At 42.3% G+C, this 72,089-nt stretch overlaps 1 protein-coding gene across 1 annotated transcript; it reads right to left on the bottom strand.

Annotated features, from left to right (window-relative positions):
* Positions 1–32,586: 32,586 nt before the first annotated feature.
* HS3ST1 (heparan sulfate-glucosamine 3-sulfotransferase 1) lies at positions 32,587–52,569 on the bottom strand. The gene is made up of 2 exons (XM_072126075.1): positions 52,254–52,569; positions 32,587–33,732 (listed from the first exon to the last, which is right to left on the bottom strand). The coding sequence occupies exon 2, from the start codon at positions 33,619–33,621 to the stop codon at positions 32,704–32,706; it is 918 nt and encodes a 305-aa protein (XP_071982176.1). The 5' UTR covers positions 33,622–33,732; positions 52,254–52,569; the 3' UTR covers positions 32,587–32,703.
* Positions 52,570–72,089: the final 19,520 nt, after the last annotated feature.

Below are 72,089 nucleotides of genomic sequence, written 5' to 3'. Positions count from 1 at the left end.
GGAAGCTCACGGTCCTCTATACTAGGAAGCTCACTGTCCCTTACACTAGGAAGCTCACTGTCTCTATACTAGGAAGCTCACTGTCTCTATACATGGAAGCTCACTGTCTCTATTCTAGGAAGCTCACTGTCTCTATACTAGGAAGCTCACTGTCCCTTATACAAGGAAGCTCACTGTCTCTATACTAGGAAGCTCACTTACTCTTATGCTAGGAAGCTCACTGTCTCTATACTAGGAAGCTCACTGTCTCTATACTAGGAAGCTCAGTCTCCTATATACTAGGAAGCTCACTGTCTGTATACTAGGAAGCTCAGTGTCTCTATACTAGGAAGCTCACTGTCCTCTATACTTGGAAGCTCACTGTCCTCTATTCTTGGAAGCTCACTGTCTCTATACTAGGAAGCTCACTGTCTCTGTACTAGGAAGCTCACTGTCCTCTATACTTGGAAGCTCACTGTCCTCTATTCTTGGGAGCTCACTGTCCCCTATACTAGGAAGCTCACTGTCCTCTATACGTGGAAGCTCACTGTCCTCTATACTAGGAAGCTCACTGTCCTCTATACTAGGAAGCTCACTGTCTCTATACTCAGAAACTCGATGTCACTACATGTTTAAAGAAGTGTAATGTCCTACCAATCACAGCAATGAAGGGAAAAACTTCTCTATAGTGTCCTTTATGTTCTTTTTGCTACTTCTGAGTGTGTGAGAGATTGAGTCTCCACTCTTTTGTCTGCTGTGAGACTCTATCCTGTCACGGGTGCTTCTGCGACCTCTCTACCGGGTCGCAGGTGCACCCGTGCCCCTCTTCTCTGCTACCCGGTCCCCCAGATTCTAACTCACCTCGTCCCGTTCCCACACTGACTCCGGCAGCACGACACGCGCATCCCGGCCTCCTAGGGCGCGAGCGTGCGCCACCATCAGTAAATTTAAAGGGCCAGTGCACAATTAATTGGCGCTGGCCATTTTCAGCTATATTACTTAAACCTGCCTCTTCCTGTGTCCCTTGCCGGATCTTTGTGCCTCACAGCCTGAGAGAAAGCTCTACTGCGATTTACCTACGTTCCTGTGTCTCCTGCATTCCTGTGTCTCCTGCGTTCCTGAGTCCCTCCGTATACCTGTGTTACCTGTGCCCCTCCGTGCTGCTGTCCTGTGTGCCGTGTTCCAATACCCATTTATTTGGACCTCCCTGTTGCCGACCCCGGATTTGGACTCTGACGTTGTATCTCAGCTGCCTGCCCTGACCCTGTGCTTGGACTTTGACTACGAGATTGTCTACCGCCTCTGTACCTCAACCTTGGCTGCCCCTGCAGACAAGTAACGCCTGAGGAACGACCTGGTGGTACCACGCCGCAGCTTGTCTAACCCGCCTTGCAGAGGATCCACACCCGCAAGCCGGACAGTAACATATCCCTTTAATGCATATAAACCATTACATACCCGAATCTATATAAAAGCCAGGTGACTGTATAGCTTTGTACTCCTTTGCATTACATAATTATGATAATGGAAGAAGGGCTCTATGAAGTACTTGGCAGACTAGTGCCCTTTGGTCAAAGTACTGAAAAAAACCCAATTACCATTTTTTGGACAATTTCTTTACTATTTTAATACAGACTTTAGGACGTTTGCAAAATTTAACAACATGCTGACAGGGCTTCTAGAATTGAATGTGCTGTACCAAAAAGTGAAAGTGCTGACCAGTGGAGCAGCAAACAATGCGAACACGAAGCCGAATGTTGTTCTGAGAAACATATTCATCATAGATCTACATCACGAGCTACACACATAACAAGCCGAGATGGAGCATCCAATTTAATGAACAATGCTGCTACACACAGATATGATTTCAGGACTCCATTATGCCACGTTCTCTCAGAGCCGGAACAGCTTAAATCACTGCAGCATCAGGGTATGTCACAACCACAATAAAAACAGAAGCCGCGCTTTAACGGTGAGAAAATTGAAGGGAATTGCATATTATATGCAGTTGTAATTTTTTTTTTCAGAAATGAAAATTTTGTTATTAGATGAAAGACAATAAAAAAGGAAAAAAGCTTAAGTTTTAATTGACATTAAGATGATGCTGTGGCTTATTGTTATAGCACAATTGTACCAGAAAGCTCCTACAAAATGTTTAAGGCTCACGTAGGATTGGAGAGGACCAGGATGTAAATTGAGTGAATGAAGGTAATTCTCTCGCCAGTGACTGTACTTGTGAGTCATCTGCTTCCTTCTGGTTCTCAGTTGTGTCATATTGCATCAGGTGAATTTGGCATTTGTGGGTCCTCACTCCAAGTAAAATTTTAGGCAATACTGGATTATAAAAGAGATGACATGTGTGATTGCCCAGGGCACAAGCCTTCTAAGGGGCCCTTGGCCACCCAAACCACACACCAAATAAATTTGGGCTGAATGGAATTCACTGATCTGAAGTATGCCTTTGGTAATTTGATAGTGACTGTCTGAAAAAGATATAAGAGATTCGGTAAAATATTCATTTTGCCGTTTCATATGTCATAGCTGTTAGATAGGGCGCAATTCACTTGCACCAATGCCAAGGGGTGAGAGTACAGAGACACGATCCAACGAAACATTCTATTGCAAATGACAAATTTGAGAAGGACTTACTCTGCCAAATGCCCTCTCAGCGTTAGTTGTCAGTAACATGAGTGGAAACGTTCCATTTGAGTTTTATATATTAAGTTTATTGCTTTTGTAATGTTGTCACTGGCCTTTCTACCCAGTAGAAAACCAGCCTGGTCCTAGTGGATAGCACTAAAGAGACCGGTTTTAGATAAAGTGGGGCCTTCGGCAAAACTAAAAATGGAGCCACAAAATAAAACTATTTATGAACAGTCACAGTCAGTAAGAGGCACTGCACAATAGCACTTTGTAGTTACACACAGTAATAGGTAAGCATCTGTAATAAGGGACTGTAGGAGAATGTTATAGGAGAGACAGATGATAGGTAGATTGATGATGAAGATAAATACAAAGATGATATATTTATAGCTAGATAGATAAGGTTAGATAGGTATACAGATTAGAAGTAGCCAAATATAGGAGATAGATAACGAGTAGAGATGAGCGAACATGCTCGTCCGAGCTTGATGCTCGGTCGAGCATTAGGGTACTCGAAACTGCTCGTTGCTCGGACGAATACTTCGCCCGCTCGAGAAAATGGCAGCTCCCGCCGTTTTGCTTTTTGGCGGCCAGAAACAGAGCCAATCACAAGCCAGGAGACTCTGCACTCCACCCAGCATGACGTGGTACCCTTACACGTCGATAGCAGTGGTTGGCTGGCCAGATCAGGTGACCCTGGGATAGACTAGCCGCTGCCCGCGCTGCTCGGATCATTCTGTGTCTGGATGCCGCTAGGGAGAGAGCTGCTGCTGCTCAGGGAAAGCGTTAGGGTGTTCTATTAGCTTACTGTTAGGCAGGAGTGATTCTACAACAACCCAACAGCCCTTCTTAGGGCTACAATAACGTTATAATTTTTTTATTTTAATTTGCATCTAGTACCATTTTGTGAGGAATTAGCAGGGGGACTTGCTACCGTTGTGTTTAGCTCTTAGTGGCACACATATCCATAGCAAAGACCGAAGTGGGAAAATTTAGTAGGGGTTGGATTTCAATTAGGCACTAACTCAGTGTCATCTCATCTGACAGTAGTGTGCTTTGATACTTGGCTAGAAAATAGCCATAGGAGAATACAAAGAGCTTACTTACGCATACAGTAGCGTTCTATATATTTGATTTCTGGTTGATCTGCTGGTGGCTGTACTTTCTGCAGTGCATGTACTAGCCAATTCTGAGCAATTTGTAGTGAGACTTGCGACCGCTGTGTTCTGCGCTTAGTGACGCACATATCCATAGCAAAGACCGAAGTGGGAAAATTTAGTAGGGGTTGGATTTCAATTAGGCACTAACTCAGTGTCATCTCATCTGACAGTAGTGTGCTTTGATACTTGGCTAGAAAATAGCCATAGGAGAATACAAAGAGCTTACTTACGCATACAGTAGCGTTCTATATATTTGATTTCTGGTTGATCTGCTGGTGGCTGTACTTTCTGCAGTGCATGTACTAGCCAATTCTGAGCAATTTGTAGTGAGACTTGCGACCGCTGTGTTCTGCGCTTAGTGACGCACATATCCATAGCAAAGACCGAAGTGGGAAAATTTAGTAGGGGTTGGATTTCAATTAGGCACTAACTCAGTGTCATCTCATCTGACAGTAGTGTGCTTTGATACTTGGCTAGAAAATAGCCATAGGAGAATACAAAGAGCTTACTTACGCATACAGTAGCGTTCTATATATTTGATTTCTGGTTGATCTGCTGGTGGCTGTACTTTCTGCAGTGCATGTACTAGCCAATTCTGAGCAATTTGTAGTGAGACTTGCGACCGCTGTGTTCTGCGCTTAGTGACGCACATATCCATAGCAAAGACCGAAGTGGGAAAATTTAGTAGGGGTTGGATTTCAATTAGGCACTAACTCAGTGTCATCTCATCTGACAGTAGTGTGCTTTGATACTTGGCTAGAAAATAGCCATAGGAGAATACAAAGAGCTTACTTACGCATACAGTAGCGTTCTATATATTTGATTTCTGGTTGATCTGCTGGTGGCTGTACTTTCTGCAGTGCATGTACTAGCCAATTCTGAGCAATTTGTAGTGAGACTTGCGACCGCTGTGTTCTGCGCTTAGTGACGCACATATCCATAGCAAAGACCGAAGTGGGAAAATTTAGTAGGGGTTGGATTTCAATTAGGCACTAACTCAGTGTCATCTCATCTGACAGTAGTGTGCTTTGATACTTGGCTAGAAAATAGCCATAGGAGAATACAAAGAGCTTACTTACGCATACAGTAGCGTTCTATATATTTGATTTCTGGTTGATCTGCTGGTGGCTGTACTTTCTGCAGTGCATGTACTAGCCAATTCTGAGCAATTTGTAGTGAGACTTGCGACCGCTGTGTTCTGCGCTTAGTGACACACATATCCATAGCAAAGACCGAAGTGGGAAAATTTAGTAGGGGTTGGATTTCAATTAGGCACTAACTCAGTGTCATCTCATCTGGCATAGTAGTGTGCTTTGATACTTGGCTAGAAAATAGCCATAGCAATAGGATAGCATTGTTTGGTTTTAAAAACTCAAAAAAAACCAAAAAACACAAAAAAAAAAAAAAAAACACAAAAAAAAACAAAAAAAAGTAAAAAAAAAAATAAAGTTATAACTCTCATTTTAAAAATGTTTAACCCGAGGGCTAGGGGTAGAGGACGAGGGCGGGGACGTGGGCGTCCAACTACTGCAGGGGTCAGAGGCCGTGGTCCTGGGCGGGGTGAGACACCACCTGCTGATGAGGGAGCAGGGGAACGCCGCAGAGCTACACTCCCTAGGTTCATGTCTGAAGTTACTGGGACTCGTGGTAGAGCACTGTTGAGGCCAGAACAGTGCGAACAGGTGATGTCGTGGATTGCTGACAATGCTTCGAGCAATTTGTCCACCACCAGTCAGTCTTCCACGCAGTCCACCCATGTCACCGAAATCGCCACTCCTCCAGCTCCTGCACCTCAGCCTCCTCCCCCCCAGTCTGCCCCCTCCCAGGAAAATTTGGCATTTGAACCGGCATACTCTGAGGAACTGTTTTCTGGACCCTTCCCACAGTCACAAACCACTTGTCCGGTTGCTGCTGAGCAATTTTCCGATGCCCAGGTTTTCCAACAGTCACAGTCTGTGGGTGATGATGACCTTCTTGACGTAGTGGAAGTGTGTAAAGAGGTGTCCGACGATGAGGAGACACGGTTGTCAGACAGTGGGGAAGTTGTTGTCAGGGCAGGAAGTCCGAGGGGGGAGCAGACTGAGGGATCGGAGGATGATGAGGTGACAGACCCAAGCTGGGTTGAGAGGCCGGGTGAACACAGTGCTTCTGAGACGGAGGAGAGTCCTCGACCAGAACAGGTTGGAAGAGGCAGTGGTGGGGCCAGACGGAGAGGCAGGGCCAGAGCTGGTGCATCAGCGCCAAATGTGTCAACTAGTGAAGCTCCCGTGGCGAGGGCTCCTGCGGCAAGGGCTAGATCTTCAGAAGTCTGGAGGTTCTTTAAGGAAACACCGGATGACCGACGGACTGTGGTGTGCAACATTTGCCAAACCAGGCTCAGCAGGGGTTCCACCACTACTAGCTTAACTACCACCAGTATGCGCAGGCATATGAATGCTAAACACCCCACTCAGTGGCAACAAGCCCGTTCACCTCCGGCCGTGCACACCACTGCTCCTTCCCCTGTGTCAGCTGCTAGTCAGCCCCCTGCCCAGGACCCTGCCACAAAAACCCCATCGTCGCCTCCACGATCCTCCACAGCATCCACCAGCGTTCAGCTCTCCATACCCCAGACGCTGGAGCGGAAACGCAAATATAGTGCAACCCACCCGCACGCCCAAGCCCTTAATGTGCACATCTCCAGATTGCTTAGCCTGGAGATGCTGCCCTATAGGCTAGTAGAGACCGAGGCCTTTCGCAACCTCATGGCGGCGGCCGCCCCTCGGTATTCGGTCCCCAGCCGCCACTACTTTTCCCGATGTGCCGTCCCAGCCCTGCACCAGCACGTGTCAGACAACATCATCCGTGCCCTGACCAACGCCGTTTCTGACAAGGTCCACCTGACCACGGACACGTGGACGAGTGCTGCCGGGCAGGGCCACTATATATCGCTGACGGCACATTGGGTTAACTTGGTGGAGGCTGGGACCGAGCCTGACACTGGGGCTGCTCATATACTGCCGACGCCGAGGATTGCGGGGCCTACCTCGGTCCAGGTGTTTCAGGCCTACTATGCCTCCTCCTCCTCCCACCCCTCCTCCACCTCCTCCTCCGAACTACCATCCGTGGGCACGGCGCCATCAGTCGGTAGCTCTAGGCACAGCAGCAGTGCCGTCGCTAAGCGACAGCAGGCGGTGCTCAAACTGTTGAGCCTAGGCGACAAAAGGCACACCGCCCAAGAGCTATTACAGGGCATCACGGCGCAGACTGATCTGTGGCTGGCACCGCTGAACCTCAAGCCGGGAATGGTTGTGTGTGACAACGGCCGTAACCTGGTGGCGGCTCTGCAACTCGGCAGACTGACACATGTGCCATGCCTGGCCCATGTGTTAAATCTGATAGTTCAGCGTTTCCTCAAGACATACCCCAATCTGTCTGATTTGCTCACGAAGGTGCGCCGCATCTGTGCGCATTTCAGGAAGTCCAGCCCAGATGCTGCCACTCTCAGGGCAGCGCAGCGCCGCCTCCAACTGCCCGCTCACCGACTGTTGTGCGACGTGCCCACGAGGTGGAATTCAACACTGACCATGTTATCCAGAGTTTACCAGCAGCGCAGAGCGATTGTAGACTGCCAGATGTCAACTTCCACCAGAACTGGTAGTCAGGTCAGTCAGCTTCCTCAAGTCTACAATGAGGAGTGGACGTGGATGTCTGATATCTGTCAGGTGCTGAGTAACTTTGAGGAGTCAACACAGATGGTCAGTGGCGATGCCGCCATCATCAGCCTCACCATCCCGCTGCTTGGCCTGTTGAAAAACTCTCTGGTCAGCATGAAGTCGGAAGCTTTGCGCTCGTCACAAGAGACAGGGGAAGAATATTCCCTTGTTGATAGCCAAAGCACCCTCAGGTCTGTTTCTCAGCGCATATCGGAGGAGGTGGAGGTGGAGGAGGATGAGGAGGAAGAGGAGGAGAATGTTGGTGAGACACAAGAGGGGACCATTGTTGAGTCCTTTACTGTTCAGCGTGTATGGGCAGAAGAAGAGGAGTTTGAGGAGTTGGAGGAGGAGGAAATGGACAGTCAGGCCAGTGAGGGGAGTGAATTCTTACGCGTTGGTACTCTGGCGCATATGGCAGATTTCATGCTAGGCTGCCTATCCCGTGACCCTCGCGTTCAAAGAATTTATTCCAGCACCGATTACTGGGTGTTCACTCTCCTGGACCCACGGTACAAGCAAAATCTTTCCACTCTCATCCCTGCAGAGGAAAGGAGTGTGAGAATGCATGAATACCAGCAGGCCCTGGTGCACAAGCTGAAACAGTATTTCCCTTCTGACAGCGCTAGCGGCAGAGTGCGTAGTTCTGCGGGACAAGTAGCGAGGGAGAGTAGGCGAGCAGGCAGCTTGTCCAGCACTGGCAAGGGTACGCTTTACAAGGCTTTTGCCAGCTTTATGTCACCCCAGCAAGACACTGTCACCTGTCCCCAGTCTCGGCAGAGTAGGGCTGATCTTTACAGAAAGATGGTGAGGGAGTACGTAGCTGACCATACCATCGTCCTAAATGATCACACAGCTCCCTACAACTACTGGGTTTCAAAGCTGGACATGTGGCACGAACTGGCGCTGTACGCCTTGGAGGTTCTTGCCTGCCCTGCCGCTAGCGTCTTGTCCGAGCGGGTTTTCAGTGCAGCTGGTGGCATCATCACCGATAAGCGTACACGCCTGTCGACTGACAGCGCTGACAGGCTGACGCTTATTAAAATGAATAAAGGCTGGATTTCTCAGAATTTCCAATCTCCACCAGGTGAAGGAAGCTCAACCTGAATAATTGATCCACTCCTCCTCCTCCTCATTTTCCTCCTTCTCCTCCTCTTTGTACAGTAAAGCAGAGGAAAATGGCTATTTTTTGACAGGGCCCACTGGCTCTTGCTATAGTACTTCATGCATTTAATTTTTCTGGAGGGCCACCTACCCGGTCCTCTGTTTGAAACAATTTTTGTGAGTGCCACATACAGGCACTCAATCTATTCCATTTTACTGCAGGGCCACCTACCTGCTCCTCTGGTTTGAAACATTTTTGGGACTGCCACATACAGGCACTCAATCTATTCCATTTTACTGGAGGGCCACCTACCTGCTCCTCTGGTTTGAAAAATTTTTGGGACTGCCACATACAGGCACTCAATCTATTCCATTTTACTGCAGGGCCACCTACCTGCTCCTCTGGTTTGAAACATTTTTGGGACTGCCACATACAGGCACTCAATCTATTCCATTTTACTGCAGGGCCACCTACCTGCTCCTCTGGTTTGAAACATTTTTGGGACTGCCACATACAGGCACTCAATCTATTCCATTTTACTGCAGGGCCACCTACCTGCTCCTCTGGTTTGAAACATTTTTGGGACTGCCACATACAGGCACTCAATCTATTCCATTTTACTGGAGGGCCACCTACCTGCTCCTCTGGTTTGAAAAATTTTTGGGACTGCCACATACAGGCACTCAATCTATTCCATTTTACTGCAGGGCCACCTACCTGCTCCTCTGGTTTGAAACATTTTTGGGACTGCCACATACAGGCACTCAATCTATTCCATTTTACTGGAGGGCCACCTACCTGCTCCTCTGGTTTGAAAAATTTTTGGGACTGCCACATACAGGCACTCAATCTATTCCATTTTACTGCAGGGCCACCTACCTGCTCCTCTGGTTTGAAACATTTTTGGGACTGCCACATACAGGCACTCAATCTATTCCATTTTACTGCAGGGCCACCTACCTGCTCCTCTGGTTTGAAACATTTTTGGGACTGCCACATACAGGCACTCAATCTATTCCATTTTACTGCAGGGCCACCTACCTGCTCCTCTGGTTTGAAACATTTTTGGGACTGCCACATACAGGCACTCAATCTATTCCATTTTACTGGAGGGCCACCTACCTGCTCCTCTGGTTTGAAAAATTTTTGGGACTGCCACATACAGGCACTCAATCTATTCCATTTTACTGCAGGGCCACCTACCTGCTCCTCTGGTTTGAAACATTTTTGGGACTGCCACATACAGGCACTCAATCTATTCCATTTTACTGGAGGGCCACCTACCTGCTCCTCTGGTTTGAAAAATTTTTGGGACTGCCACATACAGGCACTATCCAAATTAAATTGTCTCCATAGCAGCCTCCACACGTTGTCTCCATTGCTACCTCCAAAAGTCGTCCATATAGCTGCCTCCATACATCGTCCCTTTATCAAACGAGGTGTGTCAGGCAGAAATTTGGGTTGTTTTCATGGATTACACATCAAAGTTGTTAACTTTGTCGCCACCCTGCTGTGTTATCCACAAAATATACTGGCAAACTTTTACCATTTAGGGATATTATTTCAGCGCTTCTTGCGCATCTGTTTACATTCCCCTCACCCGCCATATCCTAAACTTATAAGAACGCTACTACACTTGATCTTATACAAAAGGTTCTTAGAAGTGCTGTTTGGGGAGTAGCCTAGAGACAGGGGCTTGAATTGGCGAAAGCTCGCCTGGCAGCGGAGCGCCAGCTCCATGCGCATCATGCGCTTCTTGCGCATCTGTTTACATTCCCCTCACCCGCCATATCCCAAACTTATAAGAACGCTACTACACTTAACTTGGTGCAGGCTGGGACCGAGTCTGACCCTGGGGCTGGTCATATACTGCCGACGCAGAGAATTGCGGGGCCTACCTCGGTCCAGGTCTCAAAGGCCTACTATACCTCCTCCCACCCCTCCTCCACCTCCTCCTCCTCCGAATTACCATCCGTGGGCATGGCGCCATCAGTCGGTAGCTCTAGGCACAGCAGCAGTGCCGTCGCTAAGCGACAGCAGGCGGTGCTGAAACTGCTGAGCCTAGGCGATAAAAGGCACACCGCCCAAGAGCTATTACAGGGCATTCCACATCAAAGTTGTTAACTTTGTCGCCACCCTGCTGTGTAATCCACAAAATATACTGGCAAACTTTTATCATGTACCGATATTATTTGAGCGCTTCTTGCTCACCTCCTTTGGTTCCTCTCTGACACCCATTGGTTTGAAGCCTGAGTCCAATTAGGGTATGTCGCCATGCCACTCTCTAGCCTGCTGCCGCTGCCTCTGCCTCTGCATGCCGTCCCCTATAGTGTCAGGGTCAATTATTGGATGTTTTACATGCTATCTAGCTTCATTCTGTCACTCTGTCATGGCCATGCTGTTGCCCATAATTTCGGCATAATGGTGCGATTAAGCAGCCTCAGAGGCATCCATGCATGCTGCCCCTGCTGTTTCCTGTCCATTTCCGTGGTGTTTCCATTCTTTTCTGAGGTTCCCAGGTGTTTGGCCAAGCTTCCCTGTGCAGAGCCTTGGTCCCCTTGAAAAATGCTCGAGTCTCCCATTGACTTCAATGGGGTTCGTTATTCGAGACGAGCACTCGAGCATCGGGAAAAGTTCGTCTCGAATAACGAGTACCCGAGCATTTTAGTGTTCGCTCATCTCTAATAACGAGACATTCAGCCAAGGAGTATTAAAAGAGCAATACATCCTCCCTCCATAAAAGTCTACATGCAGGGGGCCCCTTTAGGACAGGGGGCCCTGGGCAAATGCTCAGTTTTCCACCCCTAACGTCGGCCCCGTAAGGAGTAGAGGAGTAGCCGTCTTTTTTCTAAACCGAATACAGGCAGTCCCCGGGTTACATACAAGATAGGGTCCGTAGGTTTGTTCTTAAGTTGAATTTGTATGTAAGTCGAAACTCTATATTTTATAATGGTAGATCCAGACAAAAAATTTTTTTGCCCTAGTGACAATTGGAGATTCAAATTTTTTTGTTGTAATTGGACCAAGGATTATCCATAAAGCTTCATTACAGACTCTTTACAGCTGATTATTATAGTCTGGGACTATACTAAAGCATTCAGAGAGCTTCACCAGAGGTCACAATGTGCAGAGGTGTCCGTCTTTAACTATGGGTTATCTGTAAGTCGGGTGTCCTTAAGTAGGGGACCGCCTGTAACCCCAAATTTTGTATTCTAGTCCCCCTATTCCCCTAATAATCTTGGCTGCTCTCTTCTGCACCCATTCCTTTTTATACACTGGTGCCCAAAATTGTGCATAACTCTGGCATCTGTTGTTCCTGCTCAGCTCCTAAGCAGGCACCATCTTTAAAGAGGATGTCACCAATGTGTTAACAACCAGTAAATCAGTGAGTCAGCTCCAGTCTCCTACATACATTGCCTCAGTATTTGATTTGTATAACTCTCTTATTCCCATAGAAAGATGCAACAACAATTATCAAAACCTACTTCTGCAAACGCTTTTTTTTTCGTCTTTGATAGCGGCTCCACATGTCTCCATTCATTTTCCCATGCAGCACCGAGGGAACATTATGTGCTCGATACAATGCTCTATTCACTTTGTATGTAATACATTTTCCTTTACAAATAATAAAAAATAAAACAGCCCTGAAGTTCATTTTGGGATTCTCATAATAAAGACGTGGAAACAATACCTCCACGGCAACCTCAGCAATCCCGCCACCCAGGATAAAAGTCCAACAAAACTTCTGCTTATAAAAATAGCCTTCAATAATTGTTTTCATAAAGAAGCCTATTATGAGGAATGTTCCAAATTAACTGTTCCCCTGATTTTAATATCAGAACACGGCTCACAAAAAAGCGTGAGGATCCTGCTGATACAGCTGTGCTTATTACTACCGGCGTGCAGCATCCTCTATAAAACACGCACCACAGCAGAAATATAGAGCAATTTTATAGACAGAGATTAGAGTCTATAATATTAGGAGCATATAACACGCTCCCCCTTACTTGGCAAAAAGGGGTTCTGCAGCAGCTATAGTGTGGTTTTATGTCAGGGCTCGGGGTCAGTGAACCCCCTGGACCACCGTGGACGATGGCACAAGCTGACATCAGGGACCGGAATCTAAGTGGCACCCGGTCTTCACCAGAGCCCGCTACAAAGCAGGTTGGTCTTGTCGCTGCAAATGAGGATGAGGGGCTCTGGGCACAATTAACAGCTATGGAGCCTGCTGCCCCTGAGGCTCATTTGCATATTTATTAAATAATTTTGTTGTAAAAACAAGGGCATAAGAAGCTAAAAAAATAGTTGATGCTATCAGACGGGGCATATAACAATATGTTAGTGTGCTGGCTTTACAATCCTTCATCCTGGTTTACAATCCTTCCTATAAAAATCACGATAATCACGGTGGCTTTGTGGTTAGCACTACAGCCTTGAAGCACTGGGGACCTGGGTTCAAGTCCCAGGGTCAACATCTGCAAAGTGTTTGTATGTTTTCTCTGTGTTTCCGTACGGTTTCCTCCAACACTCCAAAACATACTGGTAGGTTGATTAGATTGTGAGCCCCATTGGGGACAGGGACTGATGTGACAAGTTCTGTGTGCGCTATATAAATAAAGGCCTTAAAATTTAGAGCAGGGACATTTTTATAAATAATTTTTAATCTATAATGTTTTAGGGTGGGTGTTTGTTGCATACTGTTAACTGTTTAAAGGAAACCTACCATCAGGAATCTACCTACTAAGGTAGATCTGATGGTAGTTTTCTACTAACATCCTAAGCCCTAAACTATTTTTTGCTAAATCTACTTCCTAACCTGCACTACACTTTATCTAACTAATATGCTAATTTTTTGGCAGAGGCTACTGGAGTGTGGAGTAGCCTCTCTGAGCAAAATCTACACCCCGCCTCAGTATCCTCTGGCTTCCCACCTACCTGCACTTCCTCGGTGTGCTCCTTCCCACCACCTTCTTCAACCTATGCATATTCATAGTAGCTCCTTGCTCAGTGCCGGTGGCAGAGCGCACAAGCATATCGTGGCTGTTGCTGGCACTGGAGGGGTTACTGTGCACGCGCAGAACATGTTGAAGTCGGTGATGCCAGAGATGTGCAGGTAGAAGGGATGGCAGAGGCTACTGGGGCGTGGAGTAGCCTTTGCGTGGAAAGGCTACTTTTATGCTCCAGTACCCTCTGCAAAAATTAGCATATTAGTTATAGAAAGTGTAGTTCAAGATAGAGAGTGTTATAGAATTAGCAAAAGATAGTGTAGGGATTAGCAGGTTAGTAGAAGGTTAGTGCAGCAGGCAAAGCGGACTTCCCATTGGCTTTGATTGTCACCCCCTTCCTGTGAGGTCATCACATCATGGCTGCTATGACAGCAAGGTGTCTCTCTGAGTTTTCCCAGCCTGCCATACATGCATCTATAACTTTCGGCCGCATGCTAAACTTGGGTATTCCCGAGATAAGATTATTAAATATAATACAAAATAACACATTCTATAATTCAATTTTAAGAAAATACAAAATTTCACAGATTTAATTCTATCCTGTTTTTATCAGTCCTGTTGTTTACAATTTTGGTTGCCCTGGGATCTGACCGTAATTCTACTGACTATGGTCAGACACGGCATATTCTCTTATCTGCACACTGCAGTGTTCTCTGCCTCCAGCCCCTTCCCCCTGCATTACAAGACCAGCTCAGACAAAGGCACTTCCTGCCAGCAAGCAGCGTGCTAAGTTTGCTCTACAAGCTACAGATAAGCTAAGTAAGTCTTTCTTCAGAGGAGGGAGACGTAGCAGTGCTGACTGTGTGTGTTATAGCTGATATGTAGCAGAGCCGGACTGTGTCATTGTGTGTTATATACTTCTCATGTATCTCTCATCTCTGATCTGTCTCATCTCTCTTTTTCTATGTGTCAGCTACTGGTATAATGTTCAGTAGCTAAATAAGTGTAAGTGTAATAAGTGTAGATAAACCTAGACCTTGATAATCTAAGCACATTTTCAGCACACAGCTTCTCACAGCACATGTGGATCATGAAGTGTCTGCTTAGAGAGTCCCCGTTCACACCCTCAAATTTTAAACTGACCATCACCGAGTGATAGGAGCTAAAACAGCAATAAAACTGAGTAAAATTGTAAAGTAAGGGGTTAAAAATTATCTTTATTCTGTAAGCTTCTCTGGGCAATGAAACTTTAAAAAATTTCTTTCATGGGTAAACCCATCGTCCGTCGGCACGCCCCCCGATTTGTGTCGCGTGAAAGCAGGTGCAATTGCGACACAATCCCCGACACGATCTACGAACAGTCGGGAAACCCGACAAAAATACGGCCGTGGGACCCCTAGTAAATATTGTTTTAGGTGCCACGGTTCCGAAAATAAAGGTGAAGTGTGCCCTGCTCCCTGTGTTATGAACTTTTTCCGCTTCCAATGCCCTCTAGATGTAGGTGAAGTATGGCCAGCTAATCCTACATTCTGTGTAGTTCCATGGGAAGTTGACTTTAAGAACATGCCATTTGCCCTTTACATGATATATCTTCTTTTGCTTTTGTATGAAACTTCCCTACTATCATCTGATGCTAGAAATGGAAGAAGATAAGGGTCAGGATAAGGAACATTGGAACTCAACCGGTTCGGTTTGGATTCTTTTGGTTTGGTCTGGAAATGTCTTACAGAACAGCCCAACCTGTTGATTCTGTGAAATCAGAAAGAATACTCTTACCTCCATTATGTAATTATCTCGGTTCCTACCCAGCTAATGTCCTTAGCAGATGCCACAGCCACCGAGGACCTTCTGAGGACGATCACACCACTAATTACTGTACTTTTCATGACACCATCTGATGCTATAAATAAGTTCACTTATTCAGATGCCTTCATTTTGTGCTGAACCTTAGGTTTGTACTTGACTAACTCTGCGATGTGTGTGAAAGTGTGAATTGCTTTGTGCCATAAGCCGCAGATGGAGCAGATGCTATTAGACCAATTAATGGCATGTGTTGATTATCAGCGATGTGACATGTAATGCAAGGCATGCACTTAATGGTTGGAATAACTCCTACTGTCTAGATTCTCCTCAACACCTGCAAGAAATTCCCTGTAGCTGAGGTGTCAATTTATATATCCCAGCGTGAAGCGTCTACTGCACCTGCCGAATATCATTAGCCCCCTGCTGGTGGAGAGGAGCAACGAGAAAGTGACTGAGTTCTTAAAAGCAGAAATGTCAGTACATCTCACACAATGTAACCAGCGTGCAGGAACTCAGACTAACTTCTGGAGTCTTTACTACATTATTGATGAAGTGATTTGCAGGTATATAATTCTGTGCAAAAGTTTAAGGCAGGTGCGGAAGAAAAGCCTTAAAAGTTTATTTTTATCAATTGACATCTATATGTAATGGATTATAAAACTTTAAAGCTGTGATCTGCTGATGTGTATAAATTCTTAGCCAAATTCCAATCATGTGATCACGAGGCGGTAAGGTTGCCACCTTTGCCGCTAAAAAATACCAGCTACAAAAGGGGATGGGAGTAAAAAATACTACTGGTATCCATGACTGCTGTTATGGGGAAACATACGAACAATAAAATGACATACAAGTGTATGGAGAGGAGACTTGGATCAGTGAGTGACCGCAGCTAGATCTCCTCCCTTCCTGCTCCTTCACAGAGGTCACAGCCTGGTGAAGTGGGGGTGGGAGGAGCTGTACAAGAGCACAAATGTGGGGGCTAAGAGCTGAGGAGTCTGCAGCTCAGACAAGTCACATGTTGTTTTGTGAAATGCATCCAAACCAAAGCCCAACCCCTGTGACTACCCCAGGATTTTGTCAGGGTGCAAGGTAAGTTATAACACACAATTATATTGTAATGCAAATACTTATAAAAGGCAGAAAGGCAGATGTGCAATGCATGTGTGAATGGCTTCTGCAACTTGTCTTTAGTGAAAATGAGGTCCCTGGTGACAGGTTCCCTTTAAAGTCTAAAATAGCATGGGGATTAAATGGATAAAGGAAATCTACTATCAAAATCCACTTACTCATAGATCCAGGTACTGTGACTGTGATAATCTTCTTATATTTGTTATCCATGGCTTCCTTCCTTCTAAAATGAACTATTATAATTATCCAAATGAGCCTGGGAGAATACTGGGGCTGTTCTCAGAGGACCTCTAGATTCTCTAGATTCCCAGCCAGTTACACTGTCTCTACCTTTGCTTCCTCAGCACTTCCCCCCTTCCTCTGCCTGATGCAATCTCACTGCCGCAGAGGAAGTTTCAGCACATAGTGGGAGGGGGGAAGTGCTCTTGTACACTGTAACAGCCTATGAATCTGCAGCATTGAGGGGCTCTGGGAACCACCCAGAAACCTTGGAGACTCACTAGCATAATGATTTTAGAAGGTAGGAAGACATGGATAACAATATAAGTGCCTAGATCTATGAGTAAGTGCCCCTGGTTTATCATGATGGATTTTGATGGTAGATTTCCTCTGAATCAATCACTGGGATTGCTGGGGTCCTCAACAATCACAAGAATGGGGATTTTTTTTTCCATTTGCATAAAGTGGCGGTCATACAACTGCACTGACGCTCCAGCTCAAAGTCGGTGAGATAGGTGAAGATAGAGTTCTGGGTGCTCTACCTCACTCATGTTACCAACTTGTATTTGTAGAATCAATCAGATGTATGTAACAATCAAGATTAGAGGAAGTGTGTTTTTTTCTGCTGAGACCCCCACCGATCATGAGAATGGGGTACCATTCTCTCTAAATTATGGATTTTCACTGGAAAATCTCCTTTGAGTTCCTACGAGAAAAATAAAGGTAGCACTCCGATGGTTTATGGAGAAATTCCTCCGTAATGTCTAGCAGCCCAGTTCACGGACAATAATAATATAAAATGTGATGATTCCAGAGGCTCCAGGTTAAGAGACTCTCTGTCTGCATGAATCATGAGACAAGGCCGGGGAATCTCACCAGGAAGTAGTAGGATGAATGAGATTTCTGTAGGCTTAAAAAAGCCAATGAATATTTATGTGTCCTTCATGTGACTTACACAAAATAAGATCCAACCAATATCCAGAGTCGGCCATTGAGGTGCTAATACACAGAGCTGATGAGGCTGGTTCTTTGTGCTCCATTATCACACTATTATAGTGAAGTGGATGAGTTGATGAGTCGTCACAGAACTTTAGAAGGTCAATCCATCAAAGATACGACTTCTCTCTAATTTCTCCACAAAGGCGATGGTATTATATTATGTTCGGCTCCATCTCTTGTACAGGATGTCCTTTTGGTGGCACTAGAGATTTTCTTATCTTCTCTGGAGAACTAGTTTGCATATTTTTTCCCATGGATCATTGCTTGCATGACTTCCTACCAACCGGGGCAATGTTTAAGTGAGTTATAGAGTTTAATATATATTTTTTTATTAAACTCTGATTATTAAAGTTCAACAAAACATCCATCCAACATAATTCTATAAATGTAGACGAACATCAGAGGAAAATGTCTATCCCTAGATACAGCCAAAGCCTTCAACTCTCTAAAATGGCCCTTTCTGATGGAATACGTGGGCAGGTTTGGTTTGGACCATCACTTCTGTACTTTAGCCCTAATAGCAGATTTCTGACTATAGCAATTGCACTTATCACTGAATTTGGAACATTTTTCTGCTTAATGGTCAACTGGGTTGACTCGGTATAGTTGCCCCAGGGAGCCTGCCCCTAGTCCGGAGCAGGTCTCGGGTCTACAAATAGTAACAGAGTTTCAATATCCTTTTATCACTAAACTATATTAATCCTGCTTATCACATATGCAACATCCCCCAGCGGGGCCTAGCCTTTTCTCGGGGCCTGGAGTCAGCCGGGGCCCGCAGTACCTGAGTGGCTGGCGGTTGCGGCCTAGGCACGCTAGTGTCACGGTGCTTGGTATGGGGAACCGGAGGGCTGTCCTACAGCCTGGCAGGTCTCCAGCAGGGTGGTGTTGGCAAGAAATGATGAGGGAGAGGCTGCTATAGCGGATCTCCCTGGGGCAACCCTTTGGTGTCTAGAGTATGAGTCTCTGTGTAGTGGACAGGGTGCCTGTGATGATGGCAGCTGTAGTAGCAGGGACCAGACGGAGGCAGAGGTTGAACAAAAACAACTTACAGTTCTTTATTGGAACCGACAGGAACCGCAGCAACGTGCCTTTAACAGAGTAGTGGAGTGCTGAGATGTACTTGGAGGGAGCCACAGGAGGTAGATCGCCAGTCTGGATGCAGAGGGCAGGCTGGGAGGTAGCTGTGTCCTAATAGGAAGCTTCAGCTTGTCCTGGAGTGCTTCAGATATCACCCTTGAAGGTAGGATGATACCCCTTTCCTCTCTAACTAACTCTTAGCTATTAGCTCCACTCTTCAGGCAGGGGCTAGGCTCTTCCTGCTCTGGTCTGGTATGCTAGCTGTATAGAGTTTAGACTGGAGTTACTCCAGCTTGCTTCTGCAGACTCCTAGGTCTGACTAGAACTGGTCTCTTCTCCCTCCAGGGAGAGACTGCCCTCTTCTGGAAGTTTCCTGACAGGGTCTTGTCACTCCCCTGGTCAGGTGGTGGCTACTCCTCCAATTACATCTCAGCTCACATCTCAGCTCACAGAGACAAAGTATAACACCTGTGATTGGCTGACACATATGACATCACATAAAACAGTTAACTCCTGCCTTGCCAGGCAGGATCTACTACTGCAGTGTTCCCCTGTGCCCTATAAGGACTATGTAGTGTGATGTAGTGACATGCTGTGGGGCTGACTAGACCCTACACAGGCTGCAAACTACATGGTAGGACGTATTCGCAACCACTTCTCTGCCTTGCATCGGCGAGGGTGTTGCACAAGAACCCGAAAGTGGAGGCTGGTATAGCGACTCCTGACTTTTTGCTTTATTATCTTTTAGGCACATAGAGTGGTTTATATTTAAAGGACATCTACCATCAGAATTTCTGACTCTCCAAACTTACTTGGCCGTTGAGTTCTCTTCCATGAGTAAGACCTGTGTCACCATAGTGCCTCTTGGCTCCGAAGACTAATTATATATAGTCTTATACATACTCGAGTATAAGCCTATACTCGAAAACCCAAACTCAGCTTATACTCGAGTAAAAAAATATAGGTTTTACCGGGTTTTTGTGGTAAAATTAGGTCCCTCGGCTTATACTTGGGTTGGCTTATACTCGAGTATATACGGTATATATGCACGCTTCCTCTCTCTGAAATTTAACCTGGTCCCAACCTCTGAATCGGTGACATCAAGGGCTGGTTTGGCCAGACGTCACTGGATGTGTCCAGGTCAGATGGCAGGACCAGTGAGTGGAGGTTTTCATGGATCCAAGAGGAGCTTCGGTGACATAGGCACCGACGTGACGTAGTATATTTTTATAAGTTCTTTTTTACACAGCTTCTGAAGTTAATTCTGAAGTTAGTTATTTGTAGGAGAGAACACAATGGCCAAGTAAGTTTGGGCAGTCTACCATCGGAAAATCTCTTTTAACCCCTTATTGCATTTTGATGTTCTTGAGTGTCCTGATGTGGTAGGGGTAGAATAAAGAGGGCTTACGGGCGCTGACTGCAAAGGTGCTGGGGGCATTTAAATGTCAGCTGTGCATGGGTGCTACCATCTTTGTTCCGATCGGGGCGCTCCATGATGTCATCGGAGCACAACGTCCAGTAGCCAAGCTCCCAGGCCTACCTTTAGGCAGCATCTGTAACGGTCTGTGAGTAACAGACCAATACAGATATACTTCAAAATCCCCAAAATCTCCTTTTAAAGCTAAGGAGTCTTATCACTCCCATCATATACTGTATTGCAGTATATGATGGGAGTGATAAGACTCCTTAGCTTTAAAATACCCTAGGAGATCTAAAAATACAGTAGAATTTTTTTTTAATTTAAAGTATAAAAAAAAATTACAAAAAAAAACCAAAGTTCAAATCTCCCCCCTTTCCCTAGAACTGATATAAAACTTAACCAAAAGAGCAAAAACATTAACACATTAGGAATCACCGCATCCCAAAATACCCACTCTATCAGAATATAAAAACCAGTTAATACTGGTGGTGAACCCCATAACGGAAAATGTCAGAATCGCTACTTTTTCAACATTTTGGTTCATATAATTTTTTTTTATACAAAGTGATCAAAGACCTGTGCACAGTTCAAGGCAGCTGTTGTCTGTAAGTACGGTTCATATATAAGGCGCACTGGACTATAAGGCGCACCTTTGATTTCTGAGAAAATCAAAGGATTTTTTGTGCGCCTTTTAGTCTGAAAAATACGGTAAAAGGTTTTAATTCTGTAAAATCTATTGAAACAGAATAAAACCTATATAAATTTGATGTGATAGTACCGAACCAAAGAATAAATTAGAGGTGACATTTGGAACGCACAATTAATGTTGTAAAAACAGAGCCCACAAGAATATTTGTTGAGTAGAAAACAAGCTCTTACACGGAAAAATAAAAAAAGTTATGTATTTTTGAGGGGAGCAAAAAAAATGGAAAAAAGGAGTTGAGAGCTGGATATTATGTAATTCCACATTATACAATATTATTACAGTGTATGTTATAAAGATTACACCTTCCAGAACTAACATGCAAAGATTGATGGGGAATTTGAGTTTCGAGACTTGATGGCCAATCTCGGAATAGATGATCAATACCAGGGGAAGAAACAAGTGAGAATTCCATCACCCGTGCCCGTGAGTGGTGGTATGGGCCTCTTCTTTTTACATTAGACGTGGCAGTAGCATAATCTACATATAAAGTGGACTATTTTACGTGGGCTGGGCCAAACTATGGCTACGCTGGCATCATCACCTACTCGTGCTAGTTAGCAAATTGAAGATAAATTGAATTGCCATGAAGTCAACTGTCCTGAGTAAATACAGCAGAGAGCATCATGTGTATGGTTGCTCCTTTGCCCAGAGCCGGGTTGGTCTAAAAAGGTGGCAACAGTGATAACAGTTGTACTAAAACCAAGTTGTAAGGGCAAATGTTGGGAATTAGGAAAGCAAGGACACTGTTCTTACTTGGCCATGCCTACCAAGTACTTGGAAGTACCCCACTAGATCTTTTTAGGTATGATAAAAAAATTCCACCAAATCTATGTTTAGACCTGTTTTTTGTGACCTATCAAGTAAAGGCGGTCCCTTACTTAAAGACACTCAACTTACAGACGGACCCCTCTGCCCCCTGTGACCTCTGGTGAAGCTCTCTGGATGTTACTTTAGTCCCAGGCTGCAATAATCAGCTGTAAGGTGTCTTTAGTGAAATTTTATTGATAATCCTTGGTCCCATTACGGCAAAAAATGTTAAAAATCCAATTGTTACTGGTCGAAAAAAATAAATAAATTGCCTGGAGCTACAATTATAAAATATACAGTTCCAACTTACATAAAATTCTACTTAAGTACAAAACCAAGGAACCTATCCTGTACATAAACCGGGGACTGCCTGTATTCACATCCCTACGAGCTGAGGAGGAGGTGTCATTTTACTTTTATGCCATTATAGGATTCTGTGAAATGGGTCACAGCAAGTAGAGGTGAGTGAATCTATGGGGCACATTTACCTACCCGTCCGGAGAAGTTCCCGAAATACGGAGTGTCCGACGATCAGGTACTCCGGCGCCCGATTTCAAGCAAGTGTCGCTTCCCCGCTCAGGTCCGCCGGAGTTCATCTTCTTCTTCCTGGTGCATGTAAGTTCTTTGGTTACAACACAATTTGAATATTAAATCCGGCGCTCAGTCCCAATCAGTCGGATCAACCGATGGTCCACCCTCCGATTTTTGTTGCATGAATGCCGGCGCCTCTGCACCAAAATCCGCTTTCGTGCGACACAATCCCCTTCTAAATAGCTGTCACAGTGGCACAAATCCCAAAAATTTCTAAAATTCGACTAAACTATGATCCGCATGACCCTTAGTAAATAAGCCCCAAAGTGTTGCCATTTCTCAGGGACGGAATCAAATCCAAATCTGTACTGCTTCACTTCAGACAAATCTTCTAAAATACTGCTGTTATTCATCCCTGAGCTTAACGTGTGGGGAAAAAGTTTTTAAAAATGTACAAAACAAGGAGTTTTTTAATATAAAAAAGTTGTTATTGGAACAACATCGCTTTGACAGAATTGATTAAGACCCAATTTGAAGCTTCTAAAATTTTGTCGAACCATGACGATTTGTTTATTTCTAGCAGTAATAAAAATTTTTAAAAAATGCAATGCAATCATTTCCCTAATGTATACTGTAGCATTCCTTCCTTCCCGATCATTACCAGTATCAGATATTGCCTGTTTTACTACCTGAGAACTACTTTTATGTTTTTTTCCTTTAATTTTTTTGGTTTTTTTACGCTTTTTTTCTAAGGAAGTGACTCACAGACCCCATCGTCGTGGTATAATACAGGCTCCAGGGCGCGTCATGCTTAAAGGGACATTCTTTTAATTATTATCCTATGACATTTAAAGATTTTGTAAGGATTTAGCCAACAGCTTTTTTGTACCGTATTATTCATAGTCAAGTGAAAGGCGAAAAAAATTTCTCAAGGTCCAAATAAATGGAACGAATCATGTTCTGAATAATTGTCTAAAATTCACATTTTGAACAAAACTTTTACTGTGGTTATTACACCGTGTACCGTATTGGTTATTAGATTATCATTTCCCTTCATGTAATTTTAAGGAGCTCGGCCCCTTCTACGGGATCAGATTTGTCGTTAACGAAACATCTGATTAATTACCCGTCCCCTGACTCAGTGGAGCAGACGACGGTCATAAATTAGATGTAACCTTTGTTCTCAACAATAAAACAAAAAAACATAGAGGAGTTAACTAAATATCACAGCAGTAAAAGTGAAGCGTTCTGAGACATGAGAGATATATCAACTCAACGTGGGAAGTCAAAATTAAAATGTCAGTGAAGTTACATGTAATATAGTTGTATGTGACTGAATTATAAAGGAAAACTACCATCAAAATCCATCATGATAAACCAGGGACATTACTCATAGATCCAGGCACCGAGACTATGCTAATCTTCTTATATTTGTTATCCTTAGGCTCCATCCTTCTAAAATCAATTTTGAAAATTATGCTAATGAGCCAGACATGCTCTGGGTTGTGTTACTAGAATCCCTCCGTGCTGTAGCTTCACATGTTGTTGCGCTCCTTCATGTCCTACCCTCCCCCCTGTTCCCTCAGCAGTAATCTCACCACAGAAGGGAGTTTTAGAACACAGCGGCATGGGAGGTTGTGCAGAGATATCAGGGATTGCACAGTATAACAGCTAATGAAGCTACAGCACAGAAGAATACCATAATAGTTTACTAATAAAAATGAACCCAGTGGGGCTTTTTACTAAGGCTACATTCACACGACCGTATGATTTCTCCAGTCCCGTATTTACGGGCCGTATGAGCCCGTATATACGGACCGTTTTTCATCCGTATGTGCACGTATGTCACCCGTATCCGTACCGTGTCCGTATAAAATACAGTGGGCTGGCAAATTATGAAAAATGATGACAAAATGATGACAAAGGCTTGTCCAACCACAAATTTGATCACCTGACCGGCCCAGACTCCATTTTGCCATTTCTGAGAGCGAGGTTAGACTCCATTGCTTCTTTTGGCTGTGGTTTCTGGCGTTTTTAGCTCCAGCGATGTCATACAATCCCACTGATGATCTGCTCCTGGACTGGGCCCTTGTGACGATTCTCCGAAGGCGTTTGGCAATGCAGGCGGAGAAGCGGAAGAGGACCCGGCGGTTTTGGGTTCATCCCATTGTTGCTGAGCGGCCTAGGAGGGGACACTTCAGCAACTTGTACACTGACCTGCGGCAGCATCCGGACAAGTTTTTCAGCTACGTTCGGATGACTGTCACCTCGTTTGACCGTCTTTTGGAGGACCTGCGATCGGGGCTTCGGTTACAGGATACCAACATGAGGCGGTCCGTCACACCAGAGGAACGGCTCATCGTGACACTGCGGTAAGTTTTTCATATGTACATACGTTTCATTATTTCAAGATGGACTGTGTGTTTAAATATTAAATGTATTTTTTTTTTTTTTTTAAGGTTTCTTGCCACTGGGAACTCGTTTGCTTCACTGCATTATGAGTTTCTGCTGGGTGTTTCCACCATTTCAATGATCGTGCGAGCGACCTGCGAAGTGATATGAGAGCGATTGAAAGCTGCGGTGATGCCTGAGCCTACTGCTGAAGACTGGATCCGGATTTCGGGTGGTTTCCAGGAATCTGCACAGTTTCCAAATTGCATTGGGGCGCTGGATGGGAAACACATCCGTGTAAAGAAGCCGGCTCACTCAGGGTCCCAATTCTTCAATTATAAACAATATTTTCTGTGGTCTTGTTGGCTTTGGCTGACAGTGACTACAAGTTTATAATTGTGGACATTGGGGCCTATGGAAGTTCTGCGGATGCAGCGGTCTTCAGGGCTTCCAGAATGGGTGAACGGCTTCGCTCCAACCAGCTCGCCCTTCCAGAGCCAAGATGTCTACCTGGATCAACTGGACCTCCTGCACCATTTGTGATCGTCGCTGATGAAGGCTTTGGACTTTCCCGTCATGTGTTGCGACCATTCCCTCGGCGTGGTTTGGATGAACGAAGGCGCATTTTCAATTACCGGCTCACTCGTGCGAGACGGTACGTGGAGTGTGCTTTTGGGATTCTAAGCAACAAGTGGCGGGTTCTACATAGCTCAATTCAGATGGACCCGGACAATATTAAGAAGGTAGTGCAAGCCTGCGTTATTCTTCACAATTTCGTTCGGATCCACGATGGTGCTTCAGATGGTGAATTGGAGGGACAACATCCAACAGCGTCTATCCCCCTGGACAACACTCTCCAAGGACGACCCGGAGCGGCAGGACTGTTCGTTCGTGAGCAGTTTGCCTCTTACTTTGTTTCTTCAGAGGGTGCAGTTCCCTGGCAGTTGGATGCTATTAGTGGACGTTGAGGCTCTGGACTATTTTAGATCAGTTTTTTATTATTTTTCCTCTTTTTTGTTTTGGTAGTTAGTGTAGGGACTCACAAGAGATGGGGCCCCTTGACGTGGGTTGTGAGCTTAAAACTTCATTGACCCATTTTTGATTTGTGCATTTTGTGCCACAAGTTAAAAATAAGTCAAAGGCGTTAACAAAGACCTCATCATTAATTGATCATGTTTAAATAAATATATTTTTTTTAAATTGTGTATCGTGTTTTGTTGGATGTGGGGATGGGGAGTGAGGGATTATTTCACTGTACACATGAGTGTATGCAGGCCATGTATCCTTGTAGCTTGATTGCTCAATGACACGGTCTGCACAGACCTTTGTGGGTGTGGCACAGTGCATTATATAAAAACTATTTCCCAAATAAACACAGTAGACTTTACTTTTTTTCATAACTTTTATGAAAATAAATTTCAAAACTATATACATAAAATAAACAAAAAAAATTATAAGTCAAAGAATTCCCTTGACATTCCCCCCATTGAGGCCTGGCTATGTGATGGCACTTCATACGATGTGGGGTACATCCGAGTGGGGCGTGGAGGGCTGGGTGGGATTAGGCCTCCTACACGTTCCCGGTGCCGGTCCAGGTAAAGGGCAACCTCATTTTTATGAGGGTAGTCAGTTTTTTGGAATATTTGGACAACTGCAAACAGTGCGGCTTTGCAGTTGGCCATGTCATGTGGTAGAACTTTTTTTAATTCAGGCGACAGTCCCCTCAGGTATACGTCCTCTGAGGAGTCATCCCTTCGGGTTCGTAGCTGGCTTAAAATTTCGCATATAGCAACATTTTCCACACTTGCCCTCTCCTGTGTATGCGGTGGCCTGCGACGACGACTACGTGTAGGTGTGGAAGATGGCCGTGCTGGTGGTGGTGTGGAAGGAGCAGGGACTTCAGGAGGCTCCTGAGTAGAAGGACCAGCCTCTCCACCCGCGTCCTCCACATCAGTGGGCGGTTCATCCTGAGAGGGTGGAATTTCTGTGGCCGGAGACTCCTCCAGGTTATCAGCCGTACTGTGGAATAAAAAAATTATATTAATAAAAATGTATATGCAAGGGATTTTTTTGTCAATCATGCATAATGATTCTTTTCAGTTGAGGGACATAATTCTGCAAGAAGGAAAGAACACCTTATATACTTACTCTCCCACATCCATTATTGCGTCCAAGAACCTCATGTACTTTGTATAGAGGTATGGTTTTTTTTTTTAATGACCCACTTCCACTTTTGGCCAGCTGACTTTTTTCCCGCTTATACTGGTCGCGGGCTGATGTCCAGCGCTTGGTGATTATTCCCACTGTTGAAACAAAAAAAAAAAAAAGGAAGGTCACATCTGTCACACACAATGCTGCAGCGTTGACATCTATCATGCACAATGCTGCAGGGGTGACATCTATCATGCACAATGCTGCAGCGGTGACATCTATCATGCACAATGCTGCAGCGGTGACATCTATCATGCACAATGCTGCAGGGGTGACATCTATCATGCACAATGCTGCAGCGGTGACATCTATCATGCACAATGCTGCAGCGGTGACATCTATCATGCACAATGCTGCAGGGGTGACATCTATCATGCACAAAGCTGCAGCGGTGACATCTATCATGCACAATGCTGCAGGGGTGACATCTATCATGCACAAAGCTGCAGGGGTGACATCTATCATGCACAATGCTGCAGGGGTGACATCTATCATGCACAAAGCTGCAGCGGTGACATCTATCATGCATAAAGCTATAGAGGTCACTGACAAGTTGGTGACAGGGGATTGAATCTCACTCACCAAGTTCTCTGCGCTGCTTTGCTGTCTTCGCCTCACTCCAATCTTCGGGAAGTAAAAGAGCCGTCACCTCCTCCCACTTTTTGGCCTTTCTTGCGCGGTCGCAAAATGATTCGTCTCTTTTGTCCCATAAAATGGAATTCTCCTGAACTAGTGCAATAAGTCGCTCCATGGAGAGAAAAGCCATGTTCACCAGACACTGCAGCCACTACTACACAGAACAAATGCTGACAGGAAGGTCAACCCCCTTGATCCTGGTCACCCTGGAAACGGCCCGTATATACGGCAGCATACGGTGCACAACCGTATGCAACCCGTATTTAGCCCGTATTTTTACGCTCCCATTGACTTCTATGGAGCATACGGGCCAGATATACGGGTTAAAATAGGACATGCTCTATATTTTTTTACGGCCAAAATACGGTACGGTACGGTACGGGCTGAAAAACGGCAATATAAATGATTGGCCGTATTTATCATAGAAAACAATGTGGCCGTATGTAATCCGTAAAAAAACGGTACGGATACGGACAATTTCATACGGTCGTGTGAATGTAGCCTTAGGGTTGCGCTGCTCACTTTCGTTGGACTTTGTGCGGTTTTCGGGGATTGCATGGCTGTGATGGGTATTTATCAGGGGTTTGCGCTGGGATTGTGTTGCATGCAATCGGATTTTGGCACAGCTGCGCTGGCTTTCATGCAACATAAATCAGGGGGCGGCCCGTCAGACGATCCGAATGATTCGGACTGAGCGCAGGATTTAACTTTCAAATTGTGTTGCAAAACAATGCACTTAACATACACCGGGAAGAAGAAGGGGAACTCCTGCGGACCTGAGCGGGGAAGCGACACATGCAGGATATCGGGTGCATCTGGATACCAGAGTGCATTATCGTCGGATAATGCACATTCGGTGAACTCTGGGGCACATTAACAATCTGTGGATTTGATGCACAAATAAATCTCCCATGATGTAGGTTTCAAGGTAAAAAATTAAAAATCCCATAGACACACTGGAGAGAATTATAATACGCTGGGAGGAGAAGGGCATAAAAGGGGAAATAGGAAGTTCTCAGATTACATAAAAGCTCTACTCAGAGGGAAGGAGAGAGACACAGCAGCTAGATCTCCATCCACCAGCACATAGAGGACTGCAAATTATAGGTACAGGCTGCAAAGAGGAAAACAGTGTTATTCCACATCTACAAATTTATACCCCCCCAAAGTTCTTTAGAATAAGGTGCACCTTATCTAAATAAGGCTGATCAATAAAAGTTATAACCTGTGGACAATGGCAACACTGCTTCTAGGGGAAAAAGAGTGATATTAGGTCATGATAATAATCCCTTTATTTATATAGTGCACACAGATTGCACTCCACAGAGCTCGCCACATCAGTCCCGTCTCCAATGGGGCTCACAATCTAATCAACCTACCAGTGTGTTTTGGAGTGTTGGAGGAAACTGGAGGACCCGGAGGAAACCCACGCAAACACGGAGAGAACATACAAACTCTTTGCAGTTATTGACTTGGATTGGACCCCAGCTCTGCAAGGCTATAGTGCTAACCACTGAAAAGCTAAATTCACATAGAAAAATGTAGTATTAAAGGACATCTACCATTAAGGATTTGTAAACCAAGAACACTTACATGCTGGTGTGTGTCCCCTGTGGCAGGACCTGCTTTTCTTTAAGCTTATGGGGCTATTCCCACAAAGACAAAATTCTTATATGTACTCAGCAAAACAAAATTACCCATTCTCTAATTCAATGTTATTAACAAAAATACAGTATTTCACAGCCATTACACAACCTGTCTAAGTCCTGGTGTACATAATTTTGGCTGCCCAGAGATCCGAACGTTAATCTTCTGATTTTATGGTCGGGCAGGACAGGATCTTCTCAAGAATAGATGAGGGGCTCCAGACTCCAATAACACTTCTCAGGCTCAGTTACATAATTTTTAAAGACTTTTTTTGTGTAAAATCCACGGCATAAGAAGCTAAGAGAAGAGCAGATCCCACCAGAGGGGGCGCACACCAGTATGTCCGTGTTCTTGGTTTACAGTCCTTCATCCTGGTGGTAGATGCCCTTTAGTACAATTCAGAAAAACTCTAATATCAAGTAGTTATTCCAACTTTCTGTTACATTTCTGTGTAAATTTTAGAAGAATTTCTTTCCTCAATAGTTTTGCTCACTTTTTCTTTTCTTAGCCATAACCCAAAATTTTTCAAACTTGAACTCACATGACTTAATCTGAGGAAACCTACATGTCTGTCATTAAATAAACTCACTGGAATGTGGTTTTATCTTTTGTGCTTGTGAAGGTGCAGCATGAACACCACATTTGTATAGAAGTGCTGACACATAGAAATGCATAGAATTATGACGCCAATTTCACTGGCTTGTCTGAGACTCTGACAAATCCGGCAGATATGCTTAAAAATACATTTTTTTCTTCTAGTTTTTTCTACTAGGGGAAATGAAAATGCTTAAGTTTGTTCTGTAGTTTTTGTATGATTAACAGTACAATATGATGGATGCCACTGGTGCCTAATGGAGCGTACTGGCTTATTATAGGGGCTGCCAAGATGAAGGGGAAAAGTAGTGTTTTGGGGAATTCTAATCTTCCCATCAAACTGAATGAAGCCTCTGACAGTTTACTCTTTTCACAAAAAAAACTCCTAAAATATGACCAAAAAGAGGCTACCAAAGGGTTAGTTCAGCAAATAAATTTTATGGAATGGACAAGAATTGCGAAATTTTTTTAGGAACTTTTTAATCCCAAACCTGAAGAAATAGAAATATTAAAGACAGGGGCGTATAGGGCCCCAAAGCAGACTTCTGAATGGGGCCCACCTTAAAAAATATGCATATTTGTATCCCATATGCAAGTTATAATCTCATGCACACACAAATAGAAGATATTCACACACATACAGGGTCATTTACAAACATACAGCATATTATATATACACACAGTATATACACACCATACACAGTATACACATACAGCATATACACATCACAGATACAACATATATACATCACATATGTTATATACACATTATACTGTACAATGTGCAGCATAATATGTATATAATAATGCACATCCTCCATTCGTTAGTGTGTCAGCTCAGATGACAGGGCCCCCTGACACTGCAGGCCCCATAGCAGCTGCTGTGTCTGCTACCACTGATAAAAGACTAATATTTATTTTGGAGCCATTATTATCTTTGGCTAAAATTGTTGACTTTTTCCAAAAAGGTCTGCATGTGAAACCACCCTAAGAAAAAAAAAAACGTTTGCAGTCAAGTAATAGAAAGTGATTTAACAATGGAAGAATTGTTTCGATATATAATATTTACCCAGTACATACAGGATGATTTTATAAAACCCATACAGGGCAATGGAGGACTTCAGATTCTGAGCTCTCCCCACTGGTGCTGCCAGCGTAATATTAACTGGATGCAATGCAGACACAGACTCTGGTGATGTGTTGACAGAGATCATGACAGCTCATGTCTGTAGAGGGATGGAGAATACACAGGATACATAGCAATGGTGTCTGCCAATGGCTTACACAAGGTATCCCCCTGGTAATCTGAAATTCCCAAAAGATTTGCATGTCTTGGCCATCAAAGTGTTTCGTACAATTAGATACAAATAAATCGCTCATCTTTAGGACAAAGGGGTTGACCTGGGAATATAAAATCTCATCAGTGCTTTATGATGATGTGAACTAACATCTCTCTTCCTGGTTTCTCTACTTTTAATATAATTCCCCTGGTTGGACGGACAGGGAAGCAGCGCCTTTACACTGCCATACATGCGGATAGAGACGCACATGCTCTGTTTGGCAACTCAGTATACCCTGATGTGACTGGGGGGTGAATGTCTTCAGTACAGCCAGGCCGCAGGAGACATTGTGGGAAAGCAGGCAGGTTACGTGGCTGGGGGAGAGAGGGGTGCACGGATGACCACTCATGACAGGTGTTCTGTGTCCTATGCCACTTTGGTGGGTCAGGGGGCATGCACTGATCACTGAATGCAGGCCTTCTCCCTCAACATTACTTGTTGTGTCACTGGTTGGAGGGGCATGCGGATGTTTTTGGCCCGTCCCTGCATATATAATATTGCTTGACCCCATTAAGGACTATAATTACTATGGAAAACTTTATTAATTCACGGAAACACACCATTGAGGTTAAAGATCCAGTACAATGAAAAAATGGTTTTGTATTGTTAAACTAATTGCCTATTACAGTATATACTAGTATAAGCCGAGGCAGCTAATCCCCCCCCCCCCCCCCCAAAAAAAAAATGTAATGACTTGAGTAAAAGTCTAGGGTGGGAAATGCATTTGTCACAGTCTCCCCTCACTAAGGGAATGCCAAACAGCCTCCCCCAGAAATAAAATGCCCAGCAGGCAGCCTCCCCCAGTAATCTTATGCCCAGCAGGCAGCCTCCCCCAGTAATCTTATGCCCAGCAGGCAGCCTCCTCCAGAAATGTAATGCCCAGCAGGCAGCCTCCTCCAGAAATGTAATGCCCAGCAGGCAGCCTCCTCCAGAAATGTAATGCCCAGCAGGCAGCCTCCTCCAGAAATGTAATGCCCAGCAGGCAGCCTCCTCCAGAAATGTAATGCCCAGCAGGCAGCCTCCCCCAGTAATGTAATGCCCAGCAGTCAGCCTCCCCCAGTAATGTAATGCCCAGCAGCTTCCCCCAGTAATGAGATTCCCAGCAGCCTCCCCCAGTAATGAGGTGCCCAGCAGCCTCCCCCAGCAATGTAATTCCCAGCAACAGACCCTTGTCATAATATAAAAAAAAAAATGTAGTACTTACCTCCAGAGCTCCCCGCAGCTCCTCTTCTCTCTTGGGGTTCCTTTCTAACAGAGCAGGTAGAGACGTGTCCACACACAGCTGGCAGCGATACCACCGTGTCATTGTGTGTTTGTGACCAGAATGCATGGACCGGTTTCTATTTGCGGTGCTACAGAGGATAAGAGGAGCTGGGGAGAACGCTGGAGGCGTAGAATTTTCAAATCTTAGGAGAAAAATAAAATTGAGGTAGCATCTGTTACACTACAAGCTTTCTGTAAATAATGAGTATTCTATAATCCAAAATTATTGTTTATTGTCTTTGAAAATCTATACAAAGCGTATTCACAGTTACATAATATAAAAATAAAACTAGCTTATTTTGCATATCCTAGTCCTTTAGAGAAAATTCCTTTAATAAATAACATATCGCATAAATATCCTTAAATACAATATAAACAATAATTACAACCTAACTTTTTTTAAAATTTACAGCCAATTGAATGTCCTCCCAACAAGCTCAAAGAATTTCCTATTGGGCTCAAAGAAGTAGTCCCGTAGTTTCCCTAAGAGAAAGGAGCTTATGTGTGGGTGGGCCCGTCCTTTGGACTCATGTAGACATCTCTCTCGGCCACCATCCCTTAGGCAGTAAAACCCTTTGGTCTTGTTGAAATAAAAATTTGATGCGTTGATCTGAGGAGAAAGGTTCAGAAACCTCTCAACCTTCTGCATTTCAGGGAACGGATCCTTAATTAAATAGTCACCATCCACAATGTGAATGTTTCCAAGTGGGAAGTATTTAAGCCAGTTTTCCATATAACTGTAGTATAAACTCCTGTTTATGGCTTTGTAGTCAGTATTGAGTTCACCATTTCTTAAAAGTAGACTCTCCACCGGAGGATAGGTCTTATTCTTCTGTAAATGGTTATAATACACTTGGGTGTAGTCTGATAAGACCCGTTCAATAGGGTCCCTTAAGATAAGTAGGATCTTGATGGTGCTGTTCATATTATAGATGCGTTCAGGGACTTGGGTTGAGGTGAAGTAGGCTGGAGTTTTCTCCACCGTAAGTTGTTGGGAGTAGGAGAAAGGCATTTGGCTCAGATACCATTGTAGACCCTTTCCATACTGGTTCTCCCAGTCAAAGAAATGTATCTCACTCTCAGCCACAGCGATATTGGAATGAAGACTAAGCATTTCTAGCAGAGCCCGAGTCCCACCTTTACGCACTCCAATAATAATGGCATGTGGCAGATGCTGGTAGGTTCCATCCGGATGAGGGATGTTCTTCAGTTTATAAACCGGAGAGGGAGATGTGAAGATCCTTGTTTTATCTGAGGTTGGCCGGGAAGGAACCCCTTGAGGCTGAATAAAGAAAAAACACACTCCAAACAGAAGCAAGGCCATGACTAATTTTAAAAGCTTGGCTTCAGCTGGAAAGAGGGTGCTCCATAGGACTCGAAAGGTAGAATGAGTAATGTCTTCCTGTTTCGTTGAGCCCAAAACCTTTGTAATAATCTATGAAAAATTAGAAAACACAATATTAGAGAAGAAGGAATTTTAAGGAACTATTTTGACAAAACTTATGATAATAAAGTCTTTCTTCAAGACTATGTGAATTGTTATGAAGTCAAACATGTGGATACCAACCACTGTTCTCTTCCCTGAAATAAGATTATTCTAAGTCTTAACCTCCCTGAAAAGAAAAATAGCCTTACACTTATAAAATCTATGCCTCCTGAACCCAATTTGCACATTTAGATGCTTGATCCAGCCTGTTACGCATGTGTTCTCCAAAGAGAAAAGTGAAACAACTCATACTCAAATCTCCCCTATATGACAATTGATCAAATACACTGATTTCAGCAGTATCGACCAACTATCTAATGGAAGGATTCTCATTCTGCCCTAACAGTGACAATGGAGGGGAGGGGGGGGCAGGTCCAAATACTACTTGTTCTGGCATAGACTCCATTCACTATTCAGAGCTGGTCAAGTGTGTGTAGGATGAAGTCTGGAGGAGTAGATTGGAAGGACAAATACTTGGTCGACAGCCATTTCAAGTGCCTGGAAATCTCAAGATGCCCCTGGATAACACTGGTAAGAGATTATCTCCATTCTGAACAAACGAAAGGTATTCTGTCAGGAGAGGGTGAGGACAACACAATATGGATTACATTGTGGCTGGTCCTAACAATATCAGAGGGTTTGGTTGACATTTATGTAACAAAGAATACATAAGAATACACAGCCACTTTTTACATTCTGTTGCGTCCATTGTTCTCCCATGTAATTGTGTTTCTCTTTGTTGACCTGTTTCTCTGTGTAGACCTTGTTTTCTTTGGCATGTGCGATGGCCAAAAGCTTAACACACCAGAGATCAACAGCAACAGAGTCAATAAGGTGAACGCCCAGCAAGATTTGGTCTAAACAATCTCTTAACACCAAGCAAATGGAGATCCGGGCAGTGCTCCAGGTGGATGGTCTGGAACTGAAGATATGGTATGATTGAGAAAGGTCCTTTAGAGTTTGAAAAAGGTTACATGGGTAAATAAAACAGATGACTTAATGTACCTGGAGCCCACGCCTCCATTTGTTGACCTATGACTACATTTTACCACATACACTGCCCATATTTGGTAGTCTGTTGTTTGGGAATGAAGCATTGACAAGTTGAAGAGCTTTTTAAAGTCTCCTCAATGACTATCCACCTTTGGGACCTGCACCTATATAAAAAAATTAGAGCTCTCTTTTGTGAGTTGGCAGAATGGGAATAGTCCCTTTAATGGGACACTTGATCAGGTTCCTCTGCTCTATACAAATGGCACAAATTCAATTTTTATAACATGGTGTAATACTTTGTTTCCCCTGTGGTGGTGCTGCAGGGAAAGTGAACTCTTGCTGGTTGGTTCCTCTGTAGATTACTACTGATTGATGGGATTCCAGTGATTCGCTTATTTTGTGGGGAAACCTTTCAACAAAAAATTGATTGTCTGATTCAAACGAAAAACTTAAAGAACACCTATCACCACCTCCAACAAATCCAGCTTGTTACATCGTTTAATAGACCTTGCTCTATTTTTTTTGGCACAGCCCTTGAAGGTGTTAGACCAAGTATTGTTGATATCCCCTATCCACAAGTCCATCTGCTGCTTTATTCATTTATTGAGAATGGGACCCTGGTTCTCGTGAATGTTAAGGGGTCCGTAGTCTTGGGGGTCCAAATGTTTAGATTGTTAACTTATATCCTGGGGATAGGTGATAAGAGTAATACTTGGTACAACCCCTTTAATGTTAGTCATTTGTAATGATTTTAGAAATCTTGGAAGAGAAAATATGTGAAATCCCATAAAGGGATTGTATTTCCCCGAACCCTCCAGTACATAAACTTCTGGTTTTCGAATAATTTGCCTTTTGCAAGATATTTGGAATTCTTTTCAGGCCTCTGATCTCTACGTGAACATGAATCACTGTATACAGAGCTTGGCCTGAAGCACCACAGATTTATGGTTTTCATTAGAAAAGTTATTAGTATTAAATAAGTTTGCGTCTCAAAGAAACAAAATAAAGTCCTGCAAGAAAATATGTAATTGCTAAGTTTACTTAGTATGACCTAACTTTAAAGCAAGGCCTGTGATTAAATACCAGATTTTAATAACTTTTAAACCATCTAAATGCTTCAGCCTTCAGAGCTGAACTTCGGCATTTACTGTAGAAGTTTTGATCCGAGAACTGATATCTGTTTTTGCATTTTAATGACTATGACGTTAGATTTTGCAGAGCAATATATTTGGGAAAAACCAACACAGCAATGCTTTTTTTCCCTAATGATTACTTTTGTTTGATGTTCCTAATTACATTACTACTGCATCAGGTATACGTGTCTGTATACCATAGACAGCTGTGTGATAAAATCAGTACTGTCTAGCACTGTCTGTTTTGAGTAACGTTAGGGGTTGCAAGTTGATGGACTTCCCCCCATGTCTATTTTTTTTAATCTTTCAAAACATACAAACAAAATACAAACAGATAAACACAAAGTAAGGCTACATTCCCACTGCCATGAGCCAGCCGCACCCTCGCCCTTCTCCATAGGAACATATGGGCTACGGCGCCGTAATAGGGGAAAAGATAGGACATGTCCTATCTTTTCCCGGGCTACGGAGCGGTACGGTGCCGCACATGTGCTGCACCGTACCGCTCCCGTAGGGCGCCGTGAGCCCATAGAAGTGTATGGGGGACGTATATCGGCTGCATATACGTCGGCCGCATATACGTCCCCCATACTGTAGTGTGAATGTAGCCTTATAAGGCTTAGCACACACAGTGCAAACTGCTTGCGCAGGTATGTAAGAAGTGCCTGCGCGGCTGCGCTGTCCTTCACGCGACACAATTTCCTGCACTGAAGGGGGCGCTCCGGTGCTCAGTCGGACCATGCACCAGATTTATCATGCAATATCTGACAGAATTGTGTTGCATGCTCTATGTTAAAGGTGCTCCAAAAAAAGTGGTGCACTCTGTCAGGGCAGTGCAGGGGGTGGCAGATTCACGAAGAATGGCCAAATAAAGATGGCAAATTAAAAGATCCTTCATAGACATCAAGGGAATATCAGATATTATAGACACATTGGTGAACATGTTTAAACACTATATAAAAATCTGCTTAGGGAAGGGTTTTATATAAAACATGGGGGGGGGTTCCATCTATTTGCAACCCCTACTACAACCAAAAGTAGATAGTTGTAAATAGTTTCTTTGCATATGGATGTGTACTACTGCATTTGGTGACCAGAATGGGGACGAGCTGGATGCCGTAGGAAAGTGAGAAGAGGACTACACCTTACGTCTATCCCGTAACTACATCCGGTGAGAGCATCACCTTTTTTCCTTTCTGAAACCACTCTTGACCAATTTATAAGTCCCTAACATGGACAAAACCAATTCACATAGTGTAATACTCCATAGTAATCCACGCTCAAACGCACTCTGGTCACTAAACAGATAAACCACGTTTCCAAACTCTTTTACCATGGAAGTCAAGTACCCGATAACGTCCCGTAACACTCTGCATGGAGGTCTTCATAACAAGTTTTTATGTCAAGTTCATTTTAATAAACATGATAAATTATCATGAACCAATTAAAAAAAAAAAAAATAACTGTCTAGTTTCAAGCCTCAAACTGATACTTGAAGGTCCTGAATTTGGTGGATTCTGCTTTCCATGAAATCTTTTTTGGGCCCTCAGACCCCCATCTAACATCAGGAGGAGATAAGGATCAAGCAAGATGGAATAAAACTGGATGATTATTTTCTACTTCGGAGATAAGCAATGGTCGTAGGTGTTTGGCCGCGGCCTTCTTCATTTCTTACAAATGCAAATGTTGCAGAGACGCCATCGATTTGTAAAAGGGAGTCAGCAAACACAGGAATAGCGAGGGTTGGGGATGATTACTTTCTTAAAGAGAACCTACCTCTACTAAGGTAGATCCGGCTGTAGGTGCATCTAACGAATGTAAGTATAGACCTTTTTAGGGCTAATCCTTTACTCCCCTCTATCTTTTCTAATCTTTAATCAGGGTATTATGCAAATTTTCTTAAGAGGCTACTGGGGTGTGGAGTAGCCGGAGCTGAGGCTACACGGTGAGGCAACTCCATGCCCCAGTAGCCTCTTTACTCCTCCTACCCAGACATCTTCAGCGCGCAGCTATGAGGAGCTCCGCACACTGGACCGTGAAGCCGGAGTTCTGCACATGTGCAGTAATTCTGGCTTTTGGAGCCAAGATCGCGCAGCCGCTGGCCTGTGTTCAGGTAAGTCATAATCAACATCTGTAGGGGGTATTCCTAATGAGCTCATGCTGTTATCCTAATAGATTACACAGTGCTAGGTCCTTGGGGGTACTTGGAAGTAATTTGTTCCTGCAGGGGGTACTTAGGCCTGGTAATGGTAAAGACCTCTGTTCTATCAGCAGGCATTATATCTTCCAGCCCTGTAATGATTACATTGTCTGAATTATTGAAGTCTTCCATAGATTCTAATAGTTGTAAATTCAACTACGCAGACAAAAGTATAAGGAGTTACCGTAAATCATAGATGTCTACAGATTCTCATTCTACAAAACCAGGAAATACTTGAATGAATTTGAACCATTCGGATGTACGACCTATTCCTAATACTGCACATCCTCCCATAGTCTTACATTTCCTTTAACATGTAGACAATCAATACTGAAGAAATGTTGCCAGGATTTTACTGGATTGAATCTCCCAATTGACTGACAAATGACTCCATTGTACAAGGAGGTACTGCTAATCCAAATATATTCTAATCCTTTATTAGCTGTTCAAGAGGGTTTCTAACTTTACAAAACCCAGTTAATGTTTGTTGTATTTATGGGGCCATAAAAAATAAAAATTCTGGCAGTCACATTTTAATTATTAATTATATTATAATTAATATTATTCTTTTCTTAAACACAGCTTTATGGGGCTTTATTTTTGGCAGAAAGGGTTATACTTTATGTTGGTGCAGAAGTTTCGTTCTATATACATTGCAAATGATGCTAAAGTTTTTATTATTTTAAAAATTTTTGAATAAAAGTATAAAATTTAATACAAAAAAAAAATCTAATTGTCTAAGATGACCATAAAGAATGCTAGTAATTTATTTGTATAAGTTGTCATTGTAACAATACAGACAGTTCCCGGGTTACATACAAGATAGGGTCCGGAGGTTTGTTTCTTAAGTTGAATTTGTATTCAAGTCGAAACTGTATATTTTATAATTGTAGTTCCAGGCAAAAAAATTTTTTGCCCCAGAGACAATTGGAGTTTCAAATTGGACCAAGGATTATCAATAAAGCTTCATTACAGACACCTTACAGCTGATCATTGCAGTCTGGGACTAAAGTAACATTCAGAGAGCTTCACCAGAGGTCACAGTGGGCAGAGGCGTCCGTCTGTAACTATGGGTTGTCTGTAAGTCGGGTGACCTTAAGTAGGGGACCGCCTGTATGTGTAAAGGTTATACAGGTCTGTGTGGTTACTATTATTATTATTATAACTGTTGTTGTTATAAATAATACATTTATAAAATTATATAATTTTTTTTATACAATATATATATATATATATATATACACAGAACTCCACTGAGATGAATTTCTTCACAGATACTTTTTCTCAGGCTCCTGTAATAGTCGCCTGTTATCTCGTCTCCCTCACTTTGTAGTGGACGCGGCTATAATTGCCTGTTCCCCGGACGATAGTTGATAGTCTCACAGTTACAGATTACACAGCTCATGCACATTAGTAAAATGTTGGTAAGTAGTCTCTATCAGTGGGGTTATTGATAGAAAGTCTCTGCCATTGGGCTCAGATTTCTCCAGTTCTATGAACCTCCAGAAATCTCAATACACATGACAATTATGTTGAACAAAACCCTTCAGTCAACCCAGCACCGAAAATCTGTCACCAGCTCTTACACCACTCAATTACTACATGTAGGGTATGAAATGTACTTTCTAGAATTCACACTTATGTAAAATATGTTTTCCTATAAAAAGATATCTACATGCATATGAGCTGAGAAAAGTCACTTTTTGTCATAAATGAGTAACACTGAAAGGTTGGAGGGGGGCATCACTGCAGATGCATTTATCTAGCAGCTATTGAAGGTAAGAAACTCATCTTTCAGATAACATCAGACTTGTGGTTCTGAGAGCTACAGAATCAGAGATGCAGATGGTTATGGTGTCATATTAAAGGTAAGAATCTCATCTTTCAGATCACACCAGACTTGTGGTTCTGAGAGCTACAGAACCAGAGATACAAATGGTTATGGTGTCATATTAAATGTATCTCTGGTTCTGTAGCTCTCAGAACCACAAGTCTGGTGTGATCTGAAAGATGAGATTCTTACCTTTAATATGACACCATAACCATTTGTAAGAATCTCATCTTTCAGATCACACCAGACTTGTGGTTCTGAGAGCTACAGAACCAGAGATACATTTAATATGACACCATAACCATTTGTAAGAATCTCATCTTTCAGATCACACCAGGCTTGTGGTTCTGAGAGCTACAGAACCAGATATACAGATGGTTATGGTGTCATATTAAAGGTAAGAATCTCATCTTTCATATCACATCAAGCTTCTGGTTCTGAGAGCAACAGAACCAAAGATACAGATGGCTAACTAAGGAATTCACAGATATCATTGCTTTATTTAGGCTCTTTATCTGCAGCGCCCAACTATGTCTTTCCCCGTCTACATTTCTAGTTCTTTAGCACACAGAACCACAAGCCTGCTATGATTTTAAATATGAGATTCTGCCATTTGATATGACACAAGAACCATGATTTTAGCTACTATAAAGCCCAAGATAGGGTCACCTGAAGTGAAGCTGCCTCCCCAAGCCTCTCAGCATGACTCATCTTAGGAATAAATACTCATTATTGCATGTGATTTTGGAGAATTTTTTTTCTAGGTTAATAGACAAGTAAAAGAGGGGAAAGGAAAAAGGACAGTTCATACCCTACCTGAGGCGGTTGGTAGTTTACTGGGGTAAAACCTGGTTAAAGTATCCCTTAGGCTACATTCACATTAACGTGTGCCCGCTGTACCATAGCATGGCGGGCACACGTCAGCGGTGGGGAGATGAGGACTCACCCCTGCACTCACCCCTCCCATCTCCACTCCCCTGTTTTTGGCCCATTTCTGCAAACGGTCGTGGGCATGTGACCCAAATCTGTCTAGTCTAAAAAATTTGGGCACATTAGCATTAGTTTTGGTGCAACTCAGACCAGCCACATTCTTATAGAGCTGAGCTCTAAAAAAAACTTTTAAAAGTAAATTTAAATGGAAAAAAATCCAGTTCTATGAATTTACAGTAAAATGTATAACACGATACAATAGGAGGAAGAGTATCTGATTTGAAAACCAAGGTCATAAATTCTACCGAACTCACGTGCATTTTCTTAACCGTATAATTCATAGACTCTCGAAATTGTTACTGACAAGAGAAAAAAATCAATACTTCCCACATCTTCCAGTTTACACCCCAGTACAATGATGAAGTGCACACTGCTGACTTACAGAAAAATCACACCTATACCCCCTGAAGCATTGTGTACAGGAATGTATAACCTTGGCCACTCGTCTCAGCACCGGCCTTATTCATTGTTATAACCTGAATACAGAAAATGTTGGCCATACATCTCGGGTTAGAATACTGTGTATTCTACTGTCATCAAAAGTGAAGGCAGCACAGAGTATTTAAGCACCACTTGCCATTGTGAATTCACAATAATGTGATTAAATGTCAAGGCTGGGTAAGCAAATTTAGATAAACTATAATAATATAAAAATAGAATCTAGAAACCTTACATTATATTCTCAGGTATCTTTATGTGTTCCACATAAAATAATAATGTTGGATTGTGAAGTTTTTCTGTTACTGTTTTTAGACAGGAATTGACAATGGGGTGTTACCAGTTTATCCCTGCTTAGCCCTAATCGGACAAGGGCCAACTGTGAAAGGACACACCCACAGCTGGTAACACCCAGATGTCAGTTTATTACATTTCTAACAAAAGTTGAGTTTTCAGAAAAAAATTCACAGAATTGTTATTTGATGGGAAACACAAATATATGTCAGGAAAGCCGGTCAATTTTAAAGGGATTTTCCAACCCCCAAATATTAATAGCCTATCCATAGAATAGGTTAGTATCATGATATTGGGAGGCCTGGTGCCATGGCTTCTATACACTCAACTAAGCCAGGAATGGTGCCATCTGATGTGCAGTGGCCATTCAGGCTTATTACAGTTCCATAATCACTAGCAGGTCTCATATAAAAAGCCATTATGATGTTGGGGTTGAAAATCTCTTTAAAGAAGACCTGTCACCAGATTTTAACCCTTCATACCAATGTACCTGCTAGTAAATGGTTAAAAGTCTTCTCCATATCACCTAAAATTATTATTATCTGCCACTGAGGCACTGTACCTTAGTTACACCCATTTTCTGATATGCAATTGAGTAGAGAATAGTCAACTTCTGAATAGAAGAGTCAAATTTTCTCCAGGCTGCCAATGAACCACGCCTCCTTCTTTTGATTGACAGCTCAATGTCTCTTCAAATTTTGGTCTGTGCAAACAGGAAGTCCTCTCCCTGTCCTTACCAGAATGCTGTTCCTCTCACTGTATGCTGAATTTACAAATGAGCACTGTGAGGCAAACTGCAAATCTTGTCCCTATTTCATGCACCCTGCGATGGGTGGGGCCAAATGCAAGTGGGTGTAGCCATAAGTCAGCAGGCGGAGCCAACATAGAATAAGGCAGAAAAAGTTTTGGGAATTATTTTAAGAGTGGGAGGAGCTAGATTTAAGCTGGGATGCCTACACTACACTTTTCAACAAAGGCACAGTGGGGGTTAAGTAAGCGTTACTGTGCCTGTTCCCTTTAAGCATCAGCTGTGCCCAAAGAATAATAAATAACCCAACAGAGACCCTATTTTTGATGTATACAAGTATTTAGTTCAGGGTGTTGGTAAATGTTACTTTACAACTAAACTTTTTCTGCAATCAACCGACTTCTCAGAAATACCTTTAGCTCACAACACTTGCCATAAAAACCTCTCACCGCGACGAAGCGTCTGCCGGTGCGCAGTCACCATACCAGAAAGAATTAGAGAGAACAGGCTGATTTATGGGAGCCTAGATGTAAGAGACTTGTGTGTACATGGGTTATCATGTGAAAGGACAAGGTAACATTGCTACTGAATAAAGATTAGGGAAGTGAAGGGAAAAGCAATCATAAAAAAAAAATTTCCTAAAAATTTTTCCTAGAAAGATTTCTAAGTTGACAATCCAATAACTCCTGGCTGGACTCCTAGGAAACAGTGAAAGTCCTGTTACCCCGCCCACACAGAGTGATTGACAGCCTTCTGTTACAATCACTGTGTGTGGTAGTAGAAAATGTAGTGCCCTATAACAGAGGAGCATTGAATTTTGGACATTTGTGAATATTTGAATATTTCCCCTATTTAAACTCAGCACTTCTTACTTTATTTTGCATCAAGGGTTAAATTGCATTAATCTAAAGTGTTTTGTTATAGACATTCTTTTTATTATTACTGTATCTGTATAGAGTAGTAGAAAGGGTAGAAAGGGTTAATGAACATTGAGAGACACTACTGTCTCCACAAATTGTTTTGTAGAAGAATGGCAGACTTGTTTACCAGACAAGCAGAAAGCCTTTAGAATGACAGGCGATGTCTGGAAATTGTTTACTATTTTAGAAACTTGCTGCCAAAGAATATTATGCAGACTCAATGTGTGTCTAGTGGAAAATGCTTTATCACAGATTTTGTGCTAGAATCCTCTGCTGGTGGAAAGTATATAAGGAGAATGCTCCCAGTCCTTAGTGTCTTGCAGCTAGGGAGCAATGTTTGGAGGAGAAGACTGTCAGTCTACCTGAGCAACCACAAGAAGAAGCGGGGATACTCTGCCATCGACCCTGGGTTCATAGCCTGTGACCAGGGTACCAGCCTTCTGAGAAAGAGAAGGTCATGTAGCTCGGACCTTTCCTCAAAATTAATCCTTCTTCTGCCAGGGAGGAGATTTGAAAAGTAGGAGATTGAAGAGTGCTTTCTGAAGAGACTCTCTGGACTTATTTCCCATTGTGGTGCAAAGCATTGGGCCACCCCTAACTTGAGCACTGCAACTCTCACTATCAATCACTGTGTGTGGGCAGAGTAATCAGGACTCTCAATGTCAATCACTGTGTGTGGGAGGAGTAATCAGGACTCTCACTATCAATCACTGTGTGTGGACGGGGTAATCAGGACTCTCACTGTCAATCACTGTGTGTGGGTAGAGTAATCAGGACTCTCACTGTCAATCACTGTGTGTGGGCGGGGAAATTAAGACTCTCACTTTCAATCACTGTGTATGGACGGGGTAATCAGGACCCTCACTGTCAATCACTGTGTATGGACGGGGTAATCAGGACTCTCACTGTCAATCACTGTGTGTGGGTAGAGTAATCAGGACTCTCACTGTCAATCACTGTGTGTGGGTGGGGTAATCAGGACTCTCACTGTCAATCACTGTGTGTGGACGGGGTAATCAGGACTCTCACTATCAATCACTGTGTGTGGGAGGAGTAATCAGGACTCTCACTGTCAATCACTGTGTGTGGGCAGGGGAATCATGACCCTCACTGTCAATCACTGTGTGTGGGTGGGGTAATCAGGACTCTCACTGTCAATCACTGTGTGTGGACGGGGTAATCAGGACTCTCACTATCAATCACTGTGTGTGGGAGGAGTAATCAGGACTCTCACTGTCAATCACTGTGTGTGGACGGGGTAATCAGGACTCTCACTGTCAATCACTGTGTGTGGGTGGGGTAATCAGGACTCTCACTGTCAATCACTGTGTGTGGGCGGAGTAATCAGGACTCTCACTGTCAATCACTGTGTGTGGGTGGGGCAATCAGGACTCTCACTGTCAGTCACTGTGTGTGGTTGAGATAATTGGGACTCTCACTGCAAATCACTGTGTATGGGTAGAGTAATCCAACAGCTCCATTCTCTGTTTAGTGGTTGAACTGTTTTACTGCAGCTCAATTCCATTACAATTGAATAAGAAATTGACTGAAGTTGCTTAGGTTGGCCACTACACAGAGAAAGGAGCTGTTTCTTCCAGCTTGGTTCTCTATATTTATCAACTTAAATGTTGGATCTTATATTGATGCCATGTTACGTATAAAAAACCCATGTCCAGTTTTATGGTTAATATCTTACAAAATACATCAGAAATGAACTGCAGACAAGTTATTTGTCCTTGCCTCATTGCTACATGACAGGAGGTGATACAAGTTCTATCATCATAGTCCTGTCATTCCCTGCACTGTCACTGCGGTGGGTCATGTCTGAAGGTCACCGTACAAAAATCAGGACAAAAGGTCTTGCATTACACGGGAGAAACGATGCTCCTTCTAAAATACAGTTATTGATTTGTGCTCCAGTCTATTACAATCTTCTTTTCTATTTCCCTCACTATGAAATGGATGTTCTACAAATACATTTCCAATTTTCAAGTGTGGTTATTTCATGTGCAGGATGTATACTCTGCTCACAGCTCTCACAGAGAGGAATTGTCTGAAAAGTTTCTCTGTCGCAAAAATTGGTTACTTATTAACTTTTTGGATGGTCAAAGAAAGACACTTCATGCTGCCCAGGTCCATTTTTTACAGTAATGGGTAATACACTTGCAATGATATCAGCCACTTTGCTAGTACTTTGCAATCATATATGGACATACCCTTAAAGGGATTGTGAAGGGGAGGAGATAAGCTGTGACATCATCTATTGTCAGTAGTGATGTAATGATGGGTCAGTGTTATCTATATAGAGGTCATTGTACAGGGAGGAGGAGGAGATAAGCTGTGACATCATCTATTGTCAGTAGTGATGTAATAATGGGTCAGTGTTATCTATATAGTGGTCATTGTACAGGGAGTAGGAGGAGATAAGCTGTGACATCATCTATTGTCAGTAGTGATGTAATGATGGGTCAGTGTTATCTATATAGTGGTCATTGTACAGGGAGTAGGAGGAGATAAGCTGTGACATCATCTATTGTCAGTAGTGATGTAATGATGGGTCAGTGTTATCTATATAGAGGTCATTGTACAGGGAGGAGGAGGAGATAAGCTGTGACATCATTTATTGTCAGTAGTGATGTAATGATGGGTCAGTGTTATCTATATAGAGGTCATTGTACAGGGAGGGGGAGGGGATAAGCTGTGACATCATCTATTGTCAGTAGTGATGTAATGATGGGTCAGTGTTATCTATATAGAGGTCATTGTACAGGGTGGGGGAGGAGATAAGCTGTGACATCATCTATTGTCAGTAGTGATGTAATGATGGGTCAGTGTTATCTATATAGAGGTCATTGTACAGGGAGAGGGGAGGAGATAAGCTGTGACATCATCTATTGTCAGTAGTGATGTAATGATGGGTCAGTGTTATCTATATAGAGGTCATTGTACAGGGAGAGGGGAGGAGATAAGCTGTGACATCATCTATTGTCAGTAGTGATGTAATGATGGGTCAGTGTTATCTATATAGAGGTCATTGTACAGAGAGGAGGAGATAAGCTGTGACATCACCTATTGTCAGTAGTGATGTAATGATGGGTCAGTGTTATCTATATAGAGGTCATTGTACAGGGTGGGGGAGGAGATAAGCTGTGACATCATCTATTGTCAGTAGTGATGTAATGATGGGTCAGTGTTATCTATATAGAGGTCATTGTACAGGGAGAGGGGAGGAGATAAGCTGTGACATCATCTATTGTCAGTAGTGATGTAATGATGGGTCAGTGTTATCTATATAGAGGTCATTGTACAGGGAGAGGGGAGGAGATAAGCTGTGACATCATCTATTGTCAGTAGTGATGTAATGATGGGTCAGTGTTATCTATATAGAGGTCATTGTACAGAGAGGAGGAGATAAGCTGTGACATCATCTGTTGTAATGTACAAATGGTATTTCTAGATGTTTTGTCTTCTATTGTATTCCTGTCTGTGATGGAAATAAGGTGACTGCTGTAGAAAACCCTACAGAAATAGCAGCTTTCATTCTATTACTAAGCCTAGTGGCAAAAATGAGAATTACAAAATAGAAAAATCTTCAAACATTTCTAAAAAAAATGCAAAAATCATATGCAATGCCTAACAATTGCCAGTTTTGCCCCTCCTTTTGTGCTCCACACTATGTCAGGTCGGACCTGGTGTTGATTCCAACTCCAGTCCATGAGTTCTGTGCCAGAATTACTAAGAAGTTGGAACCTCTAAGCAATCCCAGCAGGTTGCACACCATGTGCTCCAGTCTTCATACACTCGCCCATTGTTTTTATCATTTGTATCTTTGCTATGACCTCATTTTATTAGAAAGAAAAACAAAAAATGTGCTCTGTCATGAGACAAAAGAACATCATAAAAACACAAGTCTACTAACTGAACTATGTATACAAGCGGTCCCCTACTTAAGGACACACGACTTACAGATGACCCCTAGCTACTGTGACCTCTGGTGACCTCTCTGGATGTTACTTTAGTCCCAGGCTATAGGGTGTCTGTAATGAAGATTTATTGATAATCCCTGGTCCCAGTACAGCAAAAAAATTTGAAACTACAATTGTCACTGGGGCAAAAAAAAAAAAAAAATGTTGTCTGGTTCTACAATTATAAAATATACAGTTTCAACTTGCATACAAATTCAACTTAAGAACAAACCTATGGACCCTTTCTTGCCTGTAGTGGAAAAAGCAGGATTTGTAGGATTCTCACCTACGTTCCCCAGCTACCAATAAAATTTCTAGAAAGAAAATATAAAAGAAATTAAAAAAAATATTTATGTAAATATCCTGATTTATAAGGAGACATATAGAGGCAGATTTATCAAGCAGTCTGAAAGTCAGAATATTTCCAGTTGCCCATGGCAACCAATCACAGCTCAGCTTTCATTTCACCAGTGCTCATGAATATTTTAAAGGGGAGCGGTGGTTGCCATGGGCAATTGGAAATATTCTGACTTTCAGACTGCTTGATAAATCTGCCCCATAGTTTGCTTTGTTATTCTCTTCAGTAATAGAGTGGAGTGAATGACTTTCACTTTAGAGGGAAATGGGCAATTTTGGAAATCAATAGGAGCCCATAGATTACATTGGAGAGAATGTAATGAACTTTCCTCTCCTACAGCACAAACGCTTTCCCTCTAGTGCAGATGAGACCCCCTCCCGCTTCTGTGATAAGCTAAGGGCTCCCCTGCTATCCTAAAGGGCTACTGCAATTATAATAAAGGTTGCTACATCTTACCCTATACATATGGATCCGATATATACACCGAGCGCAGCTATTGCCCTGTATAAAGGCTAAGTAGAAACATGTCTAACAGCGGAGGTATAACCATCACACGCAGAACACTAAAAATCAAGATCATATGTCGCTTGTTATGTAACAAAATGGAAATGAACATAAAATATAGAAATATACCATAAATTTCCACTGAAATATTCTATCCATGTATTTTTTCTATTAAAACTTTGAGTTTTTTTGTCATTATCTCCTCCTGGGTTTGTAAAGACAAAAATGCCAAAATACATGCGGAATGTTGTGATTGTAGGAATGTCGCGCACATTCCAGCCCCGGAGCTTGTAATGTACATGTGAACCAAGGTTACAATGTATCCAAACCACACTGACAAGTTTACTGGCTGAGGGGGCTGTTATGCAATGCTGAATCATAGGAAAGTAAAGGAAGCGATTGTATAAAAGTATTAGAGGGACATTAGCATAAAACACAGCAAGGACCAGAATGCATGGCATCAAATACACACAATGGGGGAGATTTATCATTAAGTTTCGGAGGTCAAACTGTTCTAGTTACCCATGAAAACCAATCAGAGCTCAGCTTTAATTTTATAAACAGCTGTGGGAAAATGAAAGCTGAGCTCTGATTGGCTGCCATGGGTAACTAGAACCGTTCTGTTCTCAGAGATTTATGATAAATCTCCCCCAATGTATGTATAAAGCTGGAAGATTACTGCATATCAGTCGGAAGATTTTCTTAAAGGGACACTACACCTAAATCTAACCAAGCTGCACTGATCTCAAATCACTTGCTTGTTCTTCATAGTTGTTCTGGGATAACAAATAAGTTAAAGGGATATTCCCATTTCAGCCAATAAATGTTATTCTTTCTATAATGAAAAGTTATATAACTATCCAATATACTTTCTGTATCAATTCCTCACAAATTTTCTAGATCTCTGCTTGCTGTCCTGCTATAGAAAGCTTCTATGTGGATAGAAATCTGTCCATGGTCACACAGGTGCACGGCTCGTTATATCACACAGCTCTGATTACTCTATGTGATATAACGAGCGGTGCACCTGTGTGACCATGGGCAGATTTCTGTCCACTGGAAGTAAACATAGAAGCTTTCTATAGCAGGACAGAAAACAGGGAGGAATTGATACAGAAAGTATTTTGGAAAATTGTATAATTTTTCATTTTACAAACAAAAATTTTGGCAAAATGGGAATACCTCTTTAAATGATGGATCTGGGATCAATCTCTGGTCTGGGTGTTTCTTATGGAGATGCAGATCACTTGATTTCACTACAGCAGCCTGTTAGGCCCAAAAAATTTAGATCAACATATTAAGCACTCAAAGCACTCAAAATTGAACTTTTCCACCAAAAATTTTTGATATGTAACATTGGTCCTTGGAAACATACATTGAGATAGGACGCCCTGCTGGTCAGTAGTTTATGCTACTTAACTTTTATGTGCCCTGTGTGTGTTTTTTCACTAAATATTTTGATTATTAGTTTCAATATTTGTTGAGTGACAAATATGTCATTTGTTACATTTGTATCAATGGGAATATTGGAATTATTATATTGTCTCCTGTTCAGGCTTGAACAACAATAACGGAGAAAACTTTCTATCTGCTTTTATTCTCCCGTTTTCCTGTACTACATGTGCAGGACATTGGCAGCTCCTTCCAAGGTTTACAATGTCAATCAATAAAATGATGACATTCTTCTGGTCAGGGAGAAGAACAAAGGTCCTTCTCTCCCTGTGAGTTTATTAGTTTGAGGTTCTTTTTCATAACTTTTGTGTGGTTGTATATTAACTTCTATAGGATTGTGCTTAAAGATAAGTCCCATAGAGTAAATGAGAAGAGTAAAGAAATTCCTGAGCTCAGCTCTGGTGGAGAATGAATAGTCTGATAATCCCAACTTCTCATAACTCTGATCTATAAGAGCGTCGACTAGACAGGAGACAGAGCGCAGCATCCTACACACAAAGTACAGATCTAGCAGATGGAATAGGAATGATCTGCTGTTCCGCTCTTAAAGGATGAAAGACTGTATGCAAATGAGCCTGAGGGGCTCCAGGTTCCATTAACACCTATGTAGCCTGGAGCCCCTCAGGATAATTTGCATAAATCCACCATCTTGGTGGTAGATGCTTTTTAAAGGGAGCCTCCAGCTTTTAACACCTTACTGTTTTCTACTTTCAAAAATTAATATGTCTCCTGCAGGAAAAGTTATAGACTTCATCCAGCGGTGTCAGGGAACTGCAGCTCAGATCCAATTTAGTAGCAGTTTGGTAGTCATTCAACTGCAGACCCAAAACAATAGATCCTTCTAAATGGGTTCCGGTACCAGAACTGCTATGCAAAACATGATCCTTCACTGATCACATGCCGATGACCTACATTTACTACTATAGAGAGTAAGACTAGCCCTTTTAAAGGGGGTTTCCAGGACTATAAGTATGTATGACCTGACACATGGAACACCTTAGTTTACCCATCTATAGGGGGCCTTATCCGTAAAACCCCTATATATCACCTCTTTGAAGACTGTATGGTCAGCATACCAGGCACCCTGTACATTGCATACAGTTTATAGTGGCTATGCTTGGTATTGCAACTCAGCCTCAATGACTTGAATAGGACTAGGCTGCAAACAGACCATACAACCAAAGATCATGACATCACAGTCCTGTAAAATATAAGCAGTACTAGTGGAGTCCTCACTTAAACAAAGGATCAAGAAGAACTGAGCAACTTATATATTGAAAGATATAACAATCCTTACAGCTTCATCTAGGGGTCCAGTAGGTGGTCGTGTCAGTGACTAATAGCGATCTATGTGTCCACAAACAGGAATAAGTCAATCATTGTAACATTAAAAATACAGTTTCAATGTGACAAGTTGCCTTTAAATGTTTACTTAAAGGGCTTTTTCTGATTTCCCCTGCAAGGGTAGACTGTGAAATCTGCAATCTTCCAGCATCTTCTTCTTTTTGATTGCTGAACTTGATGCTTTGCTGTTCCCGTTACTCCTATAGACTTGAATATAAACTACAGTCTATTCCTCATATCCCAGGATGTAGTATTCCAAGGAGAACCGTTCTTGCTATAGGTAGTACCCCCCCCCCCCAAAAAAAAAAAGATCCCCATAGTGGTTCCTCTTCATTAAATACTGGTTATATCCCTATCCTGCCATGTCAGACCTATGGTAACAGTAGAGACCTCACATTCCTATACGCTCCATCTATCAGTTCTATACGCTCTGGGATTAGTCATTGCTCGGACAGCTGATCCGACTTAATAAAAGCCATACAACTAAGATAACATCTAGCAGAAGCAGAAGCCATAGACCCAGAGCCAGACCTGGACCTGTCAATCACTGGAGCTGGGGCTGTCAGTGGGATCCTATGTAAAGAATTGTATCAAAAACTAGACCCACTGGATAGTAACACAATAACATTCCCAAAGAACAACATGTTTCCTAAGAAGAACGGATCATTGGAAGCGAGGAGGATTCTAAACTGCGAATGGCATCAACATCAATGGGAAAATGTCATAAATGGCTCCACCAGCTGCCAAATATGACATATTACTATTACACAATCCCAGAAATAATGAAAAAATACAATACAAATAATCAATAATATAATGTATAAAAAATTCAGGAGCAAAAATATCAAAATATTATAATAGCCAAAAATCTAAACCAAAATACAACAAAAATGTATTATATTGTTATATTTTTTTAAAAATTAAATAATTAAAAATCAGGAAAAAGAAAGGAAAGGAAGAAGTCACCGGAGATTGGAAGTTAATGTGAGTGTCTATATATACATAGGTGTCTGTATACAGTGTATACTGTTATATATACCATCTAAGTGTGTGACCTAAAGGAACAGACATTGAATCTGCAGGTAAGGTTTATAGGACAGCAGGGCTAAGTGCAGGAGAGAGGTCACATGTCAGGAAGTGGCTCTATAAAGATGTTCTGCAGCAGCAATATAACTAGTACAGCATGGGGGTCACACTAGGTTGCAGTATATAAGTTAGACGATACTGATATAAAGATTTGGGCAATGAATAAGCCCCCTGTATGTCTCTGGGGAGCAGGAAACTTACTTTTAGTACTTACCCCGTGTAGGTAGATGGTTGTGCTGAGGTTATGTCTTCATGGTGGGGGGCTGGCACCTGTTCCCGGCACCTCTGCCCATCCAGGTGCCCTTCTGAGAGGCGATCAGATGTGTGCACCCTCTTCTACAGTAAGTGACGCCTGTAGGTCCCTCCTCCTGTAACACCTAGGACCTGGATGTCACCTCCTCTGCCCAGCCCTCTCCTGCTAGGAGTGCCGCACTTGCTGACGTGCTTATGTTGCAATGCACACAGGTGACATCACCGCGGCGAGAGGTCTCCAGCCCATGTGCTGCCCGCACTGCTAACTCCTGGCGACTACTCCGCACTGAGCCGCCGCCGCCTCTGCTGCCTCTACACTGAGCACTACCGTAATGTCCCGAGTATACGGGCACCACGCTCATACCTGTGTGCAGGAATCCGGGAGAGTTCACACTGTGCGGCGGATGACTGAAGACGATCTGTATAACCAGGGCGATATTTATATCTAATAGCAGAACATCTACAGAAATACACCCAGATGGAAGATCTGATATCACAGCAGAGAACAGAGAGAGATGTGACATCACAGGAAAAAGAGGACATGTATAATATATCATTACCATATCTATGTCATATCTGTCCCTCCCTGCTGTCATCCATCCGTGTTATCTGCACATTGGCAGATCTCTCCATCTATTCATATATATATATATATATATATATATATATTATGAATATATATAGCTGTATTGCTCTGTCTATGATATATCTATCTCTTTCTTTATATCTATTACTATAGATATATTATATCTATCTATTTATATGTATCTATTTGTCGAACTATTATCTATCTATGGATATATCTATTTCTATCTATTTTAGGCGCAGTTTAGGTGCAATGTTAGATTTGGGCTCTTACATGTGATCCTCCTACAAGCTCCTCTCTGCTTCTCCCACACCCCAGCATGAGAATGACCCTCACAGCAGCACCCAGGTGTGTGACACCCTACACCCAGTGATCTCCTCAGCAGTGGCTACTCCTGGAGGGGATCCCCCAGTGCTGATCTCCTGCTGCACCCCTGTAATACTGCCCAGTATCCTCCTCAGACACCAGTGTGGTCATCCTGCTACACGGGGACACTTCTCTGTCCTGTCTGCAGCTCCCGCACACTTCTCTTCTATCCTGCTACACGGGGACACTTCTCTGTCCTGTCTGCAGCTCCCACACACTTCTATTCTATCCTGCAACACGGAACACTTCTCTGTCCTGTCTGCAGCTCCCACACACTTCTCTTCTATCCTGCTACACGGGAACACTTCTCTGTCCTGTCTGCAGCTCCCGCACACTTCTCTTCTATCCTGCTACACGGGGACACTTCTCTGTCCTGTCTGCAGCTCCCACACACTTCTATTCTATCCTGCAACACGGAACACTTCTCTGTCCTGTCTGCAGCTCCCACACACTTCTCTTCTATCCTGCTACACGGGACACTTCTCTGTCCTGTCTGCAGCTCCCGCACACTTCTCTTCTATCCTGCTACAAGGGGACACTCCTCTGTCCTGTCTGCAGCCTCTCACACACTTCTCTTGTATCCTGCTCTGAGCTGCTGCTTTTGCAGATTGTTTGTAAATAGAAGGTCATGAACTGTAAACAGCAGCTGCATGTAGTATCTGTAGTGTCTGCTGAGCTCTGCTGCTGGGGATGAGCTGCTCTGCACAAGAGCTCAGTGTTTCTTCTCAGTCTATGGCACCTTCGGGCTGGAGTGTTTTTGTGCCTAAATCAAAAAGTCGCTAATAATGAATGATGAGTAGGTGCAGCAAAACATCTGGAGTGATAGGATAAATGAAGAAAACATGGTTATTTTTGCTGCGCGGGTAGTTTGGTTTTTAGGTGCAAAACTTGAGAGGGGTGGAAAAAGGCTCATATTGGGCCGAAACGTTGGTGAATTTTGAATATATGCAATAAAAGAGGACCACTTGTACACACATTTTTGGATTCCTTAGAGTGCTGCTTGTTTTCGTGTTTATCCGTTTGGAGGACCTGAGGCCTGGTCTTTTTGAGCTTGCACCCACCTGTTTATAGTGTGCTGTTAGACTTTCCTAAGTCTAGATAGATAGACAGATAGATAGATACATGGACGTAACTTTAGGGGGTGCAGAGGTTGCAATCGCACCCGGGCCCAAGAGGTTTAGGGGGCCCTTATGGTGTCACTTTCCCATATGAGATTATTATACTATTACTATACTATAAACCATACATTATAGTCGGGGGCCTGGCACAGACTTTGCACTGGGACCCATCAGCTTCTAGTTACGCCACTGAATAGATAGATAGTAAATAGATGTAAAGATATATAGATAGATGGATGGATAGATAGATAGATGGATGGATGGATAGCTAGATAGATTTTGTGTTATATCTTTATGAAGGTGAAATGGTGCCCAGATAGCTGATAAGAACCTGTAGTTATGGATAAGGGCACGTTCACATGGCCGTCTGCGGGGACGTACATAGGCAATAGCGACGCGGCGCAGATGCGGTGCCACACATGTGTGGCACCGATCCGGCCCGCACACCGCAAAGAGATAGAGCATGCTCTATCTTTTGGCGTGTGTGCGGCCGTGCGCCGCTATTCTCTATGGAGGGAGGAGGTGCCGCCTCCTCCTCCTCTCCAGCACACGGCGGTATGCCCGCACGGCGGGCATACCGCTGTGTGAATGTATCCTAAGAGTGTAGGATCCCCCTGACTTCCTGGAGAATACTTTACTTCGTTCCATGGCTGCTGCATTTTCCTTCTGGGACCTTCCTTTTCCTTCTGGCAGCCCTCATATGTTTCTGTTAGATGACTGACAGCAGGTTCCTGGTGGAGACACGATGCAATTATTCCCAATTCACACCTTAAGATGGAAATTCCACCCAATATGGTGAAATAAACATATAAACATGGCTGTGAGCTCAGTTTAGGAAACGAGGGGATGCTGTCACTGGAAATGTCACTGGTAATTTCCATCTTACAAAATATAAGAATTTTAGACTAGAATACTGTTTCCTTCATGTTTAGTTTTTTTTTAAAGAACATCTACCAGATCCAGCAGATTTACTGATGGTAGGTGGCCTAAACGTACTTGCTTGTTACATCGGCATTCTTTTAAAAAGCACTTTATAAAAATTTAAATGAGCCGGAGGAGCTCTGGGCTACGTCATCTCAGCTGCACCGCCTGCTGATATATGCACGCCACCTCCGTGTCCATGACGCCTGGTCGCGCGTAGGCTTCACCAAACACAGAGGGAGCGTGCAAATATCAGCAGGCGGTAGAACTGAGAGTATTTGTGAAGTTAAGCCCCCCCTCTTCAACTTATCAGAGCACAGATAAATTACACAGTTTGCAGACCTACCTACCTAAACTAGTATGTGCAGCCACATATCACAAAGGTGCACCCCTCTACAAACAGAATACAGCCCTGATTGGTGAATAAGTCCTCTGCCTTTCACCATTGGAGTATTTATGATATGAGATCTGTGCACCGGTGTATGATTAAGCCACGCCCCTCCGGTGCTGCCTGATACATCAGGAGGCTCCACCCCATTTGAAGTATTTGGTGGCTAGGTGCTCTGGTGTATAATTCTTTAGGAGACCTTGGTGTAGATTTGCGCTATTATCACAGACATGGGGGCAGGAACGCCCCATGCTGGCCCGTTTTGCTGGCAGCCGTGCTCTCATTACACACATTACAAAAATTACAAACATGGATTTTTATTCCATTATTGACTTTCCCTTATTTATGATCTACTGTCATTTTACCCCCCACATATAGACACAATATAAGGATGCATGCACACAACCGAGCAACCCATTGGACCCTATTTTTAATAGTTATTAATTTTTATTGTTATTTTTGCCTTGTTTGAAGTGAATTGTAATATGGTTTGGGAACGTACACCGGGCGATATTGGGACCGATGAGAATTCAGAGTACAGATGTATATACATTTGTCCGTAAGTATAAGTGTTTCAATTTAAAATTACCTGTAGCCTCATAACGTAAGGTAGCAGTCAAGTTGGATAGAGGTACGTGCAGTTCCCAATACACAACAATCGAGTAACGTTGAGACGCAGGCGCAGTGGACACAGAGTTGATTGATCCGCTGTGACCTGCTGTCGTCCATAGCAATGCTAGCTGTGCAAGTTAATGGGAGAACTTTTATCTATTATATTTTTTTGCAGATTCCAATAATATACTTCATGATTTCGAGCTGTTTACTATCTATCATATAGTAGGTATGTTTTTCTAATCCATGTATTCTTTTATTACAATGTTTTTAGGGCTGAGGTGCCGACACCGGATGTACGTGTTCCACGTCACTCGGTTATCGACATATCAGACCCACATCTCATGTTCACTCAGTATGCCATGACTAAGGGTGTAGTACACACCTGAAACGCGTAGGCTCCGTTATTTCCACATGAATTGTACTAGGTGATGCGTAAGTGGATGTCTGCAACAGTTTTTTTTACATTTTTTGGGATTTTGGATAATAAAGACTTGAAGTTTTAAAGAAATTCTCTGTGCCGGAGTGATACAAGAAATCCTGTTTTTATGTTATTTTGGCGTCAAGGTCCGGACACACTCCTGGAGCACGAGTAAGGATGCAGGTGAGCGGCTAACTTTCTTTTCTGTCTCATGCTCTCATTACAACCACTTGGTGTGAAGGTGGTGTAAAGGGTAGAATAATCCCAATACCTGCCGGTTTGCTCGGCAGTGCAGTTATTTTAGTGGGAGTACAAGCCCTGATAAATGTCCCCCAGTGTTTATGTGTGAAGTATCTAATCATAATGTGACTTGTGTGCTATGGACGAAGACCTAAACTCCCTCTCCCATCTCCATCGAGCTTCTTTCTAATCTGACTCCTTAGTGAGCTTCTCTGTCTCATATTACTAAAAAGACGAAATTCAGCAGAGGTTCAGAGAGGAGGATAATAATAAGAGCCGAAGAAAGAAGCACTCAAAGGAAATATTTCAAAATTTCATGTAGTTACTTTCATGTAGTGACAATTTGAAGGCCTCTGCTGGAGACCCATGGGACAAAGTTCAGGTTACTAAATCTCTTTGGGTATAAGGTCTAGTCCACCAATTTTCGGGAGGTTTTTTCCCATTTCACCACCCATATAAAATGGACTAAAAAGTCATCATGGGGCAGTACAGTTGCCAAAATCACATCAATGAAAATAGCAGCCGGTTGTGCCAGAACTTCTATACAATGGGTGAAGCTCTTCTACCGGCGGTGTAGCACCAAGTGTATTTTTTATAGTACATTTATAGAACTCTACTAGGAGTCACACCCTGACTTTAATAATAGATGTAAGTAAAATTAACAAGTCCTGTGACAATTCTTTAAATTAAGTAAGATGCGGAATGTCTCCGGTCAGTCTCGGAACGCAAATGATGACTTGGAATGATTTGTAATAACCTCCTTCCTGAAATACGGAGCACAATACAAAGCTCTGTCTATCGCTTCTGAGAAGTTCCTGCTGATGTTTCAGACATTATAATTTGGTATAAGGAATCATTATCTGAATCATATTATCCCGTGATCCTTCTAGGTTGGTTCTTTATTTACATGTGTTTTTCAAAGTTCAAAGAACCTTCAACACACACTTAGGGGGACATTTATCATAATTTTTTTGGGTCATTCAGGCTAAAATTTGTCACGTAGTGGTTTTGACTCCCTGCGCCTTATCAGGCATAGGGCCAAATGTATCACTCGTTTTTTCTGTTGTTTTTATGCCTTTTCATTCAGGCGCACCATTTTTGCGCCATTTTTTCAAATAGCCGCGCAGCAAAAATAACCAGCTTTCCCTAATTTATCCTAGCAATCCAGATGTTTTGCTGCGCCTAATGATATTCATCACTTGCGACTTTTCATTTAGGTGCAAAAACGGGCGCAAAAACACTCCAGCCCGAAGGTGGCGTTAACTGAGAAGAAAGCACTGAGCCCCTTTGCAGAACAGCTCATTTCTAGCAGCAGAGCTCAGCCAGACACTAGAACATATAATACAGACATGAGATGCTCTGCAGACAGGAGCTGCAGACTCTATTTACAGTTCATCACCTTCTATTTACAAAACATTCTGCAGAAGCCGCAGCTCAGAGCAAGAGCTGAGAAGTTTGCAGATACTACAGACAAGTGTAATTCTGCACAGTATCACCAGTGTGTCTGAGGGGGATACTGTGCAGAATTACAGGGGTGCAGCAGGAGACCAGCACTGGGGGATCCACTCCAGGAGAAGCCCCTGCTGAGGAGATCACTGGGTGCTGGGTGTCACACACCTGGGTGCTGCTGTAAGTGTTCTCTTCATGCTGGGCTGTGGGAGAAGCAGAGAGGAGCTTGTAGCAGGATCACATGTAAGTGCCCGAATCTAACATTGTGCCTTAACTGCGCCAAAATTGCGCCTAAACTGTGTTAAAGTAAAGTGATTAATAAGAGGCACAAAAATTAACTTATCACAGATGGTTGTAGCTTGTGATAATTCTGGCAAAACAGTGCGCCAGAATTTAGGCGCAACTACTACACTTAGGCGCAGAAAAGTGATAAATGTGGCCCATAGTGTTTGGGTGTGCTGCAGATTATTTCACTGCATCTATCTTTATAAAATGCCTTAAAAGTTGCAAAAAAACCCTGCAAAAACTAACCTGCTCTGAGCAGCTACACTTGAAAAAAAAACTCCCTTTTCATTACTGGCCAAAAAGCTCTTCATTTCCCAATTGAAAATTAACTCTATGCAACACAAAAAAATACTTCAGCGCACCATTAAAATGGTGTCAAGTCATCATTTTCTATAAGATCATCTTTCAGAGTTGGATTGTTGTCAATCTTAATTTGAAGATTTAAAAATGTTATCAGACTAAATTTCCTATACATTATAATAAAAAAGGCCAATACTCATGAGAGCAAGAAAGTTAATATTTTTTTTACATATCTTTAACTTTATCTCTGCACTTTTAGTCCATCCAATATCTATGTTATATTCTCGAAAAGCAAATTCAATAAATGTGGCTCCACCAAAAAATGATGACATGAGGTATCTGCTGCTAAGGTTTTGGTCCAGATACTATGGGTCACATTCATAGATCTTCTAGGTAGGTTGGCAGCTCCAAAAGACTGTAAGAATGTTATTGGTAAGTGGCTATAAGGTCTTTTCACTGTAAACATTAGGTAAAACTAGGTTTGATGTGAACTGTTATCTTATTTTATAACATATCGTTTTTTATTTCTAGAATATGCTAAAAAATGGCCATTAATTATTAGTACCAAAAATGTACATTCAAATGTTAAAAACAAAATGGCCGCTCTTCTTCTCTTCACTTTTGCCAAAACCAACAACTTCAATATTTCTGTAAGTAAAAGAAACCAAATTACTTCTGGTTACCAATTATTCAATGGCCAAATATCATCTAGGAAGCATTCATCATACAGAAGCGCATCATGCACCAGCATGTTATGAAATGCCCTCTCTCTGCCGCGACGCTGAAGCCTTCTGATACCTTCAGCTGCCGGATGCGCTGTCATCCAGACAGTCCCTGGAGTGAAAGAATATTATGTAGTGTGACCGGAGCTCTATACAGTCTTCTAGTCCCTAAGTTTCCTTCCAGATTTGTATTATATGTACATCCTTCAATAAAATCACTTGAACTGTTGAACGGCTCAGACAGAAGATAAGGCACCATACAGAAACGGTAACGCTCAGGTGTCTTTTTAATCCTCAGAATCTCCTGGTAGCATGCTCCGCTATACAGAGAAAAGAAGATGCAGACAGACATAGCGTAGACAGTTCCAAAATCCAATAGTTTTTTTTTTAAAATCTACTCACATACAGCCAGATAAAAATGCGCATAAACAAGTCCACGGGGATGCCAAGTCATTGCCCGACCCAGGGTTTCACTGGTTAGCTTCTTCTGGGGCAAGTCCCTGGAGTGGAATTGTGAAATAACTTGATACCTGAATGGTTGCTGGTTATAGCTAGGACTGTCCCTAGCCGTTCAACTACACCCCGGGTATGCCCACCCTTCACACGCCTACATGCCCTCTTGGTGCTGTGGTGGTGCAAAGGCGAATTAATCGCCTGGTGGTCCGCTAGGAATTTAAGGAAAAAAACCCTGGTGTACAGGCCCTGATAAATGCCCCTTCCGAGTGAAAAATATATTTTTGTCTTGGGTAGATAAAGTAAGAGCTCATGAGAATATTTAACAACGTTCACAGTCGAGAAATATTAAGTTTTCACAAAGTAGAATCTTTGAGCAGGTGCGAATGTAACTGAGATGCCTAAGCAAATTAGGATACGGATAGCGCAGCGTTTTTTAGTGGCTCCTAGATTTATGCAAACATTGAATATTTGCATTACAGTCTGGTATAACTGATATATATGTGAAATCCTTCTCTTCTGACCAAGAATTACAAAATGTACTCAGTATAGATTAAAAAAAAGAGGGTTCACATTTTTGGTGGAGGAACCCAGCTGTTTGTTTTTTGGAGGGTAGGGTGTTTTTGCTGCATGTTATTTTTTAGCTGCACTTTTTGTCCAGATACAATTCAAATGCTTAGCAATAGTGATCGATTTAAAATTATGTTAGGGTAAGGCACCCCCAGCAAGTAGCTCCGCAAAGTGACAGTCCCTTCTACTTCTCAGGCCGAGGACTTCTCATCCATCAGTCAGATGTCACAGTTGCTGGAAAAACAAGCCTAACCATTACAACTATTAGGCAATGGAGTGACCACAGCACTTCCTATGGTTCCTTCATAAATATCTATGTCTTAGAAAACCAGTCTCAGGATTTATACCATTAAAATCACCACAGAAATCACAGTGAAATTCGGCAAAACATTTTTTTTAAGCAAAATAGGTATAATAATAATGTGTGCAATCACATTTAGAAGTTTGGTTCCCTTCTAATCTAGGGATTCATTCAGATTAGCCGTGTGCTCGCCAGGACTGAATCCCGGGTGAACATAGTGCCGGTAAGGGAAAGGGGGCACTCTTCACCCTTCCACCCTCCATAGGAAGATGAGCGGCCAGTGTCGGTCACAATCCGGTGACATACCGTGTGCTCACTATGCCGTGACCAAGACCCATAGAATTCTATGGGGGCCGTAATCTGCTACAAATTATGTGACCAGATGACTGTTCTCATAATGGCCGTGTGAATAAGCCCTTATATTGGTGAAATTTCCTGAGAATGGGCCACTAATTCTTAAACTTTAAACCTTTAAACCATTTCCCATCACAACTCTCCAAGTGCCATGACTCTTTTCCATTTTTCCATCTACAGACCTGTATGGGAGCTTGTTTTTTGCAGGAAAATTGTACTATGTGCCAAGTACTTAGAAGCTGGAGAAAAAAAAATTCCTAATGTGGTGTAATTGACAAAAAAACCCTCTATTTATACATGATTAGTGATGAGCGGACCCGGTAAAATTCTGATCCAAAAACCCCAACAGTAATGCCCACTCATTGGCCAATGTTTATTGTTGAAATGACACTAGAAAAGTCGCCAGCAACATTTAAATTACTGCGGCTGTTCGCGCACTAACATGACATTATCGGGGAGCGACAATCCTATCCAAATGGCCATGTTGGTGCCTGGGTGGGGCCTTAGTGGTTTAGAGTTAGAACCCGTTATAAACAGCAGGGGAAGGTTGAGCCAAACCCAAGCCCGATCTTCTAATAAACTTTTGGTTCTGGCCCACTCAACACTACACAATGACACATCCCCTCACTCTTTGGGACACCAAATTTATAAAATTGTGTTCTGATTTAATAAATTTACAAATGTTACTCTTTTGTTCGACATCTCAGATAATTTCTTCAATACATCACACTTTTTTGGATGTGGAGATTTCTAACATTTTATAATTTAAAATGTATTTCAAAATTTTTGCAAAAATTGGTCAATCTATTGAAGAATCCTTTTAACCAAAGCTAAGGATATCTCACCATTAATGTGTCATCCAGAATGAACTGTTTACAAAGTCTAATATTACACATATTTGAAAATAATATATGGTGACTTCATAAAATTTTCCATATTAGCTAAATTTATCCTCTTTGGATACATTTATATGGGGTATTTGACCCAAATTTTCTTAGGGATTCTGACTAATTCGCCCTATATGCTAGGCCCCAAGAATATATGGCCATTTGTCATGCAGACATGACCTATCATAGAATAGTACAACACACTTTCAGCTTGTTATAGCAGATGATGTGTCTCCTGTATACCCAACAAGTCAAAGGGTAATGGGAAAAAGTCAATTTACCAAATTTTGCTGAATAGATTTAGATTTCACAAGCTGCTGGGTAGAATACTTCAGAACTATTAAAGGGGTTTTGCCCATGAAAGAAAATTCTCAAATTGTAATCCTCTAGTAATGTTTACACAATAAAGATCATTTTAAACCCCTTATTTTACTCAGTTTTATTTCTGTTTTAGCTCCTATTACTCAGTTGTGGTCAGTGTAAGATTCCAGAGTGTGGGCGGGGACTCTTTAAGCAGACACTTCATGATTCCTCTGTGCTGTGAGATGCTGTGTGTTGATAATGTGCTTAGATTATTAGGGTCCAGGGTTTATCTACACTTTTATTTAGCTTCTGAACATTCTACTAGTATCGGACACATAGAAAAAGAGAGATGAGACAGATCAGAGTCATGAGATGGATATAAGACACAATGGTTTATGGTTTATGAACCATTATATTGTGACAAATATCCATATCCCTCCAGATATTTTTAAATACGATTCTTTGGAAACTGATGTAAATTGATTTGTTATTCTCTTTCATAAGAGAAAAGCATAATGTGAATGGGGCCCAACATGTTTTTTTCTCTAAGGATCAAAGAAATAACGTTAAACCCTTAAAACTGTAAACATTCAAGTTTAGATCCTAAATACAGGGTTGTTTGGAATGGGCGTATGTAATAGGAGTTTCCAAAATATTTCTCTGTTGGGAAATGTTTTTTTATTCAGGAGATCCAATAATTCTGGTGAAAAATGGAGGTAGTTCTGCTTCCACAAGGAAAAAATCTGAAAGATGACTTTACTTCCTTTTGGAGGAAACAGAATTTGCATTCAACTACATTTGACAATAGTATGTTTTTAGTACATTACTCACTGTATACACTCACTTAGCTCCATAGAATGGACAGGTAGTAGCTTTTTGAGAGAACACGTAATCCGTACACTCACTCACTGCTCACATGGGAATGTAATTTATAAAAGCCTATTTCCCACATAGTTTATAAGTGAATTATGACACAGATGTTTCCTCACATCACATACGTGTGATCAAAGATGAACGCAACACCTTAAAATATAGTACAGACAGTAACTTGTTGAGCCACTTCACAGGTTGGTTGCCCTCCAGGCATTGTAGCAAGTCATGTTTGTAGCTAAAAATTGTATTTTAACAAACTGAAAATGTTATTTTACTTAGAAGATTTCGACAATCATCTTTATTTTTACCATATATCAAGTTTTATCCTAATAATCGGAATTTTGACATAAGGTCCTCACTGTCCCAAAAAGGAGACAGAATCTTTGCATCTAGAACAATTGGTGATACATCAACATTCCCTTTAGGCTTGTGTAGAGAGTGAATATTCGATTTATATGAGGCTAGATGAGACGTTACCTGGGATAGTAAATAACTGCCAATAGCTATAACAAAGTAGGATGGGTTAAAAAAATTTTTTTTCACAAACTAAAGGGTGAAACCTGCTTTGCTCTTGTATCTGCCTGTGTTCACACGACCCTTCACTGGTGTTCTTTCTCCTGGCGGTGGTGCTATAGTGATTTGGGTGATTAGAAGGTGGCCATGCGAGGTGCCAGGAATAATCCACCCGATGTAAGTACAGCGGAGTTACTGTACCTATCCCACTGCACTGGTGCTGATAGCTCCCGCTCTCCCTATGCCCTGCCCTTGTATCAGTCACTGTAGTTATGGAATTATATTTGTGAATAACCAAGCTTGGAATAGTTGCTGTTTTCTTCTCATCACTTAGAGCAAGGGAATATGGGAGAGAATTCAAAAAGTACTTACTCATATGAGACTGCATCTCTGGATTTGACTGGAATATCAGAGATGATACAATGACAGATTGATACTCCAGTCGCATCCAAAAGCTGCAGTCATCTGAAATCATATAATCGTAGATTGATGATTGAAGCTCTGTATGCGACTGGTAAAAAAGTGATCAGCTCTTATGAAAACCAGTCCATGGATTTCAACTGGTGAACAAACAACAAGGTCATAGGTGCCCAATTGATGCTTATCAGGAACAAGGGCTAAACTACAGAACAAACTACTAAAAATATTAATGTTGGCGAAGAAACAAAACACCAAAAATGGACCACAGAATTACACCTCTGTGTGAATGAATTACAAGTTCTTTTATGTTATGTAAATGCCTCTTTCTTGGCAGACAACAGAGGAAAAGTGCGAGTGGAGGAAGATTTTGTCTGTCTCAGCTAACTAAACTGTTTGCTACCAAGAGCACAATGTACAGGAGACAGATTAGTGTGATGGGAACCTGTCAACAGGAATGTTATTTTTAGCTGTTGACAGATTCCAATAGCCTATGTTATGTTGATTTAAAAATGGCTTTGTCAGTACTGAATCATTTCAGTACTATATAATAGTTTATTTTACATTACATTAGACTGATGTGCCCATGTATTATTTATTTCTCCACACCACTCCCCTCCCTCCTTTGCCTGCTGCATGCACATGACAGGAAGAGGGGAGAGAGTTGGATGAGTGTGAAGGCAAAGAGACTATCACAGGCCCACACAGGCTGCCCTGGGGACTCACCACAAGTTGCTGGCAGGGAGTCAGCTAATGCGAAATAAACTATTATAAAGTACTGGAATAAATCACAATGCTGACATTTTTTAAAACAGAATAACATAGGCCATTGGAACCAACTAAAAGTGACATTCCTGGTGACAGGTTTGCGTTAAGACTAGTAAGGATAGAATGTAACCAAATAGCATTCATCAGCGCATCCTCATCTGCACAGATGTTACAGATGCATTCTTCTGGGAAACCTTGGTATTTATGTAGTCGTCACTTTGACAAGTTTTACCACAATTGTACATAGAAATTATAGGGCCTCCTTGCAAAATCAGGTTTGGGCTCCACCACCTACAAAAAGAAATATATCACTCACATATTGAATACATTTACTGGGCCCCCTCATCAACTTATATACAGCTCCGATGGTATATTCATATGAGAGCACTTTGGTACCTTAGTGATGTGTCTTTATATCGTTGGCTGAATACTCTTTACATATTTTTCAATGCAGCACATGTAGGTACTGGATCGTGTGGGTATCTTCTTATGTGACTTATTTTATTTACCTATTACCAAGGGTTGTTCTGATAGTACCCATCTTTTGTTGGAGGAGGTGTGTTGTTGGCCAACCTTACATGGTTGTACCAACCATTTGTCCATTACCTGTACTCTGTACATTTTATTATTGCTTTTATCATGTTTACTATATCCCTGTCGGAGGGAAATTTTTTGCTTAAAGATTTATTGCACATTGTTGACCATTGTCCTATGGCAATGGTCTTTATAGTATATGGATTTAAATATTGTGTGTCGACATATGCTTTACCTTTTTTGGTTGTGCAGGGTCTATGGCAGTGATGGCGAACCTTTTAGAGACAGAGTGCCCAACCTACAACCAAAACCTACTTTTATGTTGCAAAGTGCCAACATGACAATTTAAGCAGTAACTTATTGATCCCAGCTGTATCACAAGTTTCAATCATATTGGTGTCCTGAAGACAACAATATAATAGAAAGAAAAATGAGAAATTTGGATTATAGCTTCCTTCTAGGGTTCCCTGTCCACACCTTCTCGCTTCTCGTGTAGTCCTGGCAGCCAAGGAGGTGTCGCTTTAAAATAGTACTGAAGATAGCATGTCCATGGCTGTCTTGGACCGGAAGAGAAAGTCTTGAGTCACGTCTAGCAAATTCTGTACTGGGATGAAGGCCTGAGTGCCCACAGAAAGGGCTCTGAGTGCCACCTCTGGCACTTGTGCCATAGGTTTGCCACCACTGGTCTATGGTATAGTTGTTAGCTCCGATGGTATACAGATCAAATTTACATCCATGCCAGCTATCCCATGACTTTCTCCTCAGCTGCATGTGATTCTGCAGAGAGATGCCGATGGCTCAATGATGTCATCATTCCACCTGGGACATAAAGAGGTCACATGTAGAGGTCAAAGTTTTCTCTCGTTTGCCGATCCCCTGCAGGGCAGTCACATGGTCCAGCTCCATTGTAATGGTGTCACTTTTTCTTGCCTACCCATTGATGCAGACAAGGTATACTTCCTCATAACACAGCCAATCCCTAGTGGCATTGGTCTCTTTTAATAGGATATTAGCTCCCATCACTGCAAAAAAAAAAAATTTTCACGAATAGTTAAAGGAACACGTCAAAGAATTCAGGGCTTGATTTGGCCTCCAAATTCCCCAGATCTCAATTAAATTGAACATTTATGGGATGTTCTGAAAAATCAGGTTCATGACCTATGGAGCCAGCACAAGAGGGCTCTTCCCAATATTTTTTTTCAGAAAAAAAATTGTTAAGGAACATTACTCTAAATGGAAAATTCCACAGATAAGGAATATGGCAACCACTTAAGTATGGATAGAAATGTCTGTATTATAATACCCAACACATGCAATGTTTTTCAAGAACGTGATGAGATATTTGGATATCATTAATGGCGCTGATTGTAATTTTACAGGATTGTTTACTTTTTATCTTTAATCAGAAGATTTACTTATCAGGTTGCAGCGAAGACGGAAGATATGGCTGCGGAGCTTTCATGGAACAGATGTTCAGAATGATACAATCCTTCAAAGCAACAATTTCAGGTTGTAGTAAAACATCATGGAGCAAATTTTTAATTGGGGGCAGAGGGGAACATCGTGAACCCTTTATAAGAGGGAAATCAAGTAGTTATTCTACTGTAGGTGGCATTTTGTATTCTGTAAATTGCAGCACTACTGTAGATTGTAGGAAATGTGGTTAAAGAATAGACTATCCAAATTAAAGAACTAGATCTGCAATAGTACATGCCTAGGCCCATCCAGAGAAGATATTATCAATCAATAAAGATGAGCAGGTGCTAGAACTCATTGCACTTTGAGGGACCTACAACTACCTGTACACCATTGCTCAACCCCCTAGAGATTCCCTCAACCCCCGCTTACATTACCTGAAGGGGTATTTCCATGAACACAACACTCCTAAGTAAACTCAGGATAGCAAAATAACACATTCAACAATATAATGTTGTTACAGCATTTCGCAGATATAAGTCCAACCTGTCTCTATCAGTCCTGGAGTATACAGTCTCAGTTCCCCCTGGTTTCCGACCCTGGATCTTCTGACTTTAGGGAAGGCAGCCATTTTGCTTTTCTGTCTGATGCTGTGGAGCTGAGATATTTTCTCTCTCTCTCTCTCTGCTCCCTTCAGTGGCAACTGCCACAGACACTGACTTCCTGCCAGCATGTACACAGCGTGAGGAGAACTACGAGCTACAGGCAGATAAACTCTTTATCCGGGGAGGGAGGCACATCAGATCTGATAGTGTGTGTGTGTAGCTGACATGCAGCAAGAGCTGGAGAGTGTCATTGTGTGTAATATGCATCTCATGGATCTCATCATCTCTTATATCTGATCTGTCTCATCTCTCTCTTTCTATATGTCAGATACTAGTGCAATTTTCAGAAAGTAAATGAAAGTGTATATAAACCTTGTACCCTGATAATCTAAGCACATTGTCAGCACACAGCATCTCATAGCTCTAGAGGAATCATGAAGCATCTGCTTAGAGAGTCCCCTCCCACACTCTGGAATTTTACACTGACCATCACTGAGGAGCTAAAACATTAATAAAAGTGAGTAAAATAGTTAAGTAAGGGGTTAAAATGAGCTTTATTGTGTAAACATCACTAGCGAATTTAAATGTGAGAACTTTATTTTATAAGCAAACCCCTTTTAGAGCCTGACTGAAAGAAGTATTTATAGAAGCCCCATCTACTATCTTGGAGGGAATGTCAAGGATGATACAAGTCTGTCTTTAAACCAACTAGCTGGATAACTCTATAATTTTTGATGACCTACCCTACAGACTCCCCCACTCTACCTGCAGTTTCTTGAACTCTACTTTTCTTGGTGCTCATTCCTACTCTATGCTACCCTGCTAATATTTGTCTACTGTTCCCTGCCACCATTTATTGCTCTTCCTTTACATTGATTCCCTCTCATTGCAATCTATACTTGTAATGGGGACACTGGACTCAGTGACATAAAACTCTATCCCAACAGCGCTGCCTGCTTGCCTCAGTGTACCCTAGGCGATATGGGACAACCAAAATGATGGTCTATCCCTCCGCCAAAGTGTGGCAAGTAACAAGACAAATAACACATATGGGAGGTAAAACATCCAGGTCACAAAAGAGATAGCTAATCAGGCACAAAAACACAGAGACAAAAAATAGTCAGGTACGAGAGTCAAATATCAGAAACCGGAAATACAGAAGTAGCAAAACAACAGTATTGTTGATAGAACTAGCTAATTACTTTTTACCAGCAAAGAGGATAGTACATGTGGGGTATTTATCAGAGTATGAAGTACTCTCGGTGAGCAAAGAAGCTCTCTGACATGTGAGCATGTTAACCCTTGCTGGTTCAGAGAAAAGCTTGCAGAGAGCCGGCTCGGTGGTTTCAATTAGCAGTCCAGCCATTAGAGTATTGTTCAGACTGAAATTAACCAGCTGAAATTAAGCATTTTTGCAGCCTCATAGTGCCAACTGCATAAGACCCTGACAGTGTAAAGAAATGGTATATAGTTCTGGTACCGCCATGGGTCTACTAACCAGTCCTCCTGATCTGCTGTACAGAAATGACCTTCTGATAGATCAGGATAAATCAGTGTTTCCATCCTCTCTTTTCTTTAGAATCCAAACTTTGTGCCAACAATATCATGGAAGTGCAATTAATAAAAGTTTTGTGAATTTATGTGTTCCACTTTTTTAAATTAGGCAATTTGATTGTAAAGCTAATATTTGTCAACATACGCTTTCTGTAAATAACCAAAGGCTCCTAGTATTATTATACAAGAAATTTTGAGGTGTAAAAAGATATGTAATTTTTCTCAATGGGATGTTACATTCAACCTCCTGCCATAAGTATACTCAGGAAGATCTACTAATGCTGTCTAAAATTTAGATAGGCCTTGAGGTGCACCTGGAAATACAACTATAATAGGTAATTGTAACAAAAAGTTTCATCTCAGCTGAGGTCTACGCGTGTTTCTGCTTATTGTCCCATTGCTGAATCTTTGGTGCTTTACTACTTTATGTTTATGTCTTTTCCCAGTGGTGGTAAAGGAGGAATGCGCTGAACATACATTTTTTTCACAAGCACTTAGACTGTGTAATTACTTGCTGAGCCTGGGGAGCCGTATGTAAATGACTTCCCAAGTTTTTTTCTACAGTGAATTTTCCATACATTATGCTACTGTATTGTATTTTTTAATTTACTCCAAAATATTGTAGAGATGAAGGTATTTCCGTTGACTTTTATGGCTTATGTCCACACAGTGACCACAAAGTTAATACGGTTACATCAGAGTCCTCGGAGGACATATGTGAGCAGAGGGCTCGTGATATGTGATAAGTAGGATACTTAAACTCTTACTTCTTCCAGACCCAAGACCTGTTCTGGTCCGGACCTGGGGCGGAGCAAAGGGGTAAGTAAGCGGATTTCATTCATGTCCATTTCGCTTCAGAAGACTTGGTAGGTGCCACTGTTGAATTGTAATATATGTTATAAATAATAAAAACACATAAAAACGGTTGTCTATGATAATAGCGAAGGACAACCAGTAAACAGTTGTAAAACAGTGAGGAAATGTTCTTTATGGGTTCCACCGGCAGCCTCTGTATAAAGCAGTAGTTGTGGCTGTGACAATTTTGCAACCCAAAAAGGTGAGCACAATATCGAAACCCTTAACCACTTAACATACTTTCTGTATGTGTTTTTAATATATCATGCTACTATAAGTAAGCGTATTGGTCAGACAGTTCTTCATTAAATCCAACTGATTTAATTTGGTAGAAGCTTTTACTACAAATGCAAGAATAAGTTAACAGTCCACAAGAAGAGATGGACTTTAATTAGAGGGGTATCCTAGCTAAAGGCAAATTCACGCGAATGTTGGGGGACATATAACCGGCCACTGTATATACGCCCCCCCATAGGCTGGCATAGGCTGACAGAGTCGTACAGTGCTGCATATGTGCGGCACCGTACAGTTCCATACTTGGGAAAAAGATAGGACATGTCCTATCTTTTCCTGTATTATGGCACCGTGCGCCATGTATCACTATGGAGAGGGGCAGCACGGCGGGCACACGTTAGTGTGAATGCAGCCTAAGATAGGAAGTCTATAGCAGATTGACTATGGATCATTCAACTGACTCTTTTGCAACATCTCCTATTGGGGCTAAGCTGCAGTAACACAACTCGGCCACTACACAGGAAAAGAGTTGTCCTTTTAACTGTATTTGCTCAGTAGCTTGGCAGTCCAAAGCAACAGCATGCATTCTGCATGCAACTTATGGAACTGCATAGGGGCCAGTAGTTAAAGGGATCAGTGCCACTCTAAGGCATGTGGGTTGAAAGCCATGAGGATGTCCCTTATCTCTCCAGGGCTGTACCAAACATAGTAAGTGGTTAGAGTGGTCATGGTTCCCTTAGACCCCAGGATTCTGCCCATATTATAATCTTCTACTACATATTCTGTATCTTCATACCTCTACCTTCTGTGCCCTCCGCGGGACCCCTGTCCTTGTTGCTTCTTATTAACATATCCCTATTATGGCAAAGCACAATCACTAGTCTCTTTTTACCATATGATCAACATTTTCCGATATCAATTTCTGAGGATGTGTAGTTTGTACTGATCCAGATGCATATTTCAGTGCTAATTGATGTAGATGAAGTTTTCACCTCAGTTCCTAAAGTTTCTTAAATTACATCTCCAATACTTTGGTTACGTATACAAATATATTACACAAATTCTTCCCTGGGAAATCCTCCATTAGTCAGGAGGTTTTTGCATAGACTGTAACGTATCAGGTACTCACAGGTTACGTCTCCCTGACAGCAGGTGCTCTCTGACAATGAGCACTTTATAGCATTGTGCAATCCTAAAATCCCAGGGGAACTTTCTTCCCACAAGTGGTAATTATGGAGAAGGTGAAAGTATTTCCTTATTTTATCTGCGTATTTAAATACTGTGAGCAACTAGCCTGATACAAAGGTGAATGTCATGTACAAGCCATGTCATGTCACCTGATGAGTAAAACCCGGATGTGCGCGGTTAGGCAATTCTGTCTTATTTATTTTTTGTGTCCTTAATGGTTGTACAGAAGCCAAGAAACATAAGGAATCATTCAGCTTCTTAGTAAAGAAGAATCGCTGCTTGTAGAGTAGAGGAAATCGCTGCTTGTACAGTTTGTATGGGGAAATTCTGTTAAAAGATTTTTACACTGACCTATGATGGTTGACAAATATACTATAAAGTAAGCTACAAAGCTCTACTACATCTAGTGCAGGCAGAATAAAAAACATAACCCTTTTTCTCCACTAGGGCAATTTGCTTCAATCTTTTTAGCCACTAGTAATGTTTAAAGGGGCACTCAACCCAAGCCAAGTTTCTTGATTTTTCTATCTCTATATTTAATGGTTGTCCGAGACCTAAAATAAAC

The sequence above is a fragment of the Engystomops pustulosus genome, chromosome 1 (genome assembly GCF_040894005.1).
Source record: "Engystomops pustulosus chromosome 1, aEngPut4.maternal, whole genome shotgun sequence".
In the NCBI taxonomy this organism is placed as follows: Eukaryota; Metazoa; Chordata; class Amphibia; order Anura; family Leptodactylidae; genus Engystomops; species Engystomops pustulosus.
The sequence above is the reverse complement of the archived record's forward strand: the minus strand, read 5'-3'. Positions and strand labels throughout refer to the sequence as shown.

Coding starts and splice junctions, on each gene's coding strand:
- HS3ST1 (XM_072126075.1), bottom strand. CDS start 33,621: ATGGCCTTGCTTCTGTTTGGAGTGTGTTTTTTCTTTATTCAGCCTCAA.